General features: G+C 42.5%; 1 long non-coding RNA gene across 1 annotated transcript; it reads right to left on the bottom strand.

Moving 5' to 3' along the window:
- Positions 1-26,273: 26,273 nt before the first annotated feature.
- Positions 26,274-32,070, bottom strand: LOC117659501 (uncharacterized). The gene is made up of 3 exons (XR_004589462.3): positions 31,878-32,070; positions 31,252-31,523; positions 26,274-26,617 (listed from the first exon to the last, which is right to left on the bottom strand). It is a non-coding gene; the product is annotated as an uncharacterized LOC117659501 (long non-coding RNA).
- Positions 32,071-72,089: the final 40,019 nt, after the last annotated feature.

The raw sequence follows: 72,089 nt of genomic DNA, 5'->3' as shown, positions 1-72,089 counted from the left end.
GTTCTCTGCCTGGTTGCTGGATGGATGTGGCCATGGTGGGCGTGGCCTAGTCGGCTTCCTGCACCACGGCCAGGGAGGCGTACTTGCCCTCCCCAGGCTCTGGAGGCTTTTTTCGAGCCTCCGGGAGGGTGAAAATGGCCTCCCCAGGCTCTGGAGGTCCTCCCAAACTTCTGGTGTTGTGGAATGGAAGGACCAAGCAACATTCCTAGGTCAGCCAGAGACAGTTTTATTGCGCAAGGTTCAGAGCCAGTTTTGTACATGAAGCTTTGAACAAGGGAAGAACCCTGATACAACTGGTTTTATACATTTCTAAGACAAAGGATTCAGTGAGATCATACATTTTCCATATATGGTTAATCATGAGATCATACATCCAATTTTCCCTATATGGTTACATACATTGGATAATAAGTTCATCTAATTACTTAAAGCATTAATTTTAGTTTATAAAATTATCTTAGTCACACAACTTTTCTTAAGTGCTTGTAGTTGCTAATGGGAGAGTTACTACTGTCCTTGGGTAAATTTATTGGATTAAGTAACTCTTTGTAACATATATGTCTTTGTGTCATTCACAGTGAGGTCACTCAGATGTTTTCCATATGGCTGTCCTTTCGTGACATCTAGGTCTCGGAAGATATATTACCACTTAATGGGGTTTAACTGTTTGTTAATGTAATTTCCAACAAGCACTTTCCTCTCTTATAATAATATGAATAGAGAGGTTCTCTCAGAGTTCATGTATCTAAGCATGTCTTCCCCTTATAATAATGTGAATAGAGAGGGTCCCCCAGAGCCCATATATCTGACTCAGTATGATTCCTTTCTTTTATTCACATTATTTCTTTTATCTGCATTACTGGTTTTTCACCCTCCCTGAGCCTGCACTTACATGCATCCAAAATAGGCTGCATGGGGACTCCTGGGAGGGGTGGGATGGGGTGGGCGGGGCCAGCCAGGAGTGGGATTTGGGGGTTCTCTGAACTGCACAGAATCTTAGCTAGAGGTTCTCCTGAACCCCTGAGAACCCCCAACAGCCCACCCGTGGGCTGGATACTGTCAAAACTGAAGAGGATAGAATAACTCAAAGGAGTAGTGCAAGATCAGAAGACATGGAGAGACCTGGCCCACAGAATTGCCAAGAGTCGGACATGACTGAATGGAGAACATCATCATCATCATATCTCTAAATTTATCAGTCATTCCAGATTTAATCAGAGATGGTCTGGCAATGATAAGCCACACCCCAATCTCCACCAGATTACAAATATAATGAATATCTGTTAGAATTGACAGATAGCATTCCCCGATTTTTTCTTAAATTCCAACAGTTTCAACATTTATGGAGTCTATGTACCAGGGATGAAATAAAAAAAAATTCTGTACCGGTTCTGTAGGCGTGGCTTGTTGGGGGGAGGTCATGTGACAGGGTGGGCATGGCCAACTCGACATCACTCACATCGAGGGGCTCCTCACCGGCCCCTCTGCTCCCAGCCACTCCTTGTCGCGAATGGCAGGAAAATGGGGAGGGGAATATTCCTGCCTACCATCCTTCCCTCAGTCTGTGCTGAGATTGAGGAATGGATGACAGGCAGGAAAATCCCCTTCCCCATTTTCCGGCCTTTCACGAAAATGGCTCCATTCCAGCTGCTCCCTCCCCATCCCCCTCCCTGATGGGGACTATCTTAAAGGGACAGGCTGCAGCAACTCCGCTCTGAATGGAGGGAGAAAAGTTAGCATTCTCTCTGCTGCATTTAACATTGAATTCTGAGGCAGAGAGAATGCTAACTTTTCTCCCTCCATTCAGAACGGAGCTGCTGCTCCCTTTATGGTTCCCTCCCGGCCCCCTCCCTCCTGGGGACTACCTTAAAGGGATAGGCTGCAACAGCTCCGTTCTGAATGGAGGGAGAAAAGTTAGCATTCTCTCTGCTGCATTTAACATTGAATTCTGTGGAATATTGAGCGGCCGGAAGAGATGAGCAGCAACTGGCCCGGCGTGGGCGGGACCAAGGAGGGGTAATTACTACCGGTTCAGCAAACTGATGCCCATAATCCATAGCGGTTCACCCGAACCGGTAGGATTTCATCCTTGCTATGTACCCATAATGCAATGTGGAAGATCTTGTTTTCTCTTTTTTAATCAAAGAGAAAGGAATCATTTCATGGGACATCTTTCTGAAGGCAACTGCTGCCATTGTTAGCTTTTTCTCTAATGAGAATTAGGAGTTTAGAAAACTGCTCTCTATAAGACCATCCAGAAACATCAAGATCAGAGGTGGGTTTCACATATTTTTACCACTGGTTCACCGCGCGTGCTCATGCTCGCTTTGCGCATACGCGCCTTCACCCAGCCATCCGCGCATGTGCTTTGCTCTTGCATGCACCTTCTGTGCATGCACCCAGCCTCCAAAACATGGCTAAATAGGACGGCATAGCACCGGGGCGGGTGGGCAGGTGGCACCCACAATCGCCGCTACCGGTTCTCCCAAACCGGACTGAACCACCTGAATACCACTACTGATCAAGATGTTCTCAAACAGCTACACGGTTGATGTCCTTGGGATAGATCAGAGATTTCCAAACTTGGGAACTTTAAGACATGCTGGCTGGGGAATTCTGGGGAATTCTGGGAATTGCAGCAGTGGTGGGTTGCCCCCGGTTCAGACCAGTTCTATAAAACCGGTAGTAAAATCGGTGGGAGGCTCCGCCCACTGATCCCGACATCATCAGAAGTGATCTGTGCATGCGCAGATGAGTGCGCGCATACACATGCGTGCAAGGGCGCACGCACAGACACGATGCGAACCGATAGTAAAGGTAAGTAGAACCCACCCCTGAATTGCAGTCCACAAGTCCTAAAGTTGCCAAGTTTGGAGACTGGTGGAATAGGTGAAGGATGGAAGGAAGGATGGAAATGGAACATCTGAACATCCAGATTTGGAAATCAGTGATTGTTTCTTTGTTTGATTTTATTTTGCACGCATCCCCATTTTTTTTTTTCCCCCTCAGCTCTCCCTGAGCTCCATCTGTCAGGGATTTCTAGAGTTGCATTTTGGACAGAATTACAGATGATATTTTTGTAGATAGCATAAAGAATGAGGGAAAAGAATAGCGATCTATATGAAGCATGCGTTTGGCTGCAAATAATATAATTCCCGATGCTTTCTATTCTGCAGGCAAGGGTTAGAAATTTATATTTCTATAGATAAAAGGACTGTAAATAAATTGAAAATGTTTTAAATAAAATTCTTTATGATATTGTTGTTATTATAATTATTCATAACATTAATTATTTATCATTTAAAATGATAAAATATTTATTTTAAATAAAAATATTTTAAAAGCATTTACATTATTTAAAGCACAGTTGAGCTGTGAGAAATGTTCTTTGGGTTTTGCTGTGTGGTGGTTGGCTTCAGAGGTGGGTTGCAGCAGGTTCTGACCAGTTCTGGAGAACTGGTGGCAGAAATTTTGAGTAGTTCGGAGAACCGGTAGTAAAAATTCTGACTGGCCACGCCCCCATCTATTCTCTGCCTCCCAAGTCCCAGCTGACTGGGAGGAAATGGGGATTTTGCAGTAACCTTCCTCTGGATTGAGGAGGGAATGGAGATTTTAAAGTATCCTTTCCCTGCCACACCCACCAAGCCATGCCCATTAAGCCATGCCACGCCCACCAAGCCACACCCACAGAACCGGCATTAAAAAATTTTTGAAACCCACCAATGGTTAGCTTGCCTTCAGAAGTTGTGGGTGCTTCATCACTGGAGGTTTTTAAGAAAAGAGACTGGACAGTCCCTTGTCTGAAATGGGATAGGATCTCCTGCTTGAGCAGGGAGCTGGACTAGAAGGCCTCCCAAGGTCCCTTCCATCTCTGTTCTGGTTGATGTGGTTATAATAAATTTAAACAACCACAATATCAAGCTCCCCAAAGCAATTTCCTCTGGTAGGCATCTGTCAGAGATCTCCATCAAAGAAACCTCGTTCTGTATTTGATTGAAGAATGATATTTCTGTCCTTCGTGGTCATAACTCATGACGATTGTAAATAGGGTCACCTACATGACCAAATTGAATTTATGATCTTTTTTCTTTTTCAGTGATTGTTAAATGGCAAGGGTGTGCAACTTTTCCAAAAACCAGAAGTACATACTGGTTTGGGGAAAAATTGTGATAAAAGTGGTCACAGGATCATACGATGCAGCAAACGACTGTAAATAGGATGTGGACGCTAAGGTTGGACTAGAAAACTTTGGAAACTTGAGACTTTGGAAAAAGTTCAGAGAAGAGTAACTAAGATGATCAAAGACCTGGAGACTAAACCGTATGAAGAACGGCTGCAGGTTTTGGGTCTGGCTAGTCCTGTGATGGCGAACCTATGGCACGCGTGGCACAGGTGGCATGTGTAGCCATATCAGTGAGCACGCCAGCTCAACTCTGGCGTGCATGCGCGTGCCGGTCAGCTGATTTTCGGGCCTTCTGGGCCCACCAGAAGTAGGGAAACAGGCTGTTTCCTGCCTCCGGAGGGCCTGGGGTGGGTGGGGAAGGCCCGTTTTTCTTTCTCATCTGGCTCTAGATCCTCTCTATGCATCTGGGGAGGGTGAAAACAGCCTTCCCCAACCCCTCGAAGTGATGTTTTTTGCTGTCTCCAACCTCCAGAGACTCCTAGAGAGGCTCTAGAGGCTGGGGACAACAAAAAAGTCACTTCCTGTTCAACTGGGAGTTGGGAAATGGGCTGTTTCAGGCCTCCAGAGGACATCCGAGCGGGTGGGGAAGGCTCTTTCGCCCTCCCCAGATGCATAGAGAGGATCTGAAGCCAGGTGAGAAAGAAAAACGGGCCTACCGGGCCATCTTGTGCCAGGAGTGGGGGGAAGGGGAGGTTGCACATGCATGCGCAGGGTGGAGCACATAGAATTATGGGTGTGCGTACGCACATGCACGAACCTCCCCCACCCCCGCTTCTGGCACACCATGGCAAAAAGGTTAGCCATCACTGGGTTAGTCTAAAAAGGAAAAGAAGAATTGGGGTGACATGGTAGCAGTATTTCAGTACTTGAGGGGCTGCCACAAAGAAGAGGGGGTCAAATTATTCTCCAAAGCACCAGAAGTCAGGACAAGAAACAATGGTTGGAAACTAATCAAAGAGAGAAGCAACCTGGAATTAAGGAGAAACTTCCTAACAGTGAAGATAATTAACCAGTGGAACATCTTGCCTCCAGAAATCGTGGGCTTTCCATCACTGGAGGTTTTTAAGAAGAGACTGGACAGTCACTTGTCTGAGATGGTTTAGGTCAAAAATTTTAGCAACTGGTTCTTGCCCATTTGCTGGGTGGGCATAGTCATGGTGGGCGTGGCCTACTCGGCCTCCTGCACCATAGCAGGGGGGGTTGTTTTTACCCTCCCCAAGCTCTGGAGGCTTTCCTCAAGCCTCCAGGAGGGCAAAAACGACCTCCCCAGGCTCAGGAAACCCTCCGGAGGCTGGAAATGGGCCCATTTCCGGACTTCCGGAACTTCCGGGAAGCCCATTTTTTCGCCCTCCCAGGGCCTCCACACGGTTGCTGCACTTACCTGGCATCCAAAACGGGCCGTCTGGAGACTCCTGGGAGGGGTGGGATGGGGTGGGCGGGGCCAGCCAGTCCTTACAACTACCAGTTCAGCGAATCAGATATAAAATTAGCATCCGGTTCATCAGAACCAGTCTGAACCGGCTGAATCCCACCAGGAGAACATAGGTTCTCCTGCTTGAGCAGGGGGCTGGACAAGAAGACCTCCAAGGTCTCTTCCAGCTTCTATCCTCTCCTCTCCTCTCCTCTCCTATCTCCTATCCTATCCTATCCTACCTCCAAGATTCTTTCCAACTCTGTTATTCTGTTGGGTACCTGAAGTGCATTTGTGTGACCACAGGGAAAGGGATAATTGTCAGAACTTCAAATCCAGATCATAAGTTCCCCCACGTAAGTTTCCCCACAGACATCTGTCGTAAATTTGAAAAATTGTTTAGCCACTGCTCAAGGACTAGCCGTACCTTCAAGAGCAGCTGCATGTAGAGCAGAATACAGAACAACAGACTTGGAAAGAACCTTGGAAGTCTTCCAGTCCAACCCCCTACTCAAGAAGCAAACCCTATAGACCAGGAGGCTCCAATCCCTGGGCCATGGCTCACTAATAGGTTGCGACCTATTCACAACCAGACTATGTGAGTGGCAGGCCAGCGCGCACACGTGCTCCCACAGAGAGGGTCTCCTCAGGGTGCCATCGGCCAAATTATGTCGGCTGGCGACACCCAGGGGGAGGGCCTTCTCTGTGGGAGCCCCTGCCCTGTGGAATGAACTGCCCCTGGAAATGCCTAACATCTCCGATCTCCGGGCATTTCGCTGTGCACTCAAGACCCTGTTGTTCCGCCAGGCTGGACTATCAATGTAAAGATTTTAATTGGTTTTTAAATGTGGGATTTTAAATTTGGGGGTTTTATAATTGAGCCAATTATTTAATAATTTTAATTATTTTTAAATTTTGTCTGTCTTTGTGCTTTTAATCAGGCTGTACGCCGCCCTGAGTCCTTCGGGAGAAGGGCGGTATAGAAATCAAATAAATAAATAAATAAATAAATAAATAAATAAATAAATAAATAAATAAATAAATAAATAAATAAATAAATAAATAAATAAATAAATAAATAAAAATGTGCATGCACAGCTCAACTCATGTGAGTGACAGGGGCTCAAAGCTAAACTAGTATCCTGTTTTTCTACAATGGAAATGGGATGAAGAGGATAAAAGAGAAACACATTTTTGTGTTGGGGATGGGAGGAAGAGAGGGAGGGAGGGAGGAAGGAAGGAAGGAAGGAAGGAAGGAAGGATATAGCAGTGGTAGTCTTCTCCACTAGGTGACACTCTTAACCAACTAAAGTTTTTCTACGTGCTCAGTGAAGGAATACAGTTTTAGCTTCACATGTAGAGTTCTCCTTGAGAAATGGGTTGCAGAGTATGATAGATGCTGAATCTTCCCTTCCCTTCCCTTCCCTTCCCTTCCCTTCCCTTCCCTTCCCTTCCCTTCCCTTCCCTTCCCTTCCCTTCCCTTCCCTTCCCTTCCCTTCCCTTCTTCATCCATTTATTCCCTTCCCTTCCCTCCCCTCCCCTCCCGTCCCCCTCCCCTTCCCATCCAGTTTGCACAGGCTTTCAGACAGAATGAAACAACTCACAACAGCCAACTCATCATGGCTAACTCACCGCGAGGTAACTCACCACGGCTAACTTGACATGGGACAACTTGTCATGGGACAACTGAACAATTCAATTTAATTATTTAAAATAAGTATCTTTTTTGGGAGGGGGGGGGTTACGGTTCCCACCCTTTCTTTAAATCCCTAAGAATAAACTGAGCATCAAATATTTCCCAGAAGAAAAGCTCCAGGTTTTAGACTAATTGGTGAGTTTACAGGATGCAAGTTTGTATGTACCACCATGACATGTGTTCTTTTGCCAAGCTTTGGGGGGGGGGGGCGGGTTCCACCTCAGCACCTACAAAAAGAATTTCCAAAGCTGAGATAATTATAGACTTTGCTTCTTTCAAGAAGGAGGAGGAGGAGAAGAAGGAGAAGGAGAAGGGGAAGAGGAAGGAGAAAGAGAAGAGGATGGGGAAGGGGAAGGAGGAGGAGGAGAAGGAGAAGAGGAAGAAGAAGGGGAAGGGGAAGGGGAAGGAGAAGGAGAAGGAGGAGAAGGGGAAGGGGAAGGAGAAAAAGTAGAATGGGAAGGAGAAGAGGAAGGAGAAGGGGAAGGGGAAGGAGAAAAAGAAGAATGGGAAGGAGAAGGAGAAGGAGAAGGAGAAGGAGGAGAAGGGGAAGGGGAAGGGGAAGGAGAAAAAGTAGAATGGGAAGGAGAAGAGGAAGGAGAAGGGGAAGGGGAAGGAGAAAAAGAAGAATGGGAAGGAGAAGGGGAAGGAGAAGGGGAAGAGGAAGGAGAAAGAGAAGGGGAAGGGGAAAGAGAAAAAGAAGAAGGAGAAGAAGGGGAAGGAGAAGGAGAAAGAGAAGGGGATGGGGAAGGGGAAGGAGGAGGAGGAGAAGGAGAAGAGGAAGGAGAAGGGGAAGGGGAAGGAGAAAAAGAAGAATGGGAAGGAGAAGAGGAAGGAAAAGGGGAAGGGGAAGGAGAAAAAGAAGAATGGGAAGGAGAAGAAGAAGGGGAAGAGGAAGAGGAAGGAGAAAGAGAAGGGGAAGGGGAAAGAGAAAAAGAAGAAGGAGAAGAAGAAGGGGAAGGAGAAGGAGAAGGAGAAGGGGAAGAGGAAGAGGAAGGAGAAAGAGAAGGGGAAGGGGAAAGAGAAAAAGAAGAAGGAGAAGAAGAAGGGGAAGGAGAAGGAGAAGGAGAAGGAGAAGGGGAAGAGGAAGGAGAAAGAGAAGGGGAAGGGGAAAGAGAAAAAGAAGAAGGGGAAGAAGAAGGGGAAGGAGAAGGAGAAGGGGAAGAGGAAGAAGAAAGAGAAGGGGATGGGGAAGGGGAAGGAGGACGAGGAGAAGGAGAAGAGGAAGAAAAAGGGGAAGGGGAAGGAGAAGAAGAGGAGGACAAAAAAACCCCCAGTTATGCCTCTTATAATTTTTTAATTCGTTCAATCTAAGTCAAGCCATAACTTTCATTAGAAACACAGTTTCACAACCTTTGATTCCGGGAAATGTTTCCATGCAAGTCGTCTGTGTTTTAAGAACTGTAATACTGTAATCCAGGGCTTGGCTCTGCTTGCTTCCTTCCTCTACCTTTTCCACTTTCCTTCTCTTATCATTTCCTCATCTGCTGAAGGGATGGGAGAATTTCAGAGTTTATGTAAGGGAAAGCTCTAGAAAGAGACTGCATCAAACATTAGGGGCCTGTTCAGCTGCACCGACACTATGTAAATTTTTAAAAATGCAAATTAAAAATTAATTTTAAAACAGCTGATAAATCTGAAAGCAGAATCTCTCTTTTCCTCTCTGAATGTTTGTGTGTGTGTGTGTTGTTTGTATGTATCTCCTGTTCTGAGGACTCTGTGGATGACTTTTAATGATACTATAAGCATCATTCTGTTTGTTGGAAGAAATGTCCATCTAGTTCAGTTCCACGACGGAAGAAAGACACTGGACACATGGAGGCTGATTGGAAAGATGGTTTAATGATGAAGGAGAACCACCAAGCACATGGTTCTGGTGCAGCTGACCACATGGAGTGGAGAGTGAGGGTTATTTATACCTTCTCTTGGGCTTTGCACTTGAGCTTCCTATTCCTGTGCAAGAAATTTATTCTATTGGTTGTTGTAGGGGGTCATAGCTGGCTCTGTAGCATTGGTGGGTTGCCCTCGGTTCGGACCGGTTTGCAAGAACTGGTAGTAAAACTGGTGGGAGGCCCTGCCCACTGCCCTGGATGTCGTCATCAGCAATCAGCACATGCACAGAAGCTTCTGTTACAAACCAGTGGTAAAGGTAAGTAGAACCCACTCCTGCTCTGTAGGTTGTCTGAGTTATGTTTGGTTAAAGTTTGGAGGGTGATGCAATGAAGGGGCTTGTTGGGCAATTCCTATTGTGGGTTGAGGACTAACCCTGCCTTTGTTTAGACCTTCTTGCAGGGAATTTGCTTATGAATAGAGCTAGCTATCTCTTTATCTCTTAAGTGCTGACATCTACTGAGGGCTATTAAGAAAGGTGGGGGCTGTTAAGAGTGAGTCTGCTTCCTGCCTCTAAAAAAACATGCCTTCAGGGAAATATAATATTCTGCCTTTTTAATATTTCGCAAAATATTTCATTCTTCTAGGAGAGGGGTGGGTGCTAACTTTCTTTTTTTTATATAGATATTTTATTGACTTTATATACATACATAAAATATAGTAACAATTCTATTTAACATCGGATATGCAGTGTTTATACATGAATACATGATATGTACCTGGTGTCACTTATGCTGTTTATTGCTATTTAGTTACCACACCTTTTACTCCTTCTTTGATTTTATCATTCATCCATTCATACCACCTTCCCCACACAGTATAATAATCTGAGTTCTCATCATTATTTATTTCATGGGTTAGTTTATTCATCTCTGCGCACTCCAGTATTTTCCTAATTATAAGTTCTTCTGGTGGCAGGGCTTTCTTTTTCCAGTATTGTGCGTAGGCCAGTCTAGCAGCTGTGGTTATATGTATTAATAGGTGAATCTTTTTCTTTCCATACCCCTTCTTTGCTATTCCCAGGAGAAATATTTCCGGTGTCAATTCAATATCTTCTCCAATTATTTATTGTAACCATCTCCGAATTCTACTCCAATATCTTTTCGCTTCGGGGCATGTCCACCACATGTGAAAGAAGGTGCCCTGACCATAGCATTTCCAGCAGTGGGTGCTAACTTTCTACATATTCCTCATCTTGCTAATCAAAACTTATCAAAAAAAAAATATTTTTAGAATAGAATAACAGAGTTGGAAGGGACCTTGAAGGTCTTCTAGTCCAAACCCCTGCCCAGACAGGAAACCCTACACCACTTCAGACAAATGGTTATCCAACATCTTCTTAAAAATTTCCAGTGTTGGAGCATTCACAACTTCTGCAGGCAAATTGTTCCACTTATTAATTGTTCTAACTGTCAGGAAATTTCTCCTTAGTTCTAAGTTGCTTCTCTCCTTGATTAGTTTCCACCCATTGCTTCTTGTTCTACACTCAGGTGCTTTGGAGAATAGTTTGACTCCCTCTTCTTTGTGGCAACCCCTGACATATTGGAAGACTGCGATCATGTCTTCCCTAGTCCTTCTTTCCATCCAAACCAGATTTTTCTCCTTGAGACCCCTTGTTCCATCTCTAATTTATTGTGGGGCTTGCTTTGAGAAATGTCTAAAGGTGCTGTTGTGGCCCACCAGTGGCCTGTGCGGATTGTTGCTGATCCTGATGATGAGGAGGCTGGTGTGGTGCTGCGCCAGCAGCCTGTGCAGTCGGCACTTGAGTCGGACAGCGAGGAGGCTGAAGAAGATGTGGTGCCAGAGGCAGGGATTCAGCCAGAGCCTTCAGAACCTCCAGAGGCTCCTTTAAGTGAAGAGGACGAAGAAGAGGAGCCTCTTCTCGATGCACGGACGCGCAGAGCTGCCAAAAGGCAGGAGGAGGTCTCCTCGAGAGTAAGGCTTGGGGCTAATTGGCCATGCCCTTAGCCTATTTAAGAAAGAATGCAGCTTGTAACAAACTGCAGGAAACAACTTTAGTTCACTAATCATTGAGTTGGGATATCTCTGCAACCTTGCCTCTGGGCTTTCTGCCAACTCCAGTAAGACTCTGATTATCTTATCTGTGAATCCTGGCAGGCTGCTAAGAACGCTTATTAACAGCCAGCATTTGCTAAAACTGTGTTATTTGAGTAAATTAAGTTTTGTTCAGAGTTTGTGCGTGCTGTGTTCTTTGGGATCCGTAGCTGGAGCAGAACAAGTGCCCCATCACCTGAGGTTTTTAAGAAAAGACTGGATAGCCATTTGTCTGAAATGATATAGACTGCTCGAGCAGGGGGCTGGACTAGAAGACCTCCAAGGTCCCTTCCAAGTCTCTTATTCTATGTTACGTTTTGACCCCATAGGATGCCATCTGGGCTTTCCCTCTTTTCATTTCCAGGACTCTGAAGTTTCCTTTGATTTAACATAGAACATAAAACATAGAATCATAGGGTTGGAACAGGGGTGGGTTCTAAATTTTTTTACTAACAGTTCTGTGGGCATGTCTTATTTTGTGGGCATGGCTTGATGGTCATGTGACAATTCTTTAGGATTTAGCAGAGGTACTACCAGGCTTTTATCTGCTTGCAGAGCTGTACCGATCTACCCATTTATTTTTGCAGGCACTGGTCTACTCATGTATTTTTGCAGGCACTGGTCTACCCATTTATTTTTGCAGGCACTGGTCTACTCATGTATTTTTGCAGGCACTGGTCTACCACCACACTGCCTTTTAACACTGATCAGCTGTAGGGCGGCCCTTTGAAGCCCCACGGCAAGAGTTTAAACAGTTTTTTTCCTTCTAAGCCATCATCTGGGACTCAGGAGGCAGCAATAGATTGGGGGTGGGGCCAAATAAAAAGTAAGAATAATGCAGGGGGGCGGGGGGCGGAGGGGGGGGGCAGAACTGGTTCGGTGACATCATTTCGTCACCGCTACCGGCTCAGCAGAACCGGGCGGAACCGGGAGGAACCCACCACTGGTTGGAAGGGATCTTAGAGGTCTTCTAGTTATTCTGTTAACCCAAGAAAAATAAATGCTGTTTAGTATGTATTTATTTATTTATTTTCCTTCCATGAATAGAACTTGCCGTGAAACCAAGCCTGCCTCTCGAAATGCCCTCTGCTGACAACAATGAAAAAAAAAACCCAGGTTTTTAGGTTTAAATTTATACTTAAATGTTAATAGCTTTCAATTCCTCCAAAATCATAAAATAAAAATTTGAAAGCCTAATTTAAAACCAATAAAAAATATCTCAGCTCGCCAATAAAATAGGGAGCGGAGGAAGCAATAAATAATGGAAGAATGTTTAAAAAATAATAGAACAACGCGAGCTTGTTAAAAAAAAAAAAGTAAGAAGTTCTACCCGAGTTTGGAGGCCAAGCCTTGAGCTGCTGGAAGTTTCTCCTGCTCTTTCCTTCCAAGGATATCATAGATGTTTCTATTCATCTACTTATTCATTTATGAGATTTATGGCTGCTTCTTCTCAAGAACCTCAAAGCAGCTCACAAAACAAGGTTTTCTTCTATAACTAAAGTTTTGTGGGACAGTTCAGGCTGAGGGAGACTCTAGGAAGAGTGCAGAGAAGAGCAACAAAGATGATCAGGGGACTGGAGGCTAAAACATATGAAGAACAGTTGCAGGAACTGGGTATGTCTAGTTTGATGAAGAGAAGGACTAGGGGAGACATGATAGCAGTCTTCCGATATCTCAGGGGCTGCCACAAAGAAGAGGGAGTCCAGCTATTCTTCAAAGCACCTGAAGGTAGAACAAGAAACAATGCAGTGGTGGGATTCAGCCAGTTCGCACCACTTCGGGAGAACTGGGTGTTAACTTTCTGAGCAGTTTAGCAAACTGGTTGTTGGGAAAAATTATTAGGGCAGAGAACCGGTTGTTAAATTACTTGAATCCCATCACTGAAGCAATGGGTGGAAACTAATCAAGGAGAGAAGCAACTTAGAACTAAGGAGAAATTTCCTGACAGTTAGAACAATTATTCAGTGGAACAACTTTGCTTTTGCTTTTTTTGCTTTTTAAAAAAATTTATATGCCGCCCTTCTCCGGAGACTCAGGGCGGCTTACAATGCGTTAAGCAATAGCCTTCATACTTTTGTATATTTTATACAAAGTCAGTTTATTGCCCCCACAAACTGGGTCCTCATTTTACCCACCTTAGAAAGGATGGAAGACTGAGTCAACCTTGAGCCTGGTGAGATTTGAACTTGCAGTAATTGCAAGCAGCAGATGTTAATCTTGTTAATAACAGTGCTTTAGTCCACTGTACTGCAGGCTGTACTTGCCTGCAGAAGTTGTGAATGCTCCAACACTGGAAATTTTTAGGAAGATGCTGGATAACCATTTGTCTGAAGTGGTGTAGGGTTTCCTGCCTGGGCAGGGGGTTGGACTAGAAGACCTCCAAGGTCCCTTCCAACTCTGTTATTCCATTCTATTCTATTCTAACTAGCATCTCCATAAAACCATCAAGAATTAATTCTCTCTTTCTCTCTAAAAATCTCTCTACAATCAGCAGGAATCAGAGCAAAGTCTTATCATTGAAGGTTAAAGCAGCACCATATGAGAATTATATGCTGCCAAATCTGATAACTATTAGTTAAAACAATATGACTTTCCTTCTGCTGCAACAAGAAGCTATCAAGATGAACGGACAAGAAGCAATTGATGGAAGCTCATCAAGGAGAGAAGCAACCTAGAACTAAGGAGAAATGTCCTGATAATGAGAAGAATTAATCAGTGGAACGACTTGCCTTCAGAAGTTACGGGTGCTCCAATACTGGAGGTTTTTAAGAAGAGATTGGACAGCCACTTGTCTGATGTACTATAGGGTTTTTTGCCTGAGCAGGGGGTTGGACTAGAAGACCTCCAAGGTCCCTTCCAACTCTGTTCTTCTGTTATTCTTCCTGCCTTTTGTGGTTAGTGAGTTTGGTTATTTTTCTGGAATTAGGTAACAGATAAGAGAACAAGTATTACAATAGGTCCTGTTTAACCAATGGGTGTAACAGATGTGATATTCAGCTGGTTCTGACCAGTTCTGAAGAACCGGTAGCGGAAATTTTGAGTAGTTCCGAGAATAATAAATACCACCGGTAAATACCACCTCTGACTGGCCCCACCCCCATCTATTCTCTGCCTCCCGAGTCCCAGCTGATCAGGAGGAAATGGGGATTTTGCAGTATCCTTCCCCTAGAGTGGGGTGGGAATGGAGATTTTACAGTATCCTTCCCCTGGAGTAATGATGACCCAATAGCAGTCTTCCAATACTTGAGAGGCTGCCACAAGGAAGAGGGAGTCAACCTGTTCTCCAAAGCACCTGAAGGCAGGACAAGAAGCAACGGATGGAAAGTAATCAAGGAGAGAAGCAACCTAGAACTAAGGAGATATTTCTTCAAATAAAACAATTAGCCAGTGGAACAGCTTGCCTCCAGAAGTTGTGCGTGCTTCATCACTGGAGGTTTCTAAGAAGAGACTGGACAGTCATTTCTTTGAAACGGTGCCAGTTCTCCTGCTTGAGTAGTGGGTTGGACTAGAAGACCTCCAAGGTCCCTTCCAACCCTGTCATTCTATTATTTTTGGTTCTTGGGTGCTGACAGGGAGCCCTTAATAAAAACCTACAAAAGATTCCCAATATAAATCTTGATTTCAGACTTCAGATCAATCCACTTCTGTTCGCAAATCGTCCAGAAAGTCACTCATTCCTTTGGTTCTGAGACAGAAACCCCTCTTTAATGTTGTGTTCAACAGTTTAAGGGTGGCTCAGTGGCTGAGTTTGTCGATCAGAAGGTCGGCAGTTCAGCGGTTCGAATCCCTAGTGCTGCGTAATGGTGTGAGCTCCCGTTCCTTGTCCCAGCTTCTGCCAACCTAGCAGTTCGAAAGCACATAAAAAATGCAAGTAGAAAAATAGGGACCACCTTTGGTGGGAAGGGAACAGCGTTCCGTGCGCCTTTGGCATTGAATCATGCCATCCACATGACCACGGATACGTCTTCGGACAGCGCTGGCTCTTTGGCTCTGAAACGGAGATGAGCACCGCCCCCTAGAGTCGGGAACGACTAGCACAGATGTGCGAGGGGAACATTTACCTTTACCTCAGCACTTTGGCTTGCTTTGACAACCTATATGTGACAAATAGAGGCTGGCTGAGAACATGGCACAAGGTTCATTATCAATTCCCTTTATCCTTTCTTCAAAAAGGTTTTTAATTGTTATCCATTCTTAACAACAAGAGCTTAACGTTTTTGATTAAACCGCTCCCTGAGATCCTGACAACTCTTGACACCTTCCATCTGAATTTAATTAACTCTCCCCCTACATTTTTTTTTGACTCTTGCTTTTAAAAGTTGGCCTAAAGTGTTCATTGTAAAGATGTGAGGACAAGAACAAGCAGAAGTTAATAGTTTTATTACAAGGTGCTTTGTGCAGGGTTTTGTTTTAAAAAAATAAAACATGGAATTTTTGCTAGGCAGGGAGAAAGAGGCAGCTCAACTAAATTTAGCCTTTCAGATTTGGTTAATTAGAAAGGTTGTGTTGAGATTATGAAGGAACTTTGCAGGAGCTGGTGAGGTAAAACCAGACAATTTTGTCAGTTTTAGTTTCTCTGCACCTCACATTTATATTTTAAAATTATTTTAATGAATGAAGAATGTAATTGGTTTTTAACAACATGTGCATCACAATTCTGAACATTTTCATGCATTTCTCTGATTGTGTTTCTTCTTATATCTATTTACTGTATAAAATTTATTGGCCACACATCTTACCATACTATCCTCCCTCTCTGTCTCTCTCCCTCTATCTCTCTCTGTCTCTGTCTCTCTGTCTCTCTTTGTCTCTGTCTGTCTCTCTCTTTGTCTCTCTGTCTCTGTCTGTCTCTCTGTCTCTGTCTCTGTCTCTCTGTCTCTGTCTGTCTCTCTGTCTGTCTGTCTCTTTGTCTCTCTCTCTGTCTCTCTCTCTCTCTCTCTCATTCTCTCTCTGTCTCTCTCTCTCTTCTACCTACCTACCTACCTACCTACCTAACTAACTAACTAACTAACTAACTAACTAACTAACTAACTAACTAACTAATTAACTACCTATCTATGAGCCAAGGTGGCACAGTGGTTAGAGTGCAGGCTACTTCTGCTGACTTTTGGCTGCCTCCAATTTGGCAGATCAAATCTCACCAGGCTCAAGATTGACTCAACCTTCCATCCTTCTGAGGTGGGTAAAATGATTACCCAAATTGTAATATGGGGCAATATGCTGACTCTGTATACTGCTTAGAGAGGACTATAAAGCACTGTGAAGCAGTATAGAAACTAAGTGCCATTGCTATCTCTATCCATCTATCCATCTATCCATCTATCCATCTATCCATCTATCCATCTATCCATCTATCCATCTATCCATCTATCCATCTATCCATCCATCCATCCATCCATCCATCCATCCATCCATCCATCCATCCATCCATCCATCCATCCATCTATCTATCTATCTATCTATCTATCTATCTATCTATCTATCTATCTATCTATCTATCCATCTATCCATCCATTATTTATTATTCATCTATCATCTCCATCCATTCTCTCCCTCTCCCCCTTTAAAAGGGCTGTACATATTTCAGAAATGATATGGGAGCACTTTAGACTATAAGAATGGACAAAAATCTCTTTGTTAATTATGAAGCATGAGCCTAAAATAGAAGTGGCTGCTTTAATGAGTCAATTCTTTAAAGTTGATGCAACTTTCAAAGCACTGCAACTTCCCACCCCCCATGTTTCCGAAAAAAATGAAAAAAGCAAAAAAAACAAAAAAACCCCATACATTTCTTCCATGAATAGATGAAAGGTGCTAAACTCATACAAAGGGCGAAGTTTGCAAAACATCCACAATCGCATTGGATATTCTATGAATATTATCCAGGCATTCTCCATACAAATGTTTGCACATTATCTTCATTGATAAGTACAATGGAGCATGTTGTTTTCCCTGATTGACAAATCTGAAAGCTTAAAAAAAAAATCAGCCTACATTGCCTGATTGGGAAAAAATGAAAAGATAGAAGGCTAATTGCATTTTATACGTTGGTTTAGGAAATGCGAAAACGACAGTGACACACTACACTGCAAACAAATTTCTTTCCCATCTGTGTTGCAGAATATGCTTGTTTTGGCTTCATGATCATCTGTTCTTTTCCCCCCAAGACGCATATTGTCAAAGGAAGGGCCATATCTGCCATCTTCCCCTTCTCCCTTATTAATCTCACAGTTGATAATGCTTTGTTTGGCCACTCTCGGTTCCCATGGAAACCGCTTTGGGTTTACTAAACAAAGAAGGCCATAGGGGCAAAGAGATGCCCGAGGTGACCCCATGTTTGCTTTGCAGCTCTTGTTCTCTCATGACTCACACCTCCTGGGTGAGAAAGCCACACAAAGTTAGCGCTGGGAGCCTTCTAAAGGCCCATCCATCCAATGACACTGAGTCAATCAAAGAAACCCACAGGGAGGCCATTTTGAATTTTGTCGTTAGCCTCCTTGCAAACAGATTTGAAAAACTGGTCTGTCTGTCTGTCTGTCGATATGTCTGTCTGTCAGTCTGTCTGTCTCTCATCTGTCTATGTCTGTTTACCTGTCTGTCTATCTGTCTATCCATCTGTCTTACCTACCTATCCACCATTTTTATTACAGTCATTAATCATTGCGGCTAACTGAATGCTGTGGTCATTAAGCAAACACTGTGGTCACTGGGTGAATCAATTTTGCCAGAAAACAGCAACAAATACTGGGAAGAAAGAAAGAAAGAAAGAAAGAAAGAAAGAAAGAAAGAAAGAAAGAAAGAAAGAAAGAAAGAAAGAAAGAGGGAGGGAGGAAGAAAATGAGAGAATGAGAAAGAAAGAAAGAAATAAAGAGGGAGAGAGAAAGGAAGGAAGGAAGGAACATTAAAGAAAGAAAGAAAGAGAGAGAAAGAAAGAAAGAAAGAGGAAAGAAAGAGGAAGGAAGGAAGGAAGGAAAAAAGAGAAAGAAAGAAAGAGGGAGGGAGGAAGTGGGAAGGGAGGAAGAAAGAGAGAGTGAGAAAGGAAGAAAAGAAAGAAAGGAAGGAAGGAAGGAAGAAAAAGAAAGAAAGAAAGAAAGAAAGAAAGAAAGAAAGAAAGAGGGAGGGAGGGAGGAAGAAAATGAGAGAGTGAGAAAGAAAGAAATAAATAAAAAGGGAGAGAGAAAGGAAGGAAGGAAGGAACATTAAAGAAAGAAAGAAAGAGAGAGAAAGAAAGAAAGAGGAAGGAAAGAGGAAGGAAGGAAGGAAAAAAGAGAAAGAAAGAAAGAGGGAGGGAGGAAGGAGAAAGGGAGGAAAAAGAGAGTGAGAAAGGAAGAAAAGAAAGGAAGGAAGGAAGGAAGGAAGAAAAAGAAAGAAAGAAAGAAAGAAAGAGGGAGGGAGGAAGAAAATGAGAGAGTGAGAAAGAAAGAAAGAGAGAGAGAGAGAGAGAGAGAAAGGAAGGAAGGAACATTAAATAAAGAAAGAAAGAAAGAAAGGGAGAGAGAGAGAGAGAAAGAAAGAAATAAGAAGGAGAGAGGAAGGAAGGAAAAAAGAAAGAAAAAAGAAAGAAGGAGGGAGGAAGAAAGTGAGAGAGAAAGAAAGAAAAAAAGAAAGAAAAGAAAAGAAAGAAAGAAAAAGGGAGAGAGAGAGAGAAAGGAAGGAAGGAACATCAAATAAATAAATAAATAAATAAATAAATAAATAAATAAATAAATAAATAAATAAATAAATAAATAAATAAATAAATAAATAAATAAATAAGCAAGCCGAGCCAGTTGCCCAGTGCACAAAATGAGTGTGTGGTATCTCTGTGTGTTCAGCTTCTGTATCTTCAAAATTGAGTCATGAGTAGGTTTCGGTGGGTTTGTTGTAACTTTCAACCGTAGCTAAGCGGTTGGTCATAAGTGGAGGACTATCTGTATTTTTAATATAACTCTAGGGGTAAAATCAGAATGTTGTTAAGTGTGGAATTTCCAACTCATTGACAGGGAGTTCACTAAGGCTGAATCTCTTTGAATGCCTCCAAAAGTTTTTCCTCCCAGGTTTCCCATCACCTGGGCTGAGTCACTTCAGAAGATACAAGCTGCCAACTTTTACCCTTTCCCCCTCTCTTGATTGTCCGTATCTGTTTTTCTCTTCCATTCCTTACTCAGTCTTTCCACCGCCATTGATGGCAAAGGTGTAGTATTGATTTCCTCCAAAGCAGCTATTTGATCCTCCTGTGGTTGCTGGTTTTTTTATTTTTATTTTTAGGACAAATAAACCTTTATATCCATCTCTATCTATGCTTTCATTTTAACTCGTCATCGATCCTTCTTCTCTCTGGGCTGTTGAAGAAAACTAAGGTTCTTCAAGAAAAGAGTCGTGCCTTTCTCTCCAAGCGCTAGATCTTTGGCCCATATTCTCAGTTGTGAGACCGAGGTTTAATAACTTCCGTAAATCTTACAAGGAATGGCACATGCTCTCCCATGGAAATATATCATCGGAGGCCCCAAAGTTGCTTTTTAAAAGGCAACTGGACTTTGTTTTGCTTTGAAGACCGTTTCGCTTCTCATCCAAGAAGCTCCTTTAAGTTCTGACTGAATGGTGAAGGATGGAAGGATTTATATTCCTTGCAGTCATCTGGTCGTTCGTACTCCCTCTGAGAGTCACTGAGGCCACTTGGAAAGAGAAAGAGTGCATAGATATGATGTAAGAGGCCTGTACACTATCCCACGAGGGCAGAGATGCAAAGATTCCTAGATCAAGCAGTCCGTAGATCAGGGGTGTCAAACTCAAGGCTCAGGGCCTGGATTTGGCCTGCAGGGTACTCCAGAGCGGGGCCACTCTGGAAACAGTGAAGGACTGGCCATGCTGCTCCTGCCAGAGAAAATGGGCTCCCAAGCTCCGTTTTCAGCTACCATGGCCACTTGCAACCCTCTGCCAGTGAAAATGGAGCTTGGGAGGGCCGCACGCAGCCCTCCCAAACTTCCATTTTCACTGGCAGAGGGTTGCAGGAGGCCATGGTAGCCGAAAATGGAGCCCAGGAGTTGTTTTGTGGCCTGTCAGCAGCCTGTGCAGCTAGTAGCTGATTCCGACAGCAAGGAGGCTGGTGTGGTGCTGTGCCAGCAACCTATGCAGCTGGCATTTGAGTCGGACAGTGAGGAGGCTGGAGAAGATGTGGTGCCAGAGGCGGGGATTCAGCCAGGGCCTTCAGAACCTCTAGAAGCTTCCATGGGTGAAGAGGAAGAAGAGGAGGAGCCTCTTCTCGATGCAAGGGCGCGCAGAGCTGCCAAAAGGCAGGACTGGCTCCTCAGGAGGAGGTCTCCTCAAGAGTAAGGCTTGGGGCTAATTGGCCACTCCTTTAGCCTATTTAAGGACGGACGACGACTGAGGCAATTTGCAGGGAACAACTTAGTTCACTCTCCTTCGCGTCTGGATCTTAGTTCTTTTATCAGTGTCCTGCAAATTGCTTCTGAGCTTTCTGCCAATCCTAGTAAGATTATGATTATTTACTCTTTGGATTCTTGTAGGCTATTAAGAAAGTTAATTAACAGCCTTTGTTAGAAAAAGGCTTGGGGCTAATTGGCCACTCCCTTAGCCTATTTAAGGACGGATGACGACTGAGGCAATTTGCAGGGAACAACTTAGTTCACTCTCCTTCGCGTCTGGATCTTAGTTCTTTTATCAGTATCCTGCAAATTGCTTCTGGGCTTTCTGCCAATCCTAGTAAGATTATGATTATTTACTCTTTGGATTCTTGTAGGCTATTAAGAAAGTTAATTAACAGTCTTTGTTCAAAAAAGACTGATTTAATTTAGTAAACTAAGGTTTGTACAGACTTTGTGTGTGCTGCGTTCTTTGGGGTCCGTAGCTGGGGATAGAACAGGAGTCCATTTTCACTGGGAGAGTGCTCGGGCTGCTACGGGTGACTGCCGACATGAGTGATGTTGAGCTGGCCACACCCACCCTGGCCACACCCATCCCAGCCCCCTGAGGTCAAACACAACCCTGATGCGGCCCTCAATGAAATCGAGTTTGACACTCCTGCCATAGATCATTCATCAAAGTGATGGTCCAAGCACAGAGAGTCCTCGGCTTACGGCCACAATTGAGCCCCAAATTTCTGTTGCTAAGCAAGACATTTGTTAAGTGAGCTTTGCCCCAGTTTATGTCCTTTTTTTGCCACCATTGTTAAGCGAATCACGCTGCAGTTGTTAATTTAGTAACAGGGTTGTAAAGTGAATCTGGCTTCCCTATTAACGTTGCTTGTTGGAGGGTTACAAAAAGGTGATCCTTGGGACACTGCAACCGTCATAAGTACATGCCAGTTGCCAAGCATTTGAATTTTGATCACATGCGACTTTTGATCGCAGACCATGCGAATGCTGCAATGGTCATAAGTGTGAACGGGGGTCGTAAGTCACTTTTTCCGGTGTTGTTGTAACTTGGAGTGGTCACTAAATGAACTGTCATAAGTCGAGGACTATCCGTAGAGTAAAAGAAGCAGCCAAAAAGCTCGTCCAAAGACAACTTATTTATTAAATTTGTTTGCTGCCCATCTCGCTTGGAAGTGACTCTTTGAAACCTTATGACACTGAAAGCAATAAAACGATAAAAGATCAATAGTTCTAAAAGCAATAAATGTCTATGGAGAATCTCAGCCATCCAAGTCGTGGTTGTCCCGAAGGTGCTTTTTCAAGAGGCAACTGGATTTTCTGGTTTTTTTCTTTTGAAGATGCTTCGCTTCTCATCCAAGAAGCTTCTTCAGCTCTGACAAAAAGATGCAAATGTCCAGCTGTTTGCAAGGAATATAAATCCTTCCATTCCCCCACTATCCTGTCAGAGCTGAAGAAGCTTCTTGGATGAGAAGCAGGGGTGAAATGCTCCTGGTTTGGACTGGATCGCCCAATCCGGTAGCGATGGAGGCGGGTGGTTCGGAGAACCGGTAGCAAAAATCCCTGCCCCACCACCTCATGCCCAGCTGAGCCGCACAATCATCAGAGGCTTTTTTTTTTACTTTTAAAAGCATTTTTTCTACAACCTCTTCGGCCGAAAAAATGCTTTTAAAAGTAAAAAAAAAGAGAAGCCTCTGATGATCAGGCGGCTCAGCTGGGATCGTCAAAGGCTTTTAAAAGCATTTTTTCTACCACCTCTTCAGAGGTGGTAGAAAAAATGCTTTCAAAAGACTCTGACGATCCCAGCTGAGTTGCCTGATCTGCAGAGGCTTTTTTTTCTTTTAAATGCCTCTGACGATCAGGCAACTCAGCTTGGATCGTCAGAGGCTTTTAAAGGAAAAAAAGCCTCTGCCGATCAGGCAACTCAGCTTGGATCGTCAGTGCCTTTTCGCCCTTTACAACCTCTTCGCTGAAGAGGTTGTAGAAAAAATGGTTTTAAAAGTAAAAAAAAAAAATTTACCACGCCCACCCAGTGACATTACCCCCCCCCACCAAGCCACACCCACAGAACTGGTAGTAACAAATTTTAGATTTCACCACTGATGAGAAGCAAAACGTCTTCAAAGAAAAGCCAGAAAGTCCAGCGGCCTCTTGAAAAAGCACCTGGATGACTGAGAATTTCTATATATTTTCAATCCCTCTTTAATGCCATTGACTCTTATCTAACGCCAAAACAGGGCTAACTATTAGTTGAGGAGATTCCTGTGTATGAATGCATGAGTAATAATAAATCAGTTTAATTGGAATTTCATGTGTTATTCTGGTCTTTCGTGCTTGGCACCCTTCCATGCCAACTTCCTTAATTTATACTTCCCAACATCGATATGCAGATTATTTGCACTTTTTCAAGTGTTGTAATGCTAAGAAGCAGTTCTATAATTAAACTCGCAGGCGTATAAAACAGCATCTATTCGGCGAAGTTTGCACACACACAAAAAAATCGATGGACATTTTATGCGCTATTAAAACAAAATTGCAAACCGATGCATGAATGAAAGGAACTGACTGTTAAGAGTGGAAAGGTGTGAAAACAAACCTTTCAGGTGATACTATTGTGAGCACAGGAGAGTTAATGTGCAATTCCTTTCCTTTCATTGCCTTGCTGATTGTTGTAGTTAATTAGAGCTAACTTAATTGGAGTGCAACATCCAGACAACCACTAGATGGCAGCAGCAAAATATTTCTGCCTTGCTTTGCTGACATCTGAAGGTTCTCCATAGTCTTGACAGATATGAAGCTTTTAAGCAATGCAATGGACATATGACCTCAATAGAGCCCCAAATTTCCATTGCTAAGCGAGACAGTTGTTAAGTAAATTATGCTCCATTTCTAGACCTTTCTAGACCCAGGTGTTAAGTAAATCTCTGCAGTTGTTAAGTTAGGAACATGGCTGCTAAGTGAATCCGGTTTCTCCATTATTTTGCTTGCCAAAAGGTCGTAAAAGGAAATCACAGATCCTCGGGCACTGCAACCACCATAAATATGAGGCAGTTGCCAAGTTTCTGAATTTTGATTATGTGACCAATAGCAATGGCACCTAGACTTATATACCGCTTCATGGTCCTTTACAGCCCTCTCTAAATGGTTTACAGAGTCAGCATATTGCTCTGCAAAATCCTCATTTTACCGACCTCGGAAGGATAGAAAGCTGAGTCAACCTTGAGTTGATCAGGATCGAACTCTTGGCAATGAGCAGAGTTAGTTTGCAATACTGCATTCTAACCACCATGCCTGTTGTGGTTCGCCAGCAGCCCACGAAGCTAGCTGCGGAGTTGGACAGTGAAGTGGCTGGGGAGGAACATGGGCCAGTCCTGGAGTCTGGGGAAAACCGGATGAGGGCTCTGCGTCAGAGGCAGAGATGGGGTCAGGGCCATCTGGGAGTGACGCACGGACTCCGGAGCCTCCAGAGTTGGACATCAGAGAGGCAGAGGAACAGGAGGAGCCTGTTCCTAGTGCACACATGCACAGAGCTGCCAGAAGGCAAGAGCAGCTAAAACAAAAAGGACGACTCGGGAGTAAGGCCAGGAGATGATTGCCCCCTCCTATAAGGCTTTAAAGGGCAGCAAAGGCTCTTGGGCTCTTTGTAGGAAAGCAACGTTGCTAAATCTGTTTCCAGTCGGCGTCTCTTGTTTCTGAATTTCGTGGGGCTTTGCCAAGAAAGGCCTTTGGCAGGGTGCTAAAGAAGATAAAGGCTTGTGATAAGCCCAAAGGACTTTTTCTGAAGGACTTATTTTGGAATTAATTTGGACTAAGCTGGGAATGAAATAATTCTCAGCTGTTATAATAAAATAGGTTTGTTTGGGACTAATTGTGTCTTGTAATGACTAAGTGAGCCTAGGTCACAACAGTGCCCCCACCACTTGTAAGTGTGGAAAATGGAACATAAGTCACTTTTTTCAGTGCTGTTGTAACTTCAAACAGTCGCTAAACGAACAATTATAAATTGAGGACTACCTGTATTTAGGCAAGGAGGACGATCTATATATTCAACTGCTTCCACATGAGCTGAAATTCTGAGAGTTGAGAGTTCCATCTCGTCAGAAGTGTCCTTCATAATCGCGGATGACACTAAGCTGGCAGGAATAGCCAACATCCTAGATGATAGGCTGAAGATCCAGATGGATCTTGACAGACTTGAACACTGGGCCCTATCTAACAAAATGAAATTCAATGTAGAGAAAAGTCAAGTCTTACACTTGGGCAAGAAAAACCAAAAGTAGACATATAAACTGGGGGAAACCAGGCTTAATAGCAGTAACTGTGAGAGGGACCTTGGAGTCTTAGTGGACAACCAGCTCAATATGAGCCAACAGTGTGCAGTGGCAACCAAAAAAGCCAAAGCAATCCTAAACTGCATTAACAGAAGGATTCAATCAAGATCAAGCGAGGTACTAATATCACTCTATAAAGCCTTAGTAAGACCACACCTAGAGTACTGCATCCAGTTTTGGTCACTGCACTATAAAAAAAATGTTGAGACACTAAAAAGAGTGAAGAGAAGAGCAACGAAGATGATGAGGGGACTGGAGGCTAAAACATACAAAGAACAGTTGCAGGAACTGGGCATGGCTAGTCTAGTGAAGAGAAGGCCAGGAGGACACATGAAAGCAGTCTTTCAGTATTTGAGGGGCTGTCACAGAGAGGAGGGGGTCAAGATGTTTTCCAAGGCACCCGAAGGCCAGACAAGGAATAATGGATGGAAACTGATCAAGGAGAAATTCAACGTAGAAATAAGGAGAAGTTTTCTGACAGTGAGAACCATCAATCCATGGAACAGAAGTTGCCTTCGGAAGTTGTGGGAGCTTCATCCCTGGAAGCTTTCAAGAAGAGGCTGGACTGCAATCTGTCAGAAATGGTGTAGGGTCTCCTGCTTGGGCGGGGGGTTGAATTAGATGACCTACAAGGTCTCTTCCAACTCTGTTAATCTGTTAATAATCTGTTAATAATTGTGAAGACAAACTGCTGGATGAGGTGGGCTCTGATCCACCAGGGCTCTGCTTACGTTGTTATGACCCTCTCTTCATTTACACAAGTGGGACAGGAAAAGGAACCCACGGGGCAGGGGTGGGTTCTAAATTTTTTTACTACCGGTTCTGTGGGCGTGGCTTATTTTGTGGGTGTGGCTTGGAGGTCATGTGACTAGGTGGGCGTGGCTAGCTGGTCAGAGTCATTTCTGGAAGGTCCTCGCACTTACGACCTGACTCATTTGTTTGCTCTTAACACTGATCAGCTGTAGGGCGGCCCTTTGAAGCCCCGCGGCAATAAACAGTTTTTTTTCCCTCTAGTCATCAGCTGGGACTCAGGAGGCAGCAATAGATTGGGGGTGGGACCAAATAAAAGGTAAGAATAACGTGGGGTGGGGTGGGGGGGAGGGTGGGGGGAGAACCGGTTCGGTGACGTCGTATCATCACCGCTACTGGCTCGGCCGAACCGGACCGAACCGGGAGGAACCCACCATTGCCTCGGGGTGAATTCATAGAAACAATCAGGTGAACAAGAAATTGACAGGTTCATTCCCTTCCCTCTTCTCACATTCCCTTCTTTCCTTTCCATCTTGTCAGCTGAAACCTTCAGCCTAAACATTTCACTATCTCCCATTTATGCTTTCCCCCCGCTCTCCAGTATCGTGTTGCTAACCTCAGTCATAACTTCCATTCTTCAAATCAAGCGATGTATCCTCTTAAATCCACATTCTCATTTCATGTTGGCTCCTAGGTCCAGCCGAAATCCATCTTCATTACTTTCAGGGTCTTTGCCACCCTTACCCTTCTGTCTTATCTTTCCTTTTTCATCTTAATATAGTCTTTTCAGTTACCTTCAACTCCTAGACTCTCTCACCATCTTAAATAACTACGGTATTTCTTTCACACTATCAATTCCTTTGAGTGATGCTATCTTTCTTATTTTCAGGAAATTCTTCTTTGAAACTCATTTTGTCCCAAGGCTCTCAGTTCCTGTGATGGAATAAAATTTGAGCCACATGTTGCCATATCTGAGTCAGCCAATAAAACCTATATTCTCTATATAGTACCTTAAACGAAGATGTTGGATAACCATTTGTCTGAAGTGGTGTAGGGTTTCCTGCCTGGGCAGGGGGTTGGACTAGAAGACCTCCAAGGTCCCTTCCAACTTTGTTATTCTATTCTATTCTATTCTATTCTATTCTATTCTATTCTATTCTATTCTATTCTATTCTATTCTATTCCATTCCATTCCATTCCATTCCATTCCATTCCATATTTTCTTTCCTATTCTATTCTATTCTATTCCATTCCATTCCATTCCATTCCATTCCATTCCATATTTTCTTTCCTATTCTATTCTATTCTATTCTATTCTATTCTATTCTATTCTATTCTATTCTATTCTATTCCATTCCATTCCATTCCATTCCATTCCATTCCATTCTATTCTATTCAGCCCTGGATAATTAGGTTATTTAATGGGTGCCCCTTTTTAGCATTGCAGAAAATATTCAGTTTATTCTTAATTGTATTATACAAGGTTCTTTTTTTTTACATTTGTAGCTTTTTTTTTCTTCTTGCAGGATGAAATTTTAGGCAAAACATATGCTGGATCATGGAGAAAGCTAGGGAGTTCCAGAAAAACAACTACTTCTGCTTCATTGACTATGCTAAAGCCTTTGATTGGGTGGATCACAACAAATTGTGGCAAGTTCTCAAAAAGATGGGAGTACCAGACCATCTTATTTGTCTCTTGAGAAACCTATATGCGACCCTATATGGGTCAAGAAGCAACAGGGAGAACTGGACACGGAACCACTGATTGGTTCAAAATTGGGAAAGGAGTCCGGCAAGGCTGTATATCGTCACTCTGCCTATTTAATTTATATGCCGAGCACATCATGAGAAAGGCGGGGCTAGATGAATCAAAAGTTGGAATTAAGATTGTCGGGAGAAATATCAACAGCCTCAGATATGCAGATGATACCACTCTAATGGCAGAAAGTGAAGAGGAACTAAAGAACCTCTTGATGCGGGTGAAGAAGGAGAGTGCAAAAGTTGGATTGAAACTCAACATTAAGAAAACTAAGATCATGGCATCAGGCCCTCTCAATTCCTGGCAAATAGATGCGGAAGAAATGGAGGTAGTGACAGATTTTATTTTCCTGGGCTCCAAGATCACCGCAGATGGGGACTGCAGCCAAGAAATTAAAAGAGGCTTGCTCCTGGGGAAGAAAGCTATGGCAAATCTAGACAGCATTCTAAAAAGCAGAGACATCACCCTGCCAAAATGCATATAGTCAAGGCTATGGTTTTCCCAGTTGCAATGGATGGCTGTGAAAGTTGGACCATAAGAAAGGCTGAGCGCCAAAGAATTGAGGCCTTTGAACTCTGGTGCTGGAGAAGACTCCTGCGAGTCCCTTGGACTGCAAGGCCATCAAACCGGTCAGTCCTAGAGGAGATCAATCCTGACTGCTCTTTAGAAGGCCAGATCCTGAAGATGAAATTCAAATACTTTGGCCATCTAATGAGAAGGAAGGACTCACTGGAGAAGAGCCTAATGCTGGGAACGATGGAGGGGACGGCAGAGAACGAGATGGCTGGATGGAGTCACTGAAGCAATTGGCGTGAGCTTAAATGGTCTCTGGGGGATGGTAGAGGACAGGAAAGCCTGGAGGAACGTTGTCCATGAGGTCACAACTTCACAACTAACAACAACAAATTCAACTTCATTAAACTTTAAAAAGTCAAAAACACTGCATTATAATCCATTGTCCATTGGTATATTGTTACCTAAGATGTTGGTTGTATTCAAAAGGGATCTAAGTGAGATGGAATTGTTTTAATTCTTTCAAGAACTGTTCTTATAAACCTGCTAAAATGAAGTCCAATAACTAATGGACTAATCCCTCAAACCCCAACATGAAAACAGTATTTTCATTTTGATTCCTAACAATACGCTGACTGTTTTCAGCTCAACGTTATTTGCTTACTATGGTTTCCCAACCTATAAACAACCTTGTTTGTATGTTTTAACAGGGCTGAAGATACAAATGTAATTTGGATTTGCAACAGGATTTGCAAAAGGGTGGTTTCCAGGGAACAAAATGATGAAATTTATGCAAAGAAATCAGCAAAGCCATATCAGCGATTCATGAAAATGTAAATTTGATCCTGCCTTTAAATGAAACAACACATACAGAAAATATTGAATTAAAAAAAGGATGAATCAACCAATGATAGGAACATTTGAAGAAAATAAAACAAACCTCATGAAAAACACTTAATCTCTCCCCTGGCTCAAGCTGATAAAGGGAGGAGAACTTGTGGCTCAGAGGTTATTACAACTGCCTAATATGCAGGCAGCCCAAGTTCGAATCCGAATAAGGGTATGGCTAGCTGATGAGAGCTAAATAGCTTGAAATAGATCAATACTAGTCTCCCTTTATTTCTTTATCAGCAAATATGAATTTGGTATAAAATGGTTTGTGGTGAATGCGACTGCTTGAGGGTTCCTGGATTGGAGCTGAAAGGCGAAAAGGAAGCAGTATTCTTCCTCCCACATGTTGGGGTAGACCAGGTGTTTTGACAGAAAAACACTTTATATATATGTATCTTGTGTGTTTTTAGATTTGTGTGTACAGTCATTTTAGCTATACACAGAACAGACATACACAGAGGAATATATGCGTGATTTTAAAGAGAAATACAAGCAATTTAATTATCAACACGTTTTTATAGAGTCACATTTGTACAAGAAACAAATATTTAAAAAATATTTGTAGTAGCTGAGAAGTGATTATCAGATTTCAGTTAATTTCTCCTTCATTGCAAGGGTTTTCAAAGCTGTCTGTTGTGTTAGATTTTCACCGTGGAACAATTACCCATACTTTAAAAGATCCTAATGGAAGATTATTTTAATTTTCCAAATTATAGGTGACAGTTAACAGGAATTAAATCATGTTTTATGATGCATTGATTTATATGCCTGATGAATTATGGATAATAAAACCATTATAAAACAGTGCTGAGTAATTTTCCCAATCTCTTCAAAAACTTCAACTAAACTTTCATCTTTGAGATTTTTTTTTTTCATACCATCTTCCATTCATGCTAGGAATTGCTGGTCAACCTAATCAAGATGAATTACAGATTAAAGATAAAGGTTTCCCTGTCCAGATTTGTCCGACTCTAGGATGCAATACTCATGTCTGTTTCTTGGCTGAGGAATATATCAGGTAAAGGTAAAGGTTCCCCTCGCACATATGTGCTAGTTATTCCTGACTCCAGGGGGCGGTGCTCATCTCTGTTTCAAAGCCAAAGAGCCAGTGCTGTCAGAAGACGTCTCCGTGGTCATGTGGCCGGCATGACTAAATGCCCAAGGTTCATGGAATGCTGTTACCTTCCCACCAAAGGTGGTCCCTATTTTTTCTACTTGCATTTTTTACATGCTTTCGAACTGCTAGGTTGGCAGAAGCTGGGCCAAGGAACGGGAGCTCACTCCGTTACGCAGCACTAGGGATTCGAACCGCTGAACTGCTGACCTTTCGGTCGACAAACTCAGTATCTTAGCCACTGAGCCACTGTATCCCTGAGGAATATATATCTGTATGTGTGTGTGTGTGTGTGTGAATATTTGTGTGTGTGTGATCTCTCTATCATCTCTCTCACTTGCTCTCTCTATATCTATCTATAGCTATATCTATCTATACCTCTATCTATCTATACCTATTTCTACCTATCCCTAGGTACATCTGTCTGTCTGTCTGTCTGCCTGCCTATCTAGCTATCATCTCTCTCTCTCTCTCTCTCTCTCTCTCTCTCATCTATCTATAATTAATCTATCTATCTATCTATCTATCTATCTATCTATCTATCTATCTATCTATCTATCATCATGTATCTATATCATTACCTCTCTCACTCACTCTCTTTCTCTCTCTCTCTCTCTCTCTATATATATATATATATATTTGTTTTCTGAGGTTTTCGTGGGTTTTGTATGTAATACATCCAATCAGAGCACAGCCAAACCCCCAACCAATCAGAACACACCTCCACCCAATCAGAACACAGCCAAGCTCCCACCCAATCAGTTCACACCCCCACTAGCAGTTAAAAGGAAGAAACAGCTGCAATCTCACATTGCTCCTAGAAGCACGAAGCCAAAAACACCGGCCTGAAGATGACGAACGAGACTTTGTCGAAACGTCACCAAGACACTTCCAATTTTATGCGGGAGAAAACCCGAATAACCAAAGACCTACATACATATATATCTATATCTATCTATCTATCTATCTATCTATCTATCTATCTATCTATCTATCTATCTGTCTGTCTGTCTGTCTGTCTGTCTGTCTGTCTGTCTGTCATCTATCTATCTATCTATCTATCTATCTATCTATCTATCTATCTATCTATCTATCTATCTATATCATCATTCCTATCTATCTATCTATCTATCTATCTATCTATCTATCTATCTATCTATCTATTCTTACATTAAAAGAAGAGAATATAACATTTAAACTAGTATAGTAGTCTAAAATAAAAAAAGAACTTTCAATAACTACCTAACAAATATGACAATCAAAATACAGAAGGGAATTTCAAACTCTTACGTGACATTTTATAGCCTTTGAGGCCCAGAAAGTAGCGTTCTGAATAGTCTTATCGTTGGCCAGGAATGAATCGTCCATTGTACATAGTCCATCGTGTTTATGGCCTATCAATAAATGTTCAGGATTCTGCAATTTCCCCACATTCGCAGTTTCCATCTCCTGTGATATTGTCCTATGTTTTCAAGTTCTTCTTACATCACGACACCCATGTCTCCAATCTGTTCCGAGTTTTATGTTTGCTAGAGGAACTGTAGGAGAAGAGATGGCAGAACCTGGGGATGGAGTTAAAAGAGCGATCAGCCTAGAATCCCCACGTAGTCACAAAGGAATGAAGTCCAGACTCTCTTGAGTGCTGTTAACCCTTATCTAACTGTAAGTAGGTGCCCACTGTTAGTTGAGGAGATTTCTGGGCATAAGCTTTTAGCAATAAAACAGTTTAATTGAATCTCGACATGTGGACCTGGTCTTTCGGGCCTGACAGGAATTCTGATGTGTTGTTGTTTCATGGTTTGATATTACACTCCAAGGTCTAAGGTGGAAATGTTTGCAACAAAAGCTAATTTAATTTCTTCCCCTTTCTCCTTTTCTTCTTCCTCCTAGCCCTGCCAATCATAATTTCCACCAACCTTGATCATCCTAATTCCTTCATCTTCCTTGGCCTTGTGTTACAGGCCTGATAATTGCTGCTGAACATGCTCTGTCGAAGTTTTATAAAATATTAATTGCTTATTATTCTTATTACAGATGGGGAAGATGGCTCCCTTTTGCAAAGTGATAGCCTCATTTTCAAATCCCTCGGTTCTACTCAGGGACATTAAGGAAATTGTGCCCTGAAATCAAATGAAGCTTCAAAACACAGAGGAATGATTCTCAACAATTAATTATCAGGGAAGGACGCCTAAACAAAACTTTTTCTTCAGAATAGTCTATCAATCAAATCTTCCTTCCTTCCTTCCTTCCTTCCTTCCTTCCTTCCTTCCTTCCTTCCTTCCTTCCTTCCTTCCTTCCTTCCTTCCTTCCTTCCTTCCTCCCTTCCCTTCCCTTCCCTTCCCTTCCTGTTTCTTTCTGTGTTTCTTTCTTTCTCTCCCCCTCTCTTTCTCTCTCTTTCCCCCTCTCTGTTTCTTTCTTTCCCTTTCTCTTTCTTTCACTCTTTCTCTCCCTTTCCCTCCTCTGTTCCCCCCTCTCTTTTTCTTTCCCACTCTCTCTTTTTCCCTTTTCCTTTCCCTCTTTCTCTCTTTCCCCCTCTTTCTCTTTTTCTCTCTTTCCCTCTCTCTCTTTCTCTCCCTTCCCCATTTCCCTTGCTCTCCCTTTCCCCCTCTCTTTCCTTCTCTCTCTTTCTCCCTCTCTTTCCTCCCCCTCTCTTTTTCTTTGCCTCTCTCCCCCTCTCTTTCTCTCTCTCTTTCCCCCTCTCTGTTTCTTTCTTTCCCTCTCTCTTTCTCTCACTCTTTCTCTCCCTTTCTCCCTCTCCCCCCCCTCTTTTTCTTTTTGTATAAAAAGCTGTTTTTCATAGCAAGAGGTCCAGCAAACATATCCACATAACTGGATTATGAGTTCTTTTCAACTCCAGGAAAATGTTTATAAGGTAATATCCTTGTATTATGATCTTAGTGATGATGATAATTTGGATGGTGATGATTGGCTATTGCGTCCAGGTAACTGAATTGAGAATTCTACTCTTCATTTTTTCATAGATACTGAAAAAAAACAGCTCATTTAAGAAGAGGGCAAAGAGAATCAGCATTCAAAGCATGAATTTTTAAAGGCACGGAGTAATTCCTGGATGTCACTTCCAATTACCGTCCTGTGTTTCATTCTTTTTGGAAAAATCCATCGCTCACCTTTCTCCTGTTCACACCTGGCTGCTACAAGGTCATTTGCTAGGGTCAGGTATCAAAAGTTCTCTGGGAGCTTGTTAATGCCTTCCTGCCTTAAGATCAGATTTCTACAGCTGCTTTAAGCTACATTTGGCTTAGAAGAGGCCATTTCTGATGTTCAGCTGCTCCAGGAGCCAAATTCCATCCAATAAGAAAGGAAACCTCAAAAGGATTATATAGTACTTGCTGCGAGGTCTGATGTCTTCTCCAAAGCACCCGAAGACAGGACAAGAAATAATGGATGGAAGCTCCTTAAAGAGAGATCCAACCTAGAATTAAGGAGAAATTTGCTGACATTGAGAGCAATTAATCAGTAGAACAGCTTGCTTCCAGAAGTTGTGGGTGCCCCATTACTAAAGATTTTCAAGAAGAAAATCCCTTCCCTTCCCTTCTTCACCCATTTATCCCCTTCCTTTCCCTCCCCCTAGTTTTATCTTTTCCCTTCCCTTCCCTTCCCTTCCCTTCCCTTCCCTTCTTCCCCCATTTATAACCTTCCCCTCTTCCCCCATTTATCCCCTTCTCTTCTGTAGGAAGTTAGCACCCACCCCTTTCCTGGAAGAATGAAATATTTTGGGAAATATTAAAAAGGCAGAATATTATGTTTCCCTGGATGAGAAATGGAGAAGCATGTTTTTAAAGACAAAGCAGCTCCCACCTTCCTGCCCCCACCCTTTTGTCAATGGGCCAGAGGCAGAAACTCAATCTTTGTCAATGGACCTTCATCTGCAACACAATAGCAACAGAAACTAACACAATGGGACCCATCTAGACAGAAACTCACCACATGGCACCTGGGAAGATTACATCAGCCAGCAAGGCTAGCTAAGACCCCCCACCCCCTGGAGTCTGACAACCAATCAGGATACTCCTTCGGGGCCCCAGGAAGTTCAAAGCCAGAGAAAGCATAAAACCTGGAGACTCACTGTATCTGCCTCCTTTTCTGTTCAGGAACTCAAGCCATGTGATCCTGTCCACCATTAAACCATCTTTCCAAGCAGACTCCATGTTTCCAATGTCTTTTTCCCCACTTGGAGCAGAACCCAGAAGAATATTTCTTCCAACACTTCCCTCCCACTTGTTTTATCTTTTTCCTTTCCTTTCCTTTCCTTTCCTTTCCTTTCCTTTCCTTTCCTTTCCTTTCCTTTCCTTTCCTTTCCTTTCCTTTCCTTTCCTTTCCTTTCCTTTCCTTTCCCTTCCCTCCCCTCTCCCCTCTCCTCTCTCCTCTCCCCTCTTCCCTCTTCCCTCTCCCCTCCATCTTTTGAGAGGGTTACCAATGCTTCCTAAGCATACTCAATGGGGAAGCCAGCAGGAAGTCAGAAGTTGCTCCTGTCTCACTTCTCTCTCCCCCCCCATCCCCCTTGGTCCTTCTGTTTCTCTGTTTAGGTAAGGAAATTGCCTCTGAACAATGACCCAATGGGGGCATGCGTTGTCTTGTGTAGTCTGGTCTGGCCCTCTAATTTTATTTCATAGTCCAGAGGACAGAATTCAGAATCTGACTTTTCTGTAGGAGTCAGGGAAATGAAGTAGATAATTCAGAAGCAAAGTGGGTGAAGGGGATAACAGAGAAGCCACAGAACAATCCCATTCCACACGATGTTGGGAGCCTGTCAGTAAGAATCACCAACATTCACACTCATGCACAGTCATGGATACACAGACACACATAAATAAATGCAGATGTAAATGTAGATGGAGAAATATATTTGTTTTCGTGAGTATCTTGGCGACGTTTCTGTCAGGGTGGCAATTAATCCCATTCTGCTTTTGGGTAATTGCACCTTGATTAGAGAACAGATTGAGGCCTTTCCTTGAAGTATACCTTAAGAAAATAAACCTGAAGATATATTTTCTAAGAAAAACTCATTTATTTGTTATAAAGAAAATAAAACATCTTACTAATCTAATTAGTTACATCTTGGCAAAGCTTTCCTGGCTACCTCTCTTGGCCGGAGAACAAAGAAAAGTTAGAAGAAAGTGAAGGAATGTGGACATGTGCAGTTAGCTTAGAGATAAGAACTTGGCAAGCTACGGTAAGTCTGAAAGTTCAAAAATAAGAGCTCATCTGGTAAATACAAAAATGCAGTGACAGTTTCAACGAGGTCCCACTCGTCATCTTTAGGCTGGTGTCTTCGGCTTCGTGCTTGTGCGAGGAAAGAAGATGACGAGTGGGACCTCGTCGAAACGTCACCAAGATACTCTCAATCTTACACGGGAAAAGACCCGAATACACCAAAACCTGCATACCTCTACCCGTGAAAATCTATGCAAACAGAAATATATTTGTGTATATGAACCACTTTAAATGTGGCCATTAGCCCTATAAGCAAAGAAAATATGCAGCCCATTAATTCTAGCAAATGGGCTCTTAGATTACAGATGAGTATGAAATTTATTGTATTTATTTATTTATTGGTTCGATTTATATGCCGCCCTTCTCCGGAGACTCAGGGCGGCTTACAATGCGTTAAGCAATAGCCTTCATACTTTTGTATATACCTGCTTAGTAGGGCTTTCGCCCCCCCCCAAGCGGTGTTCTTTTTTTTATACAGAGTCAGCTTATTGCCCCCACAATCCGGGTCCTCATTTTACCTACCTCGGAAGGATGGAAGGCTGAGTCAACCTTGAGTCTGGTGAGATTTGAACTCGCAGTAATTGCAGGCAGCTGGCAGCTAAGTGCTACTTTAACAGCACTTTAGTCCGCTGCACCACCAAGGCTCCTTAAAGCCTTAATAAGGATCCCCGTCTGCCTTTAGCAACAGGACTTTCTGGAATCTATCCATCTTCTGTGGTTTAATGGTGTTGGAAGAAATGTCCATCTGGGTTCAGTTCCAAGTGGGGAGAAAGACACTGGAAACATGGAGACTGCTTGGAAAGATGGTTTATTGATGGACAGGACCACATGGGTTTTTTGGGTCCTGGGCAAAAAAGAGCATGTGTGTGTGTGTGTGAGAGAGAGAGAGAGAGAGAGAGAGATATTTATACCCTCTCTTGGGCCCTGCCTTGGAGCTTCCTGTTCCTGTGTAAGAAATGTATTCTGATTGGTTGTCAGACTTCCATGGGGCCATGCAGGGGCAACTTTGTAGTGTCTTGAGTCCCAAGCTTGGTTGAATCTTGCTGGCTGATGCAATCTCCCCAGGTGCCATGTGTTGAATTCTGTTGCTAGATGGGTAGAGGCAGTGGTGAAATGTAAAATTTGTTACTACCGGTTCTGTGGGCGTGACTATTGCAATATTTTCTGGATCAGACTCAATAAGTTATGAGAGAGTTAAGAGTTCAAATATATTTTCTTTTATTTACATAAGGCATTCTATATTCACTGAATATTCACAGATAGAAGCAAAGAAGAGAGTGTGTGTAGCTCCTTATATATACAATGGGTGGAGCTAGATATGGGAGTGGTGAAGTATGAATACATTAAGAAATGAAGAATAAATTAACCCCTGACATCCCGTTCATATACTATTTACACATTAGAGAATAAGGCATTTACCTGTGACAAATCCCCCTCTAAATGCCGATTCGATATGCTACATTTATTACATTCAGATTCAGAACAATATAATACATATAATTTGGAAGTCAAATATTTATGTTGCTTAGATGGCAAAGGCTTTGTCAATATGTCAGCTAACTGTTACGATGTCTCACAATGCACTGCCTTAATAAATCCATCTTGAGATAATTGTCTCACATGTTTAAATTTTATGTCTATATGTCTAGATCTCTGTCCAATGGCGTCGGATCTAGATATTTCAATGGCTGCTTTATTGTCTTCGTGCATGACAAAAGGTAGTGCAGGTTTTTTCCAAACATCAGAAATCAGATCATTAAACCATACAAGGTTAATTGCTGCTTTAGATAAACAAACATATTCCGCTTCTGTTGTTGAAGTGGCCACTAAATCTTGTTTGCCAGTGTACCAGTAAACTGGACAATCGTTTAGGAGAAATAAGTAACCAGATGTACTTTTTCTGCATGAAGTGTCTCCAGCCCAATCTGCATCTGCGTAACATGTGAGTTTCGGTTCCTTGACATTATTAGGTTCTAACATTAAGCAAAAGTCTAATGTATTTTTTAAATATCTTAATATTCTTTTAACAGCTTCCCAATGATACATAGTTGGTTTGCTGACATGTCTGGACAATAAATTAAGGGGTAAAGCGATGTCAGGTCTTGTCCAATTAGAAATGTAAAGAAGTGAACCTATGATTGATCTATAGAACGTGTTATCTTTGAATTCAGGGGATGATTCATCAGCATTTCTTAGGAAATCAGTTTGCATTGGAGTGTCACAGGGTTTAGCATCATTTAGGTTACATTTGTTCAAAAGTTCTGTGATCTTATCTTTCTGAGAAAGCTTGAATCCCCTTTTAGTCTTACTAATTTGAACACCAAGATACTTATTTACTTTACCTAAGGATTTCAATGAGAAATGTTCATTTAACTTTGTTACAAATGTTTCTCTTCTTTCTTTGTGATTACCTATATATAAAATGTCGTCCACATAGATCAATACAAATTCTATGTAATCATTACCCTTTTTAACAAAGAAACAATTATCAGCAGTGGTAGCATTGAATTCCATAGTTCTTAGTACTTTTACTAAACAATCATACCATCATTTACCAGATTGTTTTAGCCCATATAGACTTTTGTTTAATAACCAAATCTCATTTTTATTTGTATATTGACTGTGAGGTGCCCTTACATATATTTCCTTATCTAATTTTGCGTGTAAATACGCAGTCTGTATGTCATACTGGAATACATCGAGATTGAGTGCTGATGCTACAACTAGAGCCGTTTTTACACTTTCAGTTCTTACTGTGGGGGAGTAAGTGTCAGTATAGTCCTCTGGATATTTCTGTGCATAACCTTGTGCAACTAATCTAGCCTTGTATAGAGTATTGCCTCCCTCTAAATTTTTAATTTTATATATCCACCTAGTGCCAATAATTGTTTTGTCCTTTGGTGCAATCGCAGGTGTAAATACATTTAATCCTTGTAAGCTTTCCATCTCTTTTGTCATTGCTAATTCCCACTTTTCTTTTTCTTTAGGAGGAAGTTTTAACACTTCCTCATATGTGCTAGGTGTCATAGTTTCTCCATCCATATGCATTATATAATCTTTATATTTATTTGGCATTTGGTTTCTAGTGTTTCTAATTGGCTTCTTGGGTTTACTATTATTGTCATGCAAATATCTTGCTTCCTTTTTTGTTAATGTATCTGTCTTTATTTTGTGTTGACTGTTTGTCCATGTTTTGGTTTTGTTTTTATATTTGTTGTCTTTTTGCTTTTCTACAGTTCTTTTCTCTTGGGATTTTGTATCTGTGTTGTTGTTTGGGAATATTTCATTAAGATGTATTCTAGACCAGTTGGCCTGTTCATGAAACACAGCTGTTCTGGAAACTATAAATTTGTTATTATTATCAATGAATCTGTATCCTTTTGTACCTGTCTCATATCCCATAAATCTAAGTCTTCTAGACACATTTTCTCCCTTTCTTCTTAATTGTTTAGGTATGTGTACGTCTGCGGTGACTCCAAAAATGTGCATGTGTGCTAGTTTTGGTTTTCTATTATACATCACTTCATATGGTGTCTTATTCACAATGCTGGACCAAGTTCTATTTTGTGTGTAATTGGAATATTGTAGGGCTTCTGACCAGAATTGTTTGCTTAAGCCAGCATCTTCCAATGTGCATCTAATCATGGTTTGTAATGTTGAGTTCTTCCTCTCTGCAATTCCGTTCTGGAACGCGGAAAATGGGCTAGATGTGTAATGTAACATTCCTCTGTCCTTCAACCATTGGGAGAATTCCTTAGACATGAATTCACATCCCCTATCTGTCATTATTTGTTTTATTTTGATATTGTGTTGTGTTTCTACGCGTTTGTAAAACTCTTTAAATTTTTGAAAGGTTTCATCTTTGTGTTTTAATGTGTAAACAAATCCATAGCGACTATAGTCATCCACAATAGTTAAGAAGTAACGTTTTTTATAAATGATTGATGGAGTCAGTGGACCAACCAGGTCCATGTGTACTAAATCAAAAATCTTGTTAGTTGACCTTGTAGATTTTCTAGGCCTGGGACTAGTTTTTAGTTTTGTAGATTTACATACTGAGCATTCCAAATAGTTTTCACAATTTTTTATTTTGACACCTTCTGCGTGTTCAGTCATTTTCTGTACTACAGGAAAACTGGCATGTCCTAACTTCCTATGTAAGACATGAGCACACTCATCATGAATTGGCTTACCTATTTTTGGTTTTTTCTCATTATGTGCATCCTTGTTATCATGAGCTATTTTACATTCATCATTGTCACTGTTGCTAATGTTTTCATTATCTAGTTCAATACAATCTTCCATATTTGAATCAATGTTGTGTAACCATTTCTCTTTAGTTATTAAATAAGGTAGGCCTCCTTTAATCATTACTGTGCCTATATCTGTTTTATTTTTCTCCAAAGTTGCTTTTCCTTTTGAAAACACAATATTAATATCAGAATCTCTGCTTAGTTTTATGGCACTTAATATGTTATGAGGTATCTCAGGTATCAGTAATACCCCCTCTATTTTTCCTATACCAGGCAAGGTTACATTTCCTCTTCCTAATACTTGGACCTTTTCTTGGTTGGCTACCTTTATTACAAATTTATCTTCTATAAATGAAGATAGTATGTTTTTATTATTAGTAGTATGATTGGTTGCTCCAGAATCAATAAGCCAATTATTATCCTCAGTTTGCTGTATGTTAGTGTTGTCTTGCTTGTTTAGTCCATTTAGTGAACCAGATTTTCTGTCCTTTGAATTATCTCTACCCCCTCTATATTCTTTGTAATTTGGTGGGCTTCTATATCTATGTCTATCAATGGAAGACTGTCTATGGATGTATTTGTTTCTGTGTTCTGACCTATGTCTTTCTTTTGTAATTTTGGGACAATCTCTTCTATTGTGTTCCCTGGATCCACAATTGTGGCATCTGAATGTTTCATTATATCTTTCTTGGAAAACCACTTTTCTATATGGTTTATGTTCAATGTGATTGTTAGAGCGGCTCTTCCTTGAATTGTCTTCAGCTATTAACTTATTGGATAGACTTTCTATGGATAAATATCCAAGATTGATTGTGTCTAAATGTGACATATAATTGTCCCATGATGGGTCAAGTGAGTTTATGATAACACTTTTCATTGTTTGGTCTGAAATCACCTCCCCCCTTAAATGTAGCTCAGCTCTTATTTTGTTTAAAGATATTAAATGTTCACTTATGGAAACCCCTGGTTTTATCCTAGAAGAAAAGAAATCTTTAGACATTCTTGTGGTGGTAGCTACACTATCACTGTGAAACAAATTGAACATGCATTGAATAATTTCTGAGACAGTCAGATTTTGCTTAATACTGTGATACATGGCAGGAGACACACTAGAAATTAATAAGAAAAATGCTCTATGGTGTAAGCAGTCTAACTTTAAAGTCCAAGGTCTTTTTGGGGGATTAGTGATGAAAAACAGTAAGTTTTCTTTCATAAAGACCACCTGGAGCTGCTGATACCATTCTTGTAAATTAATGCCATCTATTCTCAGCTTTGGGAAGTCACTGGGCAAGTTTCCGACATTATTAGGTCCATTACTTACAACCGGAGGTAGTCCGTGGTCTCGTAGATGGTGAAAATTACAAAACGGCGTGGGGATGCTCGCGACGAGTCTGCAGGGTCCTTTCGGCAACTCATGTCTTCCCGGGCCATCTGCGTAGTCTCGCGCATGCGCGTTGCTCATTTCGATCCTGGAGTCGTCGTGAGAGGTTCTCGTCGTTGCGGCTCGCTCGTTCAGCTCCTCCTCAGATGAATCAGTCTCCGGCTCGATCTTAGGGGTTCTGACGATGGCGTTTGTTCTTTTTCTTCTCTTGAGTGCGTTGGTGCTTTCATCGGTCTGCGGTGTGGGACGGTATTTGCAGGGCTCTCTTGGTTCAGGCGTCGGTGCTCTCGTCGTCAGGATGGGAGCGGGTAGATTTTGAGATGTTGGCTTGCTCGTTCGTTTTCTGGTTGACTTTTTGGTAATTTTTAGTTTTGGTCCAAATGCAGCAAAAAGCGTTTTCATTGCTGACTTTATTTGAGTATCTGTTGAATCACCTTCACTTTCTGATTCTGATTCTTCTGAGGTGTTTGATTTTTCTTTTTCGTTTTCGTTATCCAGTAGTGCCTTTCGCGCCAGAAATTTTGAATCAAGTTTTCTGATTGGCTCTGCTTCGCTCATTCTGGAGGTCTGTTGGAACCAAGATGGCTGCCATTCAAAATTTTGCACGGGATCACCATTTTTCTTCTTTATAGCATTCTTTTCTTTAGTCGTATCACTTACTATTTTGGAGTCTTTTGACTTTTCGGTGGCGATGTGCTTCTCTCTCGCTGCTCCGCTGTTTTTCAACATGTCTTGGAGGTTCGCAATGAGGCTTTCATCGTTTTTCTGGCTCTTTAACAGTTTTAATATTTCTGACCTGAGTTCGTTGTTTTCTATTTTAATTTCCTCTCGGTCACCATCTTCATCTATTATTTCTTCGTCTTCAGTTGTGTATTCTTCGGATTCTCTCGAAATTGCGTTTGTGGACTCATCTATTATTTCTTGATCCGTTTCCATTTCTTTGCTGTATGCCCTGGTGTTGGGCCTATCTCTCTTAGACATATTTAAGTTTTTATTGAGTCAATTTAACCATCCTCTGCTACCAGCTTGTTGCAATATTTTCTGGATCAGACTCAATAAGTTATGAGAGAGTTAAGAGTTCAAATATATTTTCTTTTATTTACATAAGGCATTCTATATTCACTGAATATTCACAGATAGAAGCAAAGAAGAGAGTGTGTGTAGCTCCTTATATATACAATGGGTGGAGCTAGATATGGGAGTGGTGAAGTATGAATACATTAAGAAATGAAGAATAAATTAACCCCTGACATCCCGTTCATATACTATTTACACATTAGAGAATAAGGCATTTACCTGTGACAGTGACTTAGTGGTGGTGGGGGTAATGTGACTGGGTGGGCGTGGCCAACTTTTTTTTTTTTACTTTTAAAAGCATTTTTTCTACAACCTCAAGAGGTTGCAGAAAAAAATGCTTTTAAAAGCCTTTGATGATCAGGCAACTCGGCTGGGATCATCAGAGGCTTTTAAAAGCATTTTTTTTCTACAACCTCTTCAGCCAAAGAGGTTGTAGAAAAAATGCTTTTAAAAGCCTCTGACGATCCCAGCTGAGCCGCGCGATCATCAGAGGCCTTTTTTTTACTTTCAAAAGCATTTTTTCAGCTGAAGAGGTTGTAGAAAAAATGCTTTTAAAAGTAAAAAAAAAAACAGCCTCTGATGATTGCGCGGCTCAGCTGGGCATGGGGGGGAGCAGGCATTTTTGCTACCGGTTCTCCAAACCACCCACTGCCATTGCTACCGGATCAGGCGATCCAGTCTGAACCGGGAGCATTTCACCCCTGGGTAGAGGGCTAATCCTACCTTTGTTAGATCTTGGGTGAAGGCATTTGCTTATGAGTAGAGCTAGCTATCTCTTTATCTCTTAAGTGCTGACATCTACTGAGGGCTATTAAGAAAGGTGGGGGCTATTAAGAGTGAATCTGCTTCCCGCCTCTAAAAAAACATGCCTTCAGGGAAATATAATATTCTGCCTTTTTAATGTTTTCTAGAATATTTCATTCTTCTAGGAGAGGGGTGGGTGGCTAACTTCCTACAATGGTAATTATTGTAGATGTTTCTTCTCCATGTTCTCGTTCTCCTTTCCCTGCTAATATTTTAGTAGATCCTACGTCAATCACACAGCTTCAGTGAACAGAAAAGATAAGATAGAGATGTCTTTAGCCTTGCCGTCACTGTCTGATAGGAGGAGATGCAGCCCAGGCATGCATCAAATTATTGTGGTTCATCACACAATCAGCCAGATGCTCAGACTGGAAAACTTGACATTTTCATCCACCTATGGAGTCCTTCCCAAGGGCCTAGGATAGGCAGATGCTGCTTTTTTGATGGTGTTAAAAATTATTGTCGCAGGATGTAAGCTGTTCCAAGTGAAAGGGCCTCTTGCAATTGACTGATGGTGAATTTGTCAATGACAATGGTGTGCAAATGTCTTCCAGTTGTTGTGGAGTTGCACCCAAGGTGCCCATGACTGTTGGTATGACCTTTGTTTGTATTTGCTATAGTTGTTCCACTATTTGCTATAAGAGCAAATATATTTGCTATATTTGCTATAGTCGTTCCACTATTCCACTATAAGAGCCTTGGTGGTGCAGCGGACTAAGTGCTGTTATGTAGCACTTAGTTGCCAGCTGCTTGCAATTAGTGCGAGTTCAAATCTCACCAGGCTCAAGGTTGACTCAGCCTTCCATCCTTCTGAGGTAGGTAAATTGAGGACCCGGATTATGGAGGCAATAAGCTGACTTTGTCGAAACACGGCTTATGGGGGGGGCCAAAAGCCCTAATAAGCAGGTATATACAAAAGAATGAAGGCTATTGCTATAAGTGCATTGTAAGCCGCCCTGAGTCTTCGGAGAAGGGCGGCATATAAATTGAACTAATAAATAAATAAATATTTGCACATCTTTGTATCATCTTCTTCTTCTTCTTCTTCTTCTTCTTCTTCTTCTTCTTCTTCTTCTTCTTCTTCTTCTTCTTCTTCTTCTTCTTCTTCTTCTTCTTCTTCTTCTTTTCCTTCTTCTTCTTTTCCTCCTCCTCCTCCTCCTCCTCCTCCTCCTCCTCCTCCTCCTCCTCCTCCTTCTTCTTCTTCCTCCACCTCCTCCTCCTCCTCCTCCTCCTCCTCCTCCTCCTCCTCCTCCTCCTCCTCCATTATGTGAATATACAGGAATAGAAACTATGGACATTCATTCATCAAAGAGACTTCCTTTTGCTCAAAAGTGACTAATCTGATTTTGAATTTAATAACGGCAGCCAGACTTCTGGTGGCGCAATATTGGAAGAAGGAAGAAATACCTACTATTGAAGAATGGACATTAAAAGTAGCTAATTTGGTGGAGATGGCTAAAATTTCTGTATATTTGAAGGACCGTTCGAATGAAAGATATGTACTGGAATGGAGAAGATGGATTGACTATATACAAAACAAATATGGGACTAAAAAGTTGCAAATAGCTTATGAATGAATTATTTAGATGATTTTTCTTTTTACTTTGATATTTTAGTACCTATGGCGGAGTTAAAGAGTAAGGGGAAGTTAAGAGTTTATAATTAGTTTGCTTATGTTAGATTATGTTTGCTAAATGCAATACCCTGTATTTTGCTCTGGGAAGTCGGGGGGGGGGGAGGGAGAGGGGAAGGGGGGGGAATTTGTTTGTAAAATATTTTAAAAGTTTTCAATAAAAAAAAAAGTGAAAAGGATGAAATCCCACAGTAAACATAATACTGCAAGCACCATCCAGTACATACCATTATTGTCCAGGATAAAGATCATCTACTGGTAGAGTTGATAAAGGAACTCTGGAATCATGGACACTTGGCTATCCCACTGGATTTTATCTTTTTTTTTTGATATTTTGCACTGAGAAAAACAGCACTAATTAGCATTATGTATAAACTTTCAAAACAGAGTGGATTCCGAAAGGTATCTTAGAAGCTCTGGAGGCTTTCTCAACTGCTGAGATTATAAGAAATGGAGAAACGTTCTGGAATTTACAGCCAATTGTTTTTAGAACACTCTCAAGCTTGGTACATAAAACATGCTAAGCTCTAATTGCAGATAAACAAGATATAATTGCTGTTGTTCCCATAAAAGTCCAGGATCAAGTAAATAAACCATATTATGCAATGGCCTGGGTCAGAAAGCATACCAAAACAATATCTGGGATCTCACAGCTTAGCTGACTACATGCTACCAGTCCTATGTTCTCCCCAAGGTCCAAAAATGTGCTGTCCCATCACACACACACACATAACAGTGATTTACTGAGATAATTAATACTCCCCAGCGATTCCCTTGACCAAAAATCCAGAATTGTCCCAATTAAGTCCAGCCAAAAGCAAACTAACGCTAGTCCCTAGACAGAGGTGGTATTCAGCCGGTTCAGAGCGGTTCGGGTGAACTGGTAGCGGAAATATGCCATCCTATTTAGGCATGTTTTTGAGGTCGGGCGCATGCGCGGAAGGCAGGCACGCACAGCAAACTGGTAGTAACAAAATGTGAAACCCACCACTGTCCCTAGAGCAATGGCCAATGAGTCCTCAAGGCACTTGAAAAGATCCCCAATCAAGATAAACCCACCAGGCAAAATTACATCCACAATACAAGAGGGTTCATGAAGCAAGAAAAATCCAGAGTTCACAAGGCAGGATCCAAATCAAGCCACGATGTCAATCCAAGGCAAGGCAGGAATCACAACAACCAGGAAACACCCAGCTAGGAAATGAACATGTTCTCAGCATCGCCTCAGCTTTTGGTGCAGCCCACGAAGAAGGGTGAGGCTGCTTCCTCATGAGTAATCTGGCTGACCTTCTCCATTCCTGCCTTTGCTCTGCCCTGTGTGTTTTTGGATCAAGTACAGAAGGCAATTCCTCCTCCTCATCGTTGACTGGCTACAGCTGTGTGCTTTCCCCACCTGAAGTCTCAGGGATGTCCTGCTGCAGCTGTGCTTCAGCCAAATCCATCTCAAACAGCTGCTCAGTACCATTGACCAACTCTTCTCCAGATGTGCCCAGGACTGGTTCATCCTCCTCCAAACTAACATTTGGAGAGGTATTTGGGGAAGTGTCCTGGAGAGTCATCACAAATATTCCTTGTGTTTCTAATGATCTTTGCACAATGAGGCTTTTAGTAGCACAGCTGGATCTCTGATGGAGGAAAACAAATTTGGCATAACATGGTCTAGGGCCAAAAATAATGATGAAAATGAATCTGAAGACACTTTCCTTTGACCCCCCATATGGGGTTCTTGGTCTCTGAGCTTAGTGCTGACTTCTTGCAGACATCAAAAGACTGATGATGTTACCTAGTTGAGTAATGAAACATCTGCAAGAAAACGATCAAGGTCAGATACCACAGTTCAACCCTGAGCTACAAATATTCTCTTCTACTGACCCCATATATCATCCAGTGGGTGAATGTGCAAATCTAGATATGGGAAGTTCTTGGTGCTCTCTGAACTTGATGGTTTCCTTGCAGACATTTCATCACCAAACTAGATAACATTGTCAGTGTTAGAAGAGAGTAGGATTAACCCTTATTTGTATATATTAGTCACTTGCCCTATCAATGTTGGTGGGAGTGTTCTTGATGGTTCCTTAATTAGACTGTTATTAACTGTTAGCTCATTTGTCTCCATTGGTAGTTCCTTAATTGGAGTATTGTTTACTTCTTGAATGTTGGTCTAGTGTTAATCTTAGAGTTAATCTGTGTTTATATGGCTGTTGATTGCTGGTGAGGAGATATTTTGGTCTTTGGGTTTTCTTTTGGGCTTTTTGATTGTCTCTTTTGAGCGGTAAGTAGAAGTTGTTTATCTCTTTGTGCCTGTTGATAGTCAATTTGTCAGAGTACTATTTTTGGAGTTGGCTTGATCAAGGATGCTCACAGTTTCCTAATTGAAACTCTGGTTGAGTCTGTTGATATCCTTCTTATAGTTACTATTGTTGAGTTAGGGTCTTTACCTGTGCATTTGGTTTTTCCTGCTTAAGGGCAGGACAGTACTTTTCTCACCACTGCACTGCATCTTTTTGTATAGGGTCCATTTCTTTAGTTTGTCAAGATCCTTCTGAATCACGACTCTATCCCCCAAAATGTTAACAATTTCCCCCAGCTTGGTGTCACCTGTAAATTTGATTATCTCCCTTTCTATCCCCTTATCTAGATTATTTATGATGTTGAAAAGCACTGGGCCCAAGACAGAACCTTGAGATACCCCACTGCATGATTCTCTAAATGTAGATCAGGGGTGTCAAACTCACATTGTCACAGTGGCATCATGTGGCGCATCGGGACTTTTCCCCCCTTTGCTAAACTGGGCATGGATGTGGCCAGTGCGTGACGCATCTGGCCCACGGGCTGGGAGTTTAACAGCCCTAATGTAGATGTACCATGTTTTCCCGAAAATAAGACCCAGTCTTATATATTTTTTGCCACCGAAAAAGGCAGCAGGCTTTATTTTTGGGAGTGGGTGAGTGTCTTCCACTAACTCACCTTGTAGTGGCAGCACCAACAGTTCCACCCAGCAGAAGCCTGCTGCCAGCCCATTTCTTCTGCAGCTGCTTGTTGCCACTTGTGTGTGTGTCACCCCCGGCCTCCATTTTGCTGTCAGAGGCCTTCAGGAAACACCTCTGCAGCTGAGAAACGGGCTCCGGATTAATGCGTGCAGCGCCCCCAGCCTACGTTTTGCCATCAGAGGCCCTTCCAGAAAGTCCTCTGCAGCTGATAACAGAGCTCCGGATCAATCAATGGGCACACGTGTAAAAATCAAGCTAGGACTTACTTTCGTCTTTGGTCGTATTTTCGGGAAAACACGGTAGTTCCATTGAGGACTACACACTGAATGTGGTTGATCAGCCGATTGCAAATGCATCTGATGGTGGTGATATCTATTCCACATTGTTCTATCTTACTAAGAAGTAGGCTGTAGTCTACTTTGTCAAATGCCTTATTGAAGTCTAAAATATATTATATCCACAATATTCCTTAATCCGCTCATTAGCTTTGTGTGTATATAGATTCTCATACAATCTTCTGTGCAAGCATAGCCTCATGATACTAATCATCCATATAAGAATTTTCTCTGGGAGATTTTGTTTTGCACACCATCTGTGCTAGCCAGATAGGACACCCTGTTGGCCCCTTTGAAAGTGGCCAACCGTGGTTATGTATTTGAGTTGATTGCTCTGGGATGTTATTATTGTGTCCTTGTTTATATGGTTACTCATTATTTGAATTCTATTGGCTTTTACTCCTAGGATCATTTGCTTCGAGTCACCATCAAATGATGGGTGGCTAGATAAATCAATGCAATTAAACAAATAATAATTTTACAAGATTTATATGGACACGTACCTCCAGGCAGTTCACAACACATACAAAAATAGCAAAATTTCACACACAATCAAGTGGCAAGCTGAGGTTATGTGGTGGAGTTGATTACGTTGGGGGCACGATTGTGTTATTATTGTATCCTATAGTTATTCGTTATTTTACTTCCGCTGGTTTTTTTATGCCTAGGGCTCATTGTTTACCACCACCATCAAAGGATAGGTAGCCATATAAATCAACAGCCTAAAGAAAGTAAATACATTCAAAATATTTATCGCATTTATTTGCCACCCATCTCATGATTCAAGGTGATGCTTCTTCTCCAAAGCATCAGAGGGCAGCATTGAGATATTATTATGTGGCATGGGAAAACAATTGCAATATGACAAAATCAGTAGCATATTTATTCATTTTATTTATTTTATTTTATTTTGAATTTGTATACCGCCCTTCTCCCTGAGGACTCAGGGCAGTGAACAGCCAAGTAAAAACATCAAGTACAAATATTAAAATACAATTAAAAAGACATATAAAATTGGCCCCATTAATTAAAAACGATAAACAAAACAATTAAAAACATTTTCAAAAGTGTTAGGCCAGCCCGGCTTGCTGGAAAAAGAAGTTTTAAGGGCACGGCGGAAGGAGAATCACTATAAAATGTGGTACAGATGGTATCTAGCTCCTTCAAGGCTAGCGAAAATGTACCTGAACGTAAAATCTGTTTGCTGGAAATGTAAACAAGCTCAGGGTACTTTCTTCCATGCCTGGTGGCTTTGCCCGGAAATTAAGAAATATTGGAGGAAAATAAAAACATGGATAGTAGAAATAATAGAGCAAGAAATTGAATTAGAACCAGAAATCTTCTTATTAGGCATGATTAAAGGGAACATTAGAAAAGACATAAAATATCTAACACTACATATAATTACGGCGGCTAGATTGGCACTAGCACAATTGTGGAAAACAGATCGTTTGCCAACGGACCAGGAAGTAATTCAAAAAATTTATACATGTGCAGAAATGAACAAATTAAACTTAGAATTAAAAGACAAGGAAGTCTCAAAATATTTTGAAGTATGGAATAGATGGTACAAGTGGATAAATCAAAAAGAAAAAAAGTAAAGACAAAATTTAGGAAAAATTAAAAATAATAAATAGGCACCGTCATGTAGATAGAGTAGGTAATAAGTCACTGTTTATATATGTGTGTATATATAAGTACATATATTCAGTTTGTTTGTGGTGATTTGTATTGTATATCTAATTTTATGATTGAAAATAATTTGTATATTTTTACCTTTTTAAACTTAATAAAGTTTGTTTTTAAAATGAAAAAAAAGAGATATTATGTGGACATGAAACTCTGGGCAGTTCACAAGTACAAAAATGGTTCAACACCCCTCCCCTTCAAAAATAAACATTTCAAACAACCAAGGTACCATAACATTCCTATCCCAAATATGATGATGATGATGATGATGATGATGATGATGATGATGATAATGATGATGATATCTCTTCAGTCATGTCCAACTCTTGCGATTCTATGAGCCAGGTCTCTCAACATCTTCTGATCTTGCATTCCTTCTTGAGTTTTTCTATGCTTTGGCTCAGTGGTGAAATTAAAAAATTTCCCCTACCGGTTCTGTGGGCGTGGCTTGTTGGGGGGAGGTCATGTGATTGGGTGGGTGTGACCAACTCGACATCACTTACATCGAGGGGATCCATTGTCGCGAATGGCAGGAAAATGGGGAGGGGAATATTCCTGCCTACCATCTTTCCCCCAGTCTGTGCTGAAATTGAGGAATGGATGACAGGCAGGAAAATCCCCTTCCCCATTTTCCTGCCTTTCATGAAAATGGCTCCATTCCAGCTGCTCCCCCCATCTCCCTCCCTCCTGGGGACTACCTTAAAGGGACAGGCTGCAACAGCTCCGTTCTGAATGGAGGGAGAAAAGTTAAGATTTTCTCTGCTGCATTTAACCTTGAATTCTGTGGCAGAGAAAATGCTAACTTTTCTCCCTCCATTCAGAACGGAGCTGCTGCTCCCTTTATGGTTCCCTCCCGGCCCCCTCCCTCCTGGGGACTACCTTAAAGGGACAGGCTACAGCAGTTCCATTCTGAATGGAGGGAGAAAAGTTAGCATTCTCTGTTGGGCTCCGTTACCTGAGCCTGTGTCATTGGCAGGAGAGGACTCCGAGAGTGAAGGAGAGGAGTTGGCAAGGCCTCCCTCTCTAGGACCCTCCTCTCTGGCAATGCCTTCGGTGTCTGCCGAAGGTCAAGAGATAGGCCCAAGGCCAAGCACATCCATGCAGCCACAGGTGGACAGTAATGAGGGAGATGAGTCTTGGCTGGATCCTCGGCAGCGTCGCAGAGATAAGCGCGCGCAACAGAAGAAGAGGCGTGCCAGAGATTAAGCTGAGTCACTGGACCACACCCCACAGGGTATAAAAGGGGGTGAGGTGGCCATTCAGACTCTGTGACGGACAAAACTAACTACTATTGAGTCACATTGCATCTTAGGAAACAACATTATCTGCCTTGGATTTAATTACGGACTGGACTTGACAGTTCTTGAACTGTGTGTATTTTGTTTATGAGTAAAGTCTTGGCAAGCAGCTACTGGGTTGCTGTCAATCCTCTTATCGAAAGAATTGGTTGTCTGTTTGTGTGTGTGTGAGAGAGACGGGGACAGAACATTCTCTCTCCTGCATTTAACATTGAATTCTGTGGAATATCGAGCGGCCAGAAGAGGTGAGTGGCAATCAACTTGGCGTGGGTGGTACCAATGAGGGGTGATTACTACCGGTTCAGCGAACCAATGCCAATAATCCCTAGCGGTTCGCCCGAACCGGTCGGATTTCATCCCTGCTTTGGCTGGTGTCAGCTTTAATGGTGTCCAGCCATCGAGTTCTTTGGTGGCCTGGTTTCCTTTTGCCACTAACTCTTCCAAGCATAATCTCTTTCTCCAGCGAATTCCCCTGCGTGACATGGCCAAAATAAGCGAGACACACTTCCAGACATGCTAAGTGTTATCTCTCTTACAGAGTTTCTCCACCGTGAAAGATGGATGGACTTCAACTCCCAGAATTCTCCAGCCAGTCAGGATGGTTGAGGAATTCTGGGAGTCAAAGTCCACGCTTCTTCTTAAAATCCCCCAAGTGGAGAAACGGTGCTCTCCGAACAGACCTAATGAGCCTTTAAGAAAAGAAAATTACCTTCGCCTTGCAAATTGTTCACTGAAGTTTCATACCTTTTTGAAGACTGAGAAATCTCCATCGGTATTTGCTGTTGTCACTTTAAAGTATCAAAGTGAGATTATATCCATTATAATCGCATTTTCTTTCCATTAAGAAAGGGGAAAAAAAGAGAAGAAGTACAGGAAGCTATTTAAAAAATACTGGCAAATACCTTCATGTTTAATTTTCACAGCTCCATTTAGCAGACTCAATGGTTGGAAAACAAGCGCTAATCTTCTACTTTGTGGGGTTCAATTTCCTTGTCATAGAATAATATTTCAATGGAATGGAAGAAGATGCAAGAAGAGCATCAGACGATGAATGTTAATGTGCAAAATCTCGAGGGACCTAATTTATCTGCCTCATCACCTCCCTCAGTTCCATAGACCGATTCAGGACCACTTAAATAAACCATAGTCTCTGATTACCAGACATCATTTTGAGGGCTGTAGAATTAAGATGAGTTAAGAGGCCCACTCGGTGACAACCCCTCTCAAACAAAATGGAATAAGGATAACTGAGTGTGTGAGTGAGTGAGTAAGTGAGTGAGTGAGTGAGTGACAGAAAAAAGAAAGAAAGAAAGAAAGAAAGAAGAAAGAAAGAAAGAAAGAAAAAGAAAGAAAGAAAGAAAGAAAGAAAGAAAGAAAGAGAAGGGAGGAAGGAAGGAAGGAAGAAAACGGATGGTAGGGGAGGAAGGAGGGAAGGGGAGGAGGAGGAAGGAAGAAAAGAAAGAAGAAAGAAAGAAAGAAAGAGAAAAAGATGGAAGGAAGGAAGAGGGAGGGAGGGAGGGAGGGAGGGAGGGAGGAAGGAAGGAAGGAAGGAAGGAAGGAAGGAAGGAAGGAAGGAAGGAAGGAAGGAAGATTTGATTGATGTACTATTCTGAACACATTTGTTTAGGCTTCCTTCCCTGATAATACTTTCTCTCTGATTTCTCTTTATTTGTTTGTTTGTTACTTAGAGGAATCTTATAAATCTATCGGGTAAGTATCGGGTGGGTTCTACTTAACTTTACTACCGGTTTACAATGGGGCTGCGGGTGCATGCGAGCGAAGCAAGTGATGTGCTTGCGCTCTTCTGCGCATGTGCAGAAGCATTTTGATGACGTCGGGGTCAGTTGGCAGAGCCTCCTGCCGGTGTTACTACCGGTTCTATACAACCGGTGTGAACCGGGGGCAACCCACCACTGGTAAGTATACATAAAATGTCCAAACTACATTTCAAGTGGCTCAGTCTCCATTTTTACCACTTCATCTTCTTCTAGATGAAACTGTAATAGATAGATGATCCGGAATTTTCATGCAGGTTGATTTTTCACAAAATATAGAACTAAGCCTAATCCTTGTTTAATGACTGCCTTATTTAACAATTGCCTGCAGTCACAACAGTGCTGAAAAAGTAGCGTTGTGACCAATTCTCATGTTTACAGAAGTTGATAAGCACAGGTGTGATTTTTTTCCCTAGCAACCACTTCACTTAATGACTAAGTTGTGCATCTCAGTGGTGGTCGCTAAACAAGGACTATGTAAATGCAACGTTTGGAAGTCTTCTCCCAAAATGTTGAAAACTGGGATGACTTGAAGGGGGTTAAATGTACAAGATAAATATATCCAGAAGGTTGAAACAATTTGTTGCTGTTTCTTGTATTAAATCTGGATTTCCTAAAATGGGACTTCGGCCAAAATCTATAAGAAATAATTGAAGAAAGGTAGACTGGAGCCTGAAGACAAAATTAAGCTAGAATGAGGTTATAAAATGCAATAATGAAATGAGTATTTCTGTATTCGCCAGACAGCTCAAAGGGAAATGCTTACATTGTCATTTAACACAGATCAGGAAGGGGGGAAAAAAAAGAAAAGAAATATTAAAATGCAGTTGTAATATTGCAAGTTAATGGGGTGATAGGTCAAGAAACTATCTGAGGATTGATCATTTCTCCTATTTATGGCCTCATTGCTAAAACATTTTCTCATGGTAAATCATCTTTATACATTCTTGTGTTGCATAATTAGGTGCATATTAAAAACCCCAATCCATACATGCATTCATAAATGATGGACCACTGGCATTTTAAAAGCTTTATCACTCAAATATCATTGTGGCTACGTCAAGAGGCAAGAGATAAACTCTGCTCACCAAGATATTTTAGCATATTAACGAAAATGTTCAATTCCATCAGTATTCCATCAGTCACCAGACCTAGTCAAGATCTAACTGGGAGGCAATATTTGAGTTTGCTTATAGGCTAAGTGATGGCAAACCTTTTCGGCACCGAGTGCCGAAAAGGTTGTGCGGAAACATCGCACGTGTGCGCGCCCACTCATCAGGGCCACGCTTCGGAAAAGCTAAACTTCCAGGTTCTTAATGCGCCTGCGTGACTGATGATCAGCTGGCCGATGCACATGCGCAGGCTGGTTTTCGGCACTGCCGCATATGCGAAGAGATCGCGCTCCAGAAAAGCTGAACTTCTGGGTTTTGGCGCTCATGAGCATCGACAATCAGTTGGCCAGCGCGCATGCGCCAGTGGTGAAATCCAAATTTTTTTACTACAGGTTCTGTGGGTGTGGCTTGGTGGGTGTGGTGTGGCTTGGTGGGCATGGCAGGGGAAGGATACTGCAAAATCTCCATTCCCACCCCACTCGAGGGAAAGAATACTGCAAAATCCTCCTTCCCTCCCCACTCCAGGGAAAGAATACTGCAAAATCCCCATTCCCTCCCCACTCCTGGGGGAAGGATATTGCAAAATCTCCATTCCCACCCCACTCTGGGGCCAGCCAGAGGTGATATTTGCCGGGTTTTTTTTATTATTATTTGATTTATATGCCGCCCTTCTCCAAAGACTCAGGGCGGCTTACAGTGCGTTAAGCAATAGCCTATAGCAGAACTGCAATAGCAGTTCTCCAAACTGCTCCAAATTTCCGCTACCGGTTCTCCAGAACCTGTCAGAACCTGCTGGATTTTACCCCTGGCATGCACACACCGGTTTTAGGCATTGCCGCGCACGCAAACGACAGCTGATCGTCACATGAGCATGCATGCCAGAAACCCAGAACACAAACAGGCAAGGCCGCGTGTGCCGGGCGACATGGCTTCGCGTGCCACTTTGGGCACGCGTGCCATAGGCTCACCATCACGGTTACAGGCAATATCTCAAAGACGCTCATCTTAAAAGCCTCCAGTGATGAAACACCCCACAACTTCTGAAGCTGTTCCACCGGTTGTTTGTTCTCACTGTCAGGAAATATCTCCTTAGTTGTAGGTTGGTTCTCTTCTTGATTTGTTTCCATCCGTTGCCTCTTGTTCTGCCTTCAGGGGCTTTGGAAAATAGGTTGACCTCCTCTTCTTTTTGGCATCCCCTCAAATATTGGAAGACTGCTATCGTGTCACCCCCTAATCCTTCTTTTCATTAGACTAGATCAGGGGTGTCAAATTAGGTCCATGGGCTGGGTGCAGCTTGTGATGTGGTCGGACCCGGCCCACAAGGCCGTCCTGGAAAATGTAAAGGTTTGGCCCATGTCACTTCAGCTGTTCTACTCAATGCAAAGTGGAAACATGGCAGCAGTTTGGGGTGTGGTGTCAAGATGGCCACACCCACCCAGTTGGCCACACCCACCCAGCTGGCCACACCCACCAGTCAGCCATGCCCGCGTGGGCCCTGAGGTCAACCACAGCCCTGATGCGGCCCTCAATGAAATTGAGCTCGACACCCCTGCACTAAATATACCCAATTCCTGCAACCGTTCTTCATGCTAATTCTTGTGCTTCCTGTGAAGCTGTATATCAGAATAACAGAGTTGGAAGGGACCTTGGAGGTCTTCTAGTCCAATCCCCTGCTTAAGCAGGAAACCCTACACCACTTCAGACAAATGGTTCTCCAACATCTTCTTAAAAACTTCCAGTGTTGGAGAATTCACAACTTCTGGAGGCAAGTTGTCCCACTGATTAATTGTTCTAACTGTCAGGAAACTTCTCCTTAATTCTAGGTTGATTCGTTACTCCCGTGCAACACCTCTCCTGCGCGAGCTGCACTGGCTGCCGGTTGCTTTCCGGGTCCGTTTCAAGGTGCTGGTGCTTACTTATAAAGCCCTACATGGCTTAGGCCCGGGGTACTTACAGGACCATCTTCTGCCTTCCTCCCACCATCCCGTGCGCTCCCACAGAGCAGGCCTTCTCAGGGTGCCGTCGGCCAAACAATGTTGACTGGTGGCCCTCCAGGGGGAGAGTATTCTCTGTCGGAGCGCCGACCCTCTGGAATGATTTGCCCACCGAGCTCAGGATAGCCCCGGACCTCCTCTCCTTTCGCCGTGAACTGAAGACGTGGCTCTTCTGTCAAATAACTTGATCTGCTAGGGGTTGCACAAACTGTAATCATTTTAAATATGGTTTTTAAGGGGTTTTTAACTTATTTTGTGATTTGTATTATTGATTGTTGCTGTAAGCAGCCCTGAGTCCTTCGGGAGAATGGCGGCATATAAATCGCAAAAATAAATAAATAAATAAATAAATTCTCTCTTTGATTAGTCTCCATCCATTGCTTCTTGTTCTGCATTCAAATGCTTTGGAAAATAGGTTGGCCCCCTCTTCTTTGTTGTAATCCCTCAGATATTGGAAGACTGCTATCATGTCTCCCCTAGTCCTTCTTTTCACTAGGCTAGATATAGCCAATTCCTGCAACCGTTCTTCATGCTAATTCTTACATTGCTTCCTGTGAACCTATAATTGAATAACAGAGTTGGAAGGGATCTTGGAAGTCCCCAGATCCTAGCCGATAACTTTGAACTGACTTGCAAAATTCATCAGAGGTTGCAGAGTTATGGCTTTTCACGAGATGAATAATGGATTTTAAGCGGACAACATCAATTCTTAAGCAATGTCTAAAAATGTGGAAAGTTAATTAGATTTGTCAAGTCTTTCTTGATGCCTGGAAGTTGAGTCATGGCAACTGCTTTTCTTTTCTTTTCTTTTCTTTTCTTTTCTTTTCTTTTCTTTTCTTTTCTTTTCTTTTCTTTCCTTTCCTTTCCTTTCCTTTCCTTTCCTTTCCTTTTCTTTCTTTTGTTTGACACCAGGGGTGGGGCTGCTGGGGGTTCGTAGGGGTTCAGGAGAACCTCTAGCTAAGATTCTGTGCAGTTTGGAGAACCCCCAAATCCCACTCCTGGCTGGCCCCACCCACCCCACCCCTCCCAGGAGTCCCCACGCGGCCCATTTTGGATGTAGGTAAGTGCAGAGTGCGTGCAGAGGTGTGGGGAGGGTGAAAACCGAGCCTATTGGAAGTTTAGGAAGGCCTCCAGAGGGCCTCCGGAGCCTGGGGAGACTGTTTTTGCCCTCCCAGAAGCTCGAGGAAAGCCTCTGGAGTCCGGGAAGTGCAAAAATGCCCCCCCCTTGATTCAGGAAGCCGACTAGACCACGCTCACCATGGCCACGCCCATTCAGCAACTGGACAGAGAACCCCTTGCTAAAATTTTTGAAGCCCACTCCTGTTTGAAACATTCCAGTACTTATCCAGGTAGAAGTGGTCAGACCTGCCATCTTCAGCTTCTTGGATTTGCTGGCAACCTGCCATAGAACACAGGGTTGTGTGTGTGGGGGGGGGAAGGAATTTGGGATAGTAAATTGGGCATGGGAGTGAGAAGACAAATGGCGGGAAGCGGGATACTTTAACAGAAACCAGGAGTGCCAAATTGGAATAAGCCAATCACCAAGGACATGTGTGACCTGGGAAGAGATGACAAACATGTTTTAACCTCCAGCTCCCTTATCCCCTTAGTTGCTCTTCTCTGCACTCTTTCTAGAGTCTCAGTATCTATTTTGTGTCATGGTGACCAGAACTGGATGCAGTATTCCAAGTGTGGCCTCACTAGTGAGGTATTAAGCGGTACTAACACTTCATGATATCTTGATACTATCTGTCTGTTGATGCAGCCCGGGACTGCATTGGCTTTTCTGGCATTTTGTTTTTGTTGGAAGAAATTTTCCTGGTTTGTTCCCAGCTGGGGAGCAGTCACCGATGGTGAGAAGAAATAGACATGGAAGCCAGCTGCCAGAAAAGGGATCCTTTAATTCAGGAAGGCAAGAAAAGTAGTGACACAGCTCTAGTGTTCCTGGCTTGCAAACAGACTTGGAAGTGTGACTCTGAACCTTTTATTCTTAATTCCCCTTTGAAGCTCCTGAAGCTTAATGGGTTTATTTGTGTGCCTCTAGTTAAAGTGATTGCCCTGGATCCTCTCTTCCTGCCTTCATGGGTTAATCCTGTTCCTGGGGCTTCGTGTTTCCTATCCTGGAGGTTAATTCTGCCAGGAAAGAGGAAAAGGGGAGTTCCAGGTGAGTTATTTTTAGCCTGATTCCCCTTATCTTAATGGCTCTACTTAAGTGTTTCTTGTCAGGGTTCCAGAAAACCCCAACTCCAATTAAAAACTCCGAGGCAAGCATGTTCTCAAAGTTCCATTTATTAGAGTAGGTATACTAATACATCTGGGAAAACCCGAATCTGAGAGTTCCGGGTTTCCCCCCAGTAAATCAAAAACCCCAAAACCATCCCCTGCACCCATCAATCCATCACATGGTCCAATCACCATCTGTCCCATCTCCAGACATCACTCCAACCACTCCTTCTCCAGATGGAAGATTGTCCTGACCTTGACCGAAAGAAAGAATGCTATTTTGTCTAACTACATGGCTCCATGGCTTAGGACCTGGTTATCTACGGGACCGCCTGCTACCACCAATAGCCTCCCACTGGCCAGTACTCTCCCATAGAGAGGGGCTCCTCTGAGTGCCGTCAGCCAAACAATGTCGACTGGCGGCCCCCAGGGGGAGAGCCTTCTCTGTGGGGACACCTACAATCTGGAACGAGCTCCCCCCGGAGATACGGAGGATCCCGGATCTGCGCACCTTCCATCGCGCGTTTAAGACTTTTTTTATTTCATCAAGCTGGCCTGGCCTAAATCTTCTCCCCTTTTTAAATGCAAATTTTAATCTGTTTCTAAATTATGGGGTATTTTAAATTTGTTCAGCCAAATTATTTAATTCGTTTTTATTCTATTTTAAATTTTTGTATTTATGTGTTTTATCTTCTGGCTGTTCACCACCCTGAGTCCTTCGGAAGTAGGGCGGTATAGAAATTTAAATAATAAATAAATAAATAAATAAATAAATAAATAAATAAATAAATAAATAAATTCCCTCTACTAAATCCCCCCTCCTACTTTCCCACACACAAGAAGGTGGCAGTGTGGAAGCTTCTGGTCTAATATGGCTTCCAAAGCTCACATTTTTATCGTCAGCTCTGTTTAGCAGGGCTGCCGTGTGTTTTTCTTTCAGCTAGTGCTTCTTGGTTTTCTTAAAGGGGGAATGGCTGGCTTGAGTTTCTTGGCACTGTTTTCTGATGCTGTGAGGTTTCTGGCACTGTCCTTTTGGGGTATACTTCCCACATTCTCATGAACAAACTTCCTGCTTATTGTCCTTTAATTCTGCAGGGAAGACCAAGACAAGCAAAGTGCAGTGTGATTTTATGCAATCCTTGAATAAGCAGAGACAAAAAGAAACCCATTGTGTGGAACGGAGTGAACTGTTGAAAGCACGTAACCAGGAGGGCATAAAGTCTACCACGCATCTTCTCTGCCTCACCCCATAGATTTCATTGAACAAATATTCAAGGAGGTCAATTTAATTGAGAGGGATCTTGGAGTCCTAATGCACAATCGTTTAAATATGAGCCAGCCGTGTGTAGCAGCTGCCAAAAAACCCCACACAGTTCTAGGCTGCATAAACAAAGGGAAAGAATCAAGATCATGTAAAGTGTTAATACCAATTTATAATGCCTTGGAAAGGCCACACTTGGAATACTGCATCCAGTTTTGGTTGCCATGATGTAAAAAAGTTGTTGAGACTCTGGAAAGACTGCAGAGAAGAGCAACAAAGATGATTAGGGGATTGGAGGTTACAACATATGAAGAACGGTTGCAGGAACTGGGTATGTCTAGTTTGATGAAGAGAAGGACTAGGAGAGACATGATAGCAGTGTTCCAATATCTCAGGGGCTGCCACAAAGAAGAAGGAGTCAAGCTATTCTCCAAAGCACCTGAGGGCAGGACAAGAAGCAATGGATGGAAACTAATCCAAGAAGAGAAGCAACCTACAACTAAGGAGAAATTTCCTGACAGTTAGAACAATTAATCAGTGGAACAACTTGCCTCCAGAAGTTGTGAATGCTCCAACACTGGAAGTTTTTAAGAAGATGTTGGAAAACCATTTGTCTGAAGTGGTGTAGGGTTTCCTGCTTAAGCAGGGGGTTGGACTAGAAGACCTCCAAGGTCCCTTCCAACTCTGTTATTCTGTTAATTTCCCTGCTCACCATTCAAAACTCTTTACAAACAAACCCTGATTCCTAAGTAGACAGTTATAAGAAGAGAGCATTCTTGCCAGAAGTTTTTACATACTTTCATTAAGCTTCACAGACCTTAAAGGAGGCAAATGTCATTTTTTTTTTCTTCTGGTGGATTGCCATAAAACCAGAGACACTTTGCAATGCAATAAAACAAAACTAATTGTTTTTTCTTCCCATTTAACAGGGATTTGGGAGCCTGAGAATAAAATGGGCGTTGTTTTTCACTTAGAAATCATGGGAAAAGGTAAAATAAAAAAAAATCACATAGATAAAGATAAAACAGTAAAGATTATTAAACACTGTGTTGTAAGTGCTATATTTTTAATATCTTGGCTGTCTGTATACTACAACCTATAAATATATATTATAAATCTATACTATATAAATCTATACTATAAATGTAGGGAATGTTATGGCTTTTCACCATAATATTACATATCTAATAATGCTTTCCTTTGATTACAAAAGTCTATTTTCACAAATAACCTTAATTACTAGCATAATCAGGTTATGAAACTTCTTTATTTTTGATGGATGATAGTTTTGCTCTATCTATCTACACTTGTAAGTGGATCATAAGCTTCCTAACAGACAGGAAGCAGCAGGTGAAGCTAAGCAGAATCACATCAGATATCTGTACAATTAGCACAGGGACCCCCACAAGGCTGTGTGCTCTCCCCACTTCTCTTCTCTCTGTATACCAATGACTGCATCTCTAATGATCCATCTGTTAAACTACTGAAGTTCGCAGATGATACAACAGTGATCGGTCTCATTTGAGACAATGATGAATCCGCATTGAACAACTAGCCTCGTGGTGCGACCAGAACAATCTGGAACTGAACACGCTTAAAACTATAGAAATGGACTTTAGGAGAAACCCTCCCATACTTCCACCTCTTACAATACTAGACAACACAGTATCAAAAGTAGAGACCTTCAAATTTCTAGATTCTATCATATCTCAAGACCTAAATGGACACCTTACATCAAAAACGTCATCAAAAAAGCACAACAAAGAATGTTCTTTCTGTGCCAGCTCAGAAAGCTCAAACTGCCCAAGGAGCTGCTGATTCAGTTCTACAGAGGAATTATTGAGTCTGTCATCTGCACCTCTATAACTGTCTGGTTTGGTTATGCAACCCAACAAGACAGACACAGACTTCAGAGGATAATCCGAACTGCAGAAAAAACGACTACCAACCTTTCTTTCATTGAGGATCTGAATACTGCACGAGTCAAAAAGAGGGCTGTGAAAATATTTACAGACCCCTTGCATCCTGGACATAAATTGTTTCAACTCCTACCCTCAAACGATGCTATAGAGCACTGCACACCAGAACAACTAGACACAAGAATATTTTTTTCCCGAATGCCATCACTCTGCTAAACAAATAATTCCCTCAACACTGTCAAACTAGTTATTAAGTCTGCATTACTATTAATCGTCTCATCGTTCCTATCATCCATCTCCTCCCACTTATGACTGTATGACTGTAACCTTGTTGTTGGTATCCTTATGATTTATATTGACTGTTTCTTAATATGATTTGATTGCTTATTTGTTCCCTATGACTATCATTAAGTGTTGTACCTTATGATTCTTGACGAATGTAGTTTTTCTTTTATGTACACTGAGAGCGTATGCACCAAGACAAATTCCTTGTGTGTCCAATCCCACTTGGCCAATAAAGAATTCTATTCTATTCTATTCTATTCTATTCTATTCTATTCTATTCTATTCTATTCTATTCTATTCTATTCTATTCTATTCTATTCCATTCCATTCCATTCCATTCCATTCCATTCCATTCCATTCCATTCCATTCCATTCTATAAATATCTAGTTAGGCTAGCAGTGAATATTCTCAGTTCTGGGCTGTATTCTCAGTTCTGGTACGCAAGAACCTTGGCATTTATTTATTATTTGAACCCTCCATGAATTCAACATTTTTGGACACCCCTTACTTCTACATGTGCAATCTGAAATTTGGAATTCATTGAAATTCGGTGTGTTTTACAATGCACAACAATATGTGCATGATACTTCTTGAATCACACCTGTATGTCTAATCTAACATTAGATTAACAGAATAGAGTTGGAAGGGACTTTGCAGGTCTTCTAGTCCAAGCCCCTGTCAAACAGGAGACCCTATACCATTTCAGACAAATGGTTGTCCAATGTCTTCTTAAAAACTTTCAGTAATGGACACCCACAACGTCTGAAGGCAAGCCATCCCACTGATTGTTCTCACAGTCAGAACATTTCTCCTTAGTTCTATGTTGCTTCTCTCCTTGATTAGTTTCCACCCATGGCTTCTTGTCTTGCCCTCAGGTGCTTTGGAGAATAGCTTGACTCCCTCTTCTTTGTGGCAGCCTCTCAAACATTGTAACAGGGCTATCATGTCAACCCTAGTCCTTCTTTTCACTAAGCTAGATATATCCAATCGTTCAGCTTTCCCACAGAACATCTGAGGGCCATCATGATGAGAGTTAAAAAGTTTAATGGGATTTTACCAGCAGTATCCCTTGTGCATATCTTCTCCATCCTTCTGCTCTCAAACCTGTTTTGCTAATCAGATGGCATCTCATATACTAACAAGTTCCTACAGGAAGGATGCATTTCTAAGATATCCATGAATTCATGAATTTCTCTTGATATCATCAAACTATATACCATATTTTTTGGAGTATAAGGCACACCTTTTCCCCCCTTAAAAGAGAGTAAAAAATTAGGTGCATCTTATACACCAAATGTATCAAAAAATGTGAGGCACGGAGGAGGCAATGGTCTGTGGCAATCCCTGCAGCCTGGAACAGCTGACTGGGGGTATTCGGGAGGCCGATCCATCCACCAATCAGCTGCTCACCAATCAGCTGCTCACGCTGAATCAGGCTGCAATAATGTGCTGAAGCTGACCTGGCTGCTTGCTATTTGCCACAAGGACTGTCAGAGTTTGAAACAGCAATCACATTCAGAAAGCACACACAAGTAACTGATTCAGCAGGATTCAATAACTTCTCTTCATATATAATATAACACATGAAGTAAATATACAATACCAAAAGCAGGTTTTCCAACATGGTAGTAAATACAAGCAAAACACAAGCAGAGGAGAGGAGTTTCAGTTTTAGTTTCAGAGATCAGCACAGCATGCAGCTTTAGAACAGTTGAGCTAAGCCACGCTCAGGCTCCTTGCTGTCTCCTTCCTTGTTGCTCACACAGCAAATACTGTTTCAGACAACCCTCAACTCTCTCACACACTGACAGGATGCTAGCCAGATGAATATGATGGATGCTGGTAGGCAGAGGTAGAATTCTTTTTCCTGATTTTCCTCCCCAAAAACTAAGGTGTGTCTTATACTCCGGAGCGTCTTATACTCTGAAAACTACAGGTATATGGCCAAAATAATGAATGCAATTCCAGAGTCCATAGCAAATATTGCTCCTCAACCAACTGGGGAATAAGAAGATGTTGAAAGATCTTCAGATGTTGAACAAGATTTGGGTTAAGAGACATTTTTTGTAGACTGCTCAGAAATCAGACACTAGGAATACTACTGGCTAGTACAGATTAATAAAAATGTGTATTGATAGCCAAGTTCATTTGCTAAAAAGTATGTAAGGTTGTAAAATGGGTCAAAACTCACTTAACAACTGTCTCGCTTAGCAACAGAAATTTCAGGCTCAATTGTGGTCGTAAGTCGAGGACCACCCATAATTTGAGAGCTTTTGATCATGCCTTCTCTCCATGAGCTAAACCAACTCTGCATTCCACTTCTTTCTCTGATATTTTCTCCAGGATAACAACTACCCTTATCTGCATATTGTTATAAATCTGTTTGGGGAAATATGCATGAAAATGCATGCACGGTTTTGTGTAAACTTACTTTTCGTCGCAAATTAATTTGCCATTTTTGAAAATATCTCCGTGGAGGCTGCATTTATGCACCAGCTGTGAACTTGGCAGGCAAATCCATCCAGCATTTATTGTGTTGGTTATTAGTGTTGAGATTGTTGGGAAGAAAAGGTCAAGGCGAACCATGTTAATTAGAGTTTATATTAATTACATGCTCAAGGTTAAAGAGCATGGATGGCCCTAATACTAGGTGTGGGCTGTTGCCTTTCTCGAGAGTTGATTTAGCTGCTCACCTTTGATATAAAGCTGTCAGGTTTCTATTCCATAGAAAAATGAGAATGGCTTATGTGAAACCATAATTAAAGTGAGCACAAATCCATGGTGCTCACATGTTCTCGAGGATTGCAAATGAGTTCGGAAATATTAATTAAAACATCTATCAGGCATCTCTTACCTAGGTGGCTTAAAAATAGCAGTGTCCACAACAGATGTCTACAAGTCCATCCTTCAGCTTTTGAATAGGAAACATGATATGGAATACATATCACGTACTGTACATCAAATTCTCCCTTGGATTGAAGACAGACAGAATTTGAACCAAGGCTAAAACATTCAGATGTTGTCCTATGGTCCATTTTCCAAACTGTAGCGTGAGAGATCTATTGTAGTCTTGTGTTCTCGCGCATTCTTATTTTTGATGTTGAGGGTGATGTTATCCATTCAACTCTTAGTGATTCTGTGGGCCCAGGGCTCTCCACATCTTCCGATCTGGCATTATTTATTTCAGTTGTTTTATGCTCTGGCTGATATCAGCTCCGATGGTGTCCAGTCATCGTGTTCTTGGTGACCTGGTCAAAATCAAATGACATGAGAGCCAATTCAGTAGTGGGTTGCTCCTGGTTCGCACCGGTTTGCAAGAACCGGTAGTAAAAATTTGTAGTAGTTCCGAGAACCGGTAATAACATTGGCTGTCCTCACCCCCGAACAGGTCCCTGGCCCAGTCGCCGCTCGTTTACCCCGCCCACCTCATCAGAGGCTTTTTTTTTTTTTTTTACTTTTAAAAGCATTTTTTCTCCAACCTCTTCGGCTGAAAAAATGCTTTTAAAAGTAAAAAAAAAAAGCCTCTGATGATCGCACGGCTCAGCTGGGAACATCAGAGGCTTTTCAAAGCATTGTTTTCTGCAACCTCTTCAGCTGAAGAGGTGGTAAAAAAAATGCTCTGAAAAGCCACTGACGATCCCAGCTGAGTTGCCTGATTAACAGAGGCTTTTCAAAGCATTTTTTTCTGTAACCTCTTAAGGTTGTAGAAAAAAATGCTTTTAAAAGTAAAAAAAAAAAAAAAAAAGGTGGCCACGCCCACCCAGTCACATTACCCCCACCAAGCCACACCCACAAAATAAGCCACGCCTACAGAACCGGTAGTAAAAAAATTTAGAAACCACCCCTGAGCCAATTGTCTTACTTTTCATTGAGCAATTCTTTCACCAGCAATTAGCAGCTTCCTGAATTTCTAAATGATGTTGATGATGTTATTCATTCAGTTGTGTCCCATCCTTGGTGATTCTATGGGCCAGTCTCTCTCCACATCTTCCTGTCTTGCACTGCTTCTTTGAGTTGTTCTATCCTCTGGGTGGTGTCAGCTTTGATGGTGTCTAGTCACCAAGTTCTTTGGAGGCCTGGTTTCCTTTTACCACTAACTCTTCCCGATATAATTGCTTTCTCCTGTAAATTCCCCCGCATGACATGGCCAAAATTAGTGAGATGCAGCTTCATAATTTTGGCTTCCAATGATTTATCTGTTGTTGTTGTTGTTAGTTGTGAACTCATGTCCGACCCATCACAACCCCATGGACAACATTCCTCCAGGCCTTCCTGTCCTCTACCATCCTCTGGAGTCCATTTAAGCTCACGCCGACTGCTTCAGTGACTCCATCCAGCCACCTCTTTCTCTGTCGTCCCCTTCTTCTTCTTTTGCCCTCAATCTTTCCCAGCATTCGGCTCTTCTCCAGTGAGTCCTTCCTTCTCATGGCCAAAGTATTTGAGTTTCATCTTCAGGATCTGGCCTTCTAAAGAGCAGTCAGGGTTGATCTCCTCTAGGACTGACAGGTTTAATCACCTTGCAGTTCAAGGGACTCAAAGGAGTCTTCTCCAGCACCACAGCTCAAACGAATCAATTGTCTTCTTGCCTTGTTTTCTTAAGGACCGGCTTTCGCAAACATAGTTGGCTGCGGGGAGCATAACATAACAGAATAACTAAGATGAAGAGACGTATGTTTCAGATTTGGGTTGAAGGATACAGGAGCAAAGTTTTACCTCAGAGAATGTCATAGTGCGCTATTAGATCATTGTTATTTTCTCTCAGTATTAACTTTTTCAAAAATGACCAGTCCTTACTTTTTATCATCTTTAGTAAGCTTGTGATAAACCAAAGAAATATTTTTTTCTCTTAACTCAAAAGATTCATAAAATTGAAATCAGAAGTTTCCCTTTTAGGTTTCATGGATCGAAAGAAAATTTTCTTTTGAAAGAAAATTTGAAACTTTGGTACTATATATGTTGACAGCAGCGGAATCTTACACGCACAATGATGGAAAAACACACTAATTCCCCACAGTGGAAGAATAGATGGAAAAAGTGATGGAGTTGACAGATGGCAAAATGGACTCTTCTAATTAAAGAGAAGAATCTATCCATTTTTGCTTTCATTTGGAAATCACTTTTGGATATGTCAAAACTGAAAAAAAAATAAACCTTGATTTTAAGTTTTGATGACTAGAACAACTTTGTCATTACAGAAATGGCTTCAAACATTTAGAAATCTGAAGCAAATGGTTGAGGTTGTAATTTTTTTTTTTGTACTTTACTGCACCGAAAAAAGTCAGAAGTCACTGCTTTTTTTCTTTGTCCTTCTTTTCTGCACCTATGTTCTTTCTTTTTTTTTCGCCTTCTCTTTCAGAACAATAATAATGATGAGTCATGTGGATCTCTGCCTCTTAATGTGGAATTTCAGGGTAGAAATATCATGAGCATTTGTATCTTTTCAAAAATATAAGGAATATAAAATTTTAGAATGAATTCCAATGAAATTTCACCTTTCCTTGCCTTTTTTCCTATTTTTTGTAAGATATCTGGGGAAAAAGAATACATAAGAAAGTTGGAGCTCATTATGCTTTCCTTCCTTCCTTCCTTCCTTCCTTCCTTCCTTCCTTCCTTCCTTCCTTCCTTCCTTCCTTCCTTCCTTCCTCCCTCCCTCCCTCCCTCCCTTCTTTCTTTCTTTCTTTTTCTCTCTCCCTTCCTTCCTTCCTTCCTCCCTCCCTCCCTCCCTCCCTCCTTTCTTTCTTTCTTTCTTTCTTTTTCTCTCTCCCTTCCTTCCTTTTTTCCTTCCTTCTTTCCTTCCTTCCTTCCTCCCTCCCTCCCTCCCTCCCTCCCTCCTTTCTTTCTTTCTTTCTTTCTTTCTTTCTTTCTTTCTTTTTCTCTCTCCCTTCCTCCCTCCCTCCCTCCCTCCCTCCCTCCTTTCTTTCTTTCTTTCTTTCTTTCTTTCTTTCTTTCTTTCTTTCTTTCTTTCTTTCTTTCTTTCTTTCTTTCTTTCTTTCTTTCTTTCTTTCTTTTTCTCCCTTCCTTCCTTCCCTATATCCAGCCAACTCAACCAGCTAACTTTGGGTAGCTTACAAACTGAATTTGCATGTCTACCTGGTCACCTCCCTTAGATGGATGTCAGGCCTGGAAGCCATCTTTTACATTGGGCCTTCAGGCTTGCCACATTTACTATTGTGGGAAACTGGGAGGAGGGATTGTATGGAGTATGGAGTAATTGTGATATATAGTCATAATAACATTCCTTTCTCAGAGAGTCAAGGACATCTTGCCCTGCACCTGGAGGGATGTGACTGGGAGACATCTCCAGTTGGGACGGTGCATTGATTGGACCATGTAATGGAAATGTGGGTGTTTTAGGCAGGGACTTGAACTTTTCTTTGGATGAGGAAAACCTGGAAGCTTTTAGATTCAGGTTTTCCCAGATGTGCCAATATGACATCTCTAATAAAATGGAACTTTGAGGAACTTCAAGCCTCAGAGTCTTCTTTCATTGGGGGTGTTACTTGGAACCCCGATGTTAACTTGAATCTCCACAATGGGATTTTCTTGAAATTAGGTCTGATTGTTTTCCCCCTATAATAAAGCTCAAAAATGACTTTTCCTTGGCTTTGAACCCTTTATGACCTTAAATCATCTCCTAATGACCTTGTTTGTAGATCTTATCCAAATTATAAAGGAGAGAAAATGGAGAAGTGATGTAAATTGGAATGTGTGTGTGTGTGTGTGTGTGTGTGTGTGTGTGTGTGTGTATACATTAAGTGTTTTTCTATGATGACACCTAATCTCTTAAACACTTAATCTCTCCTCTGGCTCAAGCAGATGAAGGGAGGAGAACTTGTGGCTCAGAGGTTAATACAACTGCCTAACATCCAGGCAGCCCAAGTTTGAATCCAAATAAGGGTATGGCTAGCTGATGAGAGCTAAATAGTTTGAAATAGATCTATACTAGTCTCCCTTTATTTCTTTATCAGTGGTGGGTTTCAAAAATTCTTAATACTGGTTCTGTGGGTATGCCTTGGTGGGCATGGCTTGGTGGCCGTGGCTTGGTGGCCGTGGCAGGGGAAGGATACTGTAAAATCTCCATTCCCTCCCCAATCCAGGGGAAGGTTACTGCAAAATCCCTATTTCCTCCTGATCAGCTGGGACTCGGGAGGCAGAGAATAGATGGGGGCGGGGCCAGTCAGAATTTTTACTACCAGTTCTCCGAACTACTCAAAATTTCCGCTACCGGTTCTCCAGAACTGGTCAGAACCTGCTGAAACCCACCTCTGATATATATAGAAGCACGAAGCCGAGAACACCAGCCTGAAGATGACGAATGAGACTTCGTCGAAACGTCGCCAAGACACTTCCAATTTTACGTGGGAGAAGACCCGAATAACCAAAGACCTACATACAAACACCTGCGAAAACCTGAGAAAACATATATATATATATATATGCATATTCTTTCTAGCCAGGTTTTACCTACGCAAACCTGGTTGTTCTACAGCCCTAGGTTGTATAGCTATCTGAGCCCTAGGTTGTATAGCTATCTGAGTCTCCCAGAGAGCAACACAGAGTTGCAGTTTGTCAGCAGAAAAAAGGCCCAGAAACTTGTGAATGAGATTTCACAGAACCTAGGGCTGTAGAACAACCAAGTTTACGTAGGTAAAACCTGGCTAGAAAGAATATGCACATAAAAGCCTACGAAAAAGAAAAAAGATATATATGTATGTATATATATTAATCTGCCAGTCAAGCTAGCTGACCTCCAGAACAGTTAGACATTCGCCTTCTGATATATCTAATTATGAATGGCTGCACAGGACTTATTCCGCTCTGGCTGAATTACTATTGTAGTAACAAGCAACATCCTGGATGAAATGCGTAAGCCACCTGCCAAATGACCTGCTCTTTGTCTCCTTCCCATGATAAATGTTCTTTGCTTCATGTTTTATCTAATGCTCACTTCAGCTCTGCTAAATATATCCAGCCAGCTGCTGGTGCCGCAACGAAAAATGCTTGTTTCCATTTTATCAAGCCCATTAATGTCATTTGCTCAATCGGATCATTTGCACGGTCTTCCCCGTTCCCTAAATCATGTGTTAAATGCATGGATGTGTTTGAGTAGGCTTCCCTCCCTCTCTTTCTGACATAGAATTGGCAGATAGTGCTGCGTTTCTACAAAGCCAGTTTGCATTTAACCTGAGCCAGCCACGGGAAATATAAATGTGCCACAGAGCTGGGCAATGGACCTATGAGGAAATTGTGTGTTGCAAGACTACCAGAGTATTTGATGTTTGCTATGGGGAAAAGAAAGGGAGTGGGGGAGGAGAGGGGAGGGGAGGGGAGGAGGAGAGGAGAGGAGAGAGAGGAGAAGAAAGGGGACATGGGGAGGGAGATGAATGGAGAGGAGAGAGTGGGGAAGGGAAAGGAGTAAAGAGGGAAGGGAAGCAGAGGGGAGGGGAGCAAGAGCGGAGCGGAGCGGAGAAGAGAGGAGCAGAGCGGAGAGGAGAGGAGAGGAGAGGAGAGGAGAGGAAAGGGGACCTGGGGAGGGAGATGAATGGAGAGGAGGGAGAGGGGAAGGGAAAGGAGTAAAGAGGGAAGGGAAGCAGAGGGGAGGGGAGCAGAGCGGAGCGGAGAGGAGAGGAGAGGAAAGGGGACCTGGGGAGGGAGATGAATGGAGAGGAGGGAGAGGGGAAGGGAAAGGAGTAAAGAGGGAAGGGAAGTAGAGGGGAGAGGAGCAGAGCGGAGAGGAGAGGAGTGGAGAGGAGAGAGAGGAGAAGAAAGGGGACCTGGGGAGGGAGATGAATGGAGAGGAGGGAGAGGGGAAGGGAAAGGAGTAAAGAGGGAAGGGAAGCAGAGGGGAGGGGAGCAGAGCGGAGAGGAGCGGAGAGGAGCGGAGAGGAGAGGAGAGGAGAGGGGAAGAAAGGGGACCTGGGGAGGGAGATGAATGGAGAGGAGGGAGAGGGGAAGGGAAAGGAGTAAAGAGGGAAGGGAAGCAGAGGGGAGGGGAGCAGAGCGGAGAGGAGCGGAGAGGAGCGGAGAGGAGAGGAGAGGAGAGGAGAGGAGAAGAAAGGGGACCTGGGGAGGGAGATGAATGGAGAGGAGGGAGAGGGGAAGGGAAAGGAGTAAAGAGGGAAGGGAAGCAGAGGGGAGGGGAGCAGAGCGGAGAGGAGTGGAGAGGAGAGGAGAGGAGAGGAGAGGGAAGGAAAAGGAGTAAAGAGGGAAGGGAAGCAGAGGGGAGGGGAGCAGAGCGAAGAGGAGCAGAGAGGAGAGGAGAGGAGAGGAGAAGAAAGGGGACCTGGGGAGGGAGATGAATGGAGAGGAGGGAGAGGGGAAGGGAAAGGAGTAAAGAGGGAATAGAAGGAGAGGAGAGGAGGGAGAGGGGAAGGGAAAGGAGTAAAGAGGGAAGGGAAGCAGAGGGGAGGGGAGCAGAGCGGAAAGGAGCAGAGAGGAGAGGAGAGGAGAGGAGAAGAAAGGGGACCTGGGGAGGGAGATGAATGGAGAGGAGGGAGAGGGGAAGGGAAAGGAGTAAAGAGGGAATAGAAGGAGAGGAGAGGAGGGAGAGGGGAAGGGAAAGGAGTAAAGAGGGAAGGGAAGCAGAGGGGAGGGGAGCAGAGCGGAAAGGAGCAGAGAGGAGAGGAGAGGAGAGGAGAGGAAAGGGGACCTGGGGAGGGAGATGAATGGAGAGGAGGGAGAGGGGAAGGGAAAGGAGTAAAGAGGGAAGGGAAGCAGAGGGGAGGGGAGCAGAGCAGAGTGGAGAGGAGAAGGAAGGGGAGATGAATGGAGAGGAGAGGGAGGGGAGGGGAGAGGAATGAAGCCGAAAGGGAAGGAGACGGGAGGGTAACCTTCCATTTTTCCGAACATCAGGGTCTTCTCCAATGTGTCCTCATTTGATGGCCAAAATATTTGAGCTTCGGTTTCAAATCTGCCCTACCTCCAGGCTGCCCTTCATTTTGGCTTTTAGCTTTTCTATATAACTCTCCTAACTGTCTTGTGTTTTCCCCCCCTCTTTTGTTATATTATATCCACCTAAAGTCACTGTATCGTTCAGTTAGGCGCCATAAAAATTTAACATTTCTTTTTCTTTTTAAGACTCTGTAATCCCTTAATATCAGGGTGCAGTCGTGGCAACTGAATGGAGCTGAGCGTTTACTGGCCGGATGCCCTTCCTGACACCATGCAGAGTTCACAGCAGATATTTTCTCTTTGTGCCCTGATAGAGGAACATCTGTCACTGCCTAAGATTGGGGCTCCCCTTGAGGAGCACTCGGAAGCTCCAGCTGGTCCAGAATGCGGCTGCGTGGGTAATTATGGGGGCGACATGGCGCTCCCATGTGACACCTTGCCTGCGCGAGCTGCACTGGTTTCCGGTGGTCTTCCGGGTGCGCTTCAAGGTATTGGTTCTCACCTTTAAAGCACTCTATGGCTTAGGGCCCGGTTATTTACGAGACCACCTTCTGCCACCGATAACCTCCCACCGGCCAACTCGGTCCCACAGAGAGGGCCTCCTTAGGGTGCCGTCGGTCAAGCAATGTCGACTGATGACCCCCAGGGGGAGAGCCTTCTCTGTGGGGGCACCCGCCCTCTGGAATGAGCTACCCCCAGGAATACGACTAATCCCGGACCTCCGGACCTTCCGTCGAGCTTTGAAGACCTTCCTATTTCAGCAAGCTGGGCTGGCTTAAAATTTTAATGGGCTATTTTAAGGGTAATGGGTTTTAATTTTGGGGAAGCCAATTCGATTTAATTCTGCTTTTAAATTATTTTAAATTTTATATTGTATGTATTTTAATTTTGGCTGTTCACCGCCCTGAGTCCTTCGGGAGAAGGGTGGTATACAAATTTAAATAATAATAATAAATAAATAATAAATAAGAT

The sequence above is a fragment of the Pantherophis guttatus genome, chromosome 2, assembly GCF_059756535.1.
Source record: "Pantherophis guttatus breed Tessera chromosome 2, ASM5975653v1, whole genome shotgun sequence".
Classification (NCBI taxonomy): domain Eukaryota; kingdom Metazoa; phylum Chordata; class Lepidosauria; order Squamata; family Colubridae; genus Pantherophis; species Pantherophis guttatus.
The sequence above is the reverse complement of the archived record's forward strand: the minus strand, read 5'-3'. Positions and strand labels throughout refer to the sequence as shown.